This window comes from Tiliqua scincoides, chromosome 4 (assembly GCF_035046505.1).
Source record: "Tiliqua scincoides isolate rTilSci1 chromosome 4, rTilSci1.hap2, whole genome shotgun sequence".
NCBI lineage: Eukaryota > Metazoa > Chordata > Lepidosauria > Squamata > Scincidae > Tiliqua > Tiliqua scincoides.
The window spans coordinates 89,710,690-89,782,778 of NC_089824.1; positions in this window are offsets into that span (position 1 = coordinate 89,710,690).

Sequence of the window (72,089 nt, forward strand, 5' to 3'; positions counted from 1 at the left end):
AAAAGGGGTAAAGGGAAGTCCTGATCCCAATTGCTGCACAGTGATCAGACAGGATCACAGTGCTCTTTCCTCTCTCTTCCTCCAGCTTGCCTTCCACATTCTCCAGTAGTGATGCTGGAGAAGGACATAACTCCCCCCATCCTCTTTTCACTTGCATCCCTGTCGGTTTTCTGCTTCCCCCAGCCTGCCACTCAAAGCAGGCACTTTTTAGCCTGCCTCGGTCAACTGTGAGCAAGCCGCCACCCTCAAGTCAATTTTTCTGGGCTTGTTTAAATCCCTTGAAACTATGTTTACAATGGAATTACTGGCAGAATCTTAACTGAAGCTGCACCAAAGGAAACCTCTCTAATATAAAAATGAAGGCAATCAGCATCTATCTCGATAAAGCAGAAAACGTAAACGAAATGCATAGATCCTGACTTGTGGCTCCTGAGGGGATATCTTAACTGCTGGGCACTGCCAATGTGGGTCATTTTTCTTGAGATTTACCTAGCAGAAAAAAGACTGGAGTCACTTCCTCTATTTTCAGCCATATTACTCAATTTCTACTCACAGCCCATCACGTTCACTTGTCAAGAAAAATCATCACCAAGCAGTTCCAAGTATGTTTATAAGGTTCTTTTATGGGCCTCCACTAATTGATGGATGTCATCAAGACAAACCATTTTGGTGTAATTTCCCCCACCCACCCCCCATGTTTGAGCGGTGCAATGATTTTTGCTGAGGCATACGTGAGACTTTTCCATTTTATGAGATGCAGAAAAATTTACATATATAGTGGGCTTTTCTCGCCTCACCCCGCCCTCCAAAAGTGCCACATCATTAAGGCAAATGGCAACATTCTTTGCCCATTAGTTTAAAACTGTGTGTCTCTTCTTGACAAAAGCTGTTTTTGCACAATAGCGTATTACATGGAGGTTTTAAGGGCTGATTATTTCAGTGAGAAAAGGAGATTTTTTTGCTATTATTTTGGTACTGACAAGCTCTTTTTTTTATTTCTTCTAGTGTTATCACTTCCTTTTCATGAGTCCTTAATGGATCAAAGTGAATGGCTATTAAACAAAGGCAAGAGAAAGACTTTTCAAAAATAGAGTTCTATTTCAGCTTTGACTTGAAGACAGGTTGAAGACAGGCAGAAGCGTGCATGGCCTCTGGGACACCAAGTGCCTCGGGAACGAAGTGCCAGGTAAGGCACCGTGAGTTTAGCCTCGGTGTGAGGAGAAGGCAAGTGGATCTCTGAGTTTTGGAGAAAAGAGGGAGGACTCTCTGAGTTGTGAAGAGGAGAGGAGGAGGAGGAGAAGGTAAGTGTACTCTTTCTACCTCTTTGTCTTTCTAACTTTTGTCTTCTAACCTTAAATCAACCTTAAACCAACACTGACATTTAGCTTTACCTTTAGCTTAGCTTTACCTAAGTTAGCACCTAATCTAACCAGAGGGAGGGACTCTAAGGTCCAGCAAGTTGGGGCACAGGAGCTAGGTGAGGGCAATAAAAATAAATACGTCAATGTGTACATATGTCTACTCTGAGCAAGAGCAGAGTACTACTTGTGAGTAAGGGCCCAAGGTACAGGCAATTGGAAAAGTAAATAAAACATAGGAGGATAAAGTGGAAAGCAAGTTTTTCTACTTTGTTTAAATTAACCCTATACTTAACCCAAGTTAATCTTAATCTAAGTTAGAACATAATCTAAAGGTTCAGTGTATTGGGACACAAGATCTAGGTGAGAGCAATAAATAAACAAATAAAGGTGCACACTTAATAAAAGCAGGAGGTATAGTTTAGATAGGGAGCTAGAGTCCAAACTAAACAAAGAAGAGGATAATAGGGGAGAAGCACACTTGGTGTCCATTTTATAAACAGGGCAAAACAGGATTTAAACCTTGGTGTGTAAGATCTGCCAAGCCCAAAAAACTCTTAAACCAGTGCAATTTAAACTCAAATAAAAAGCAGCTTGAGGTTAAAAAACAGTCCAGCCTAAGAGAGCTGAAGTAGGAGGGTAAGAACCTAGGAAGGGCCTGTTCCCAGTCAGCCAGGGCAATTTAGCATAGTCATTGATCTTTAGGAGGTGATAAGAGCCCCATTAGGCAAATCCAAGCACCCCATTCAGGAGCCTGCAGAGTAGATTAGGCCCATCAGCAGCCTTTTGTCTTCCTGATCTTATGTAATCTCACCTGGGAAGACCAGCCCCTTTTAATCAGCAAGGAGGGAGGGAGGAGGAGCCAGCTAGCGGTATAAAGCTAGCACCTGCCACCGCGTGAACCTCTCAGGCAGAAGCGCACGTGGCCTCTGGGACACCAAGTGCCTTGGGAACAAAGTGCCAGGTAAGGCACTGTGAATTTAGCCTCGGTGTGAGTTCAGCAGCAGGGTGAGGAAGCCAGGGCCCCAGATACGCCCTTCTTTTCCCTTGAGAAGAGGGCAGCAAACCAGAGTGGGGTTTTTAAGTGCCCCTAAACAAACAAACAAATAAAACTATGCAGTCAGACAGCCAGCAGCAGGGTGGGGGCTAGCCAGTGTTTTGCATCAAGTGCCACCTGTATGACTATATGCCTCTGGGGCATGAGTCATGGGTGTGTCCTCGGTGCAAGGAGCTCCAGGGACTCAGGGAAAGCATCTGCTCCCTTGAAGCCTTGGTGGCCGACCTGGAGAAGCAGAGGCAGGCAGAGAAGGACCGTGGAGAGACTTCCAGGGATGATGAGGCTTCGTCCCAACGTCAGGCGTTCCGCTCCTCAGCTGCCCGGGTGGGAAATCTCGAGGCTGGAGGATGTTATCCTGGAGAGGAGGGAAACAATCCCCTAGGGGGTTCGCCTTCTCCAGGGGATGGGCCCATATCCGAACGCACTCAGGATATTCCTCAGCAGGAGGGGGTCGGGGGCTTCTTGTAGTGGGGGATTTGATTATTAGAAACATAGAGAGGGGGTTTTGCGATGGATGTGAGGACCGCATGGCGACTTGCCTGCCTGGTGCAAAGTTTGCGGACATCACTTCTCGTCTAGACAGGCTGGTAGACAGTGCTGGGGAGGAGGTAGCGGTTGTGGTGCATGTCGGTACCAACGACGTGGGCAAGTGTTGCCGGGAGGTCCTGGAGGCCAAATTTAGGCTATTAGGTAGGAAGCTGAAAGCCAGGACCTCAAAGATAGCGTTCTCGGAAGTGCTACCTGTTCCATGCGCAGGGCCAGCTAGGCAGGCGGAGATGGAAAAGGTGCAAAAGAGAGTGACTAAGATGATTACGGGGCTGGGGCACCTTCCTTATGAAGAAAGGCTATGGCGTTTGGGCCTTTCAGCCTAGAAAAGAGGCGCCTGAGGGGGGACATGATTGAGACATACAAAATTATGCATGGGAAGGATAAGTGGATAGAGACATGCTCTTTACACTCTCACATAACACCAGAACCAGGGGACATCCACTATAATTGAGTGTTGGGAGGGTTAGGACTGACAAAAGAAAATATTTCTTTACTCAGCGTGTGGTTGGTCTGTGGAACTCCTTGCCATAGGATGTGGTGACAGCATCTGGCCTGGATGCCTTTAAAAGGGGATTGGACAAGTTTCTGGAGGAAAAATCCATTACGAGTTACAAGCCATGATGTGTATGTGCCACCTCCTGATTTTAGAAATGGGCTATGTCAGATGCAAGGGAGGGCACCAGGATGCAGGTCTCTTGTTATCTGATGTGCTCCCTGGGGCATTTGGTGGGCCGCTGTGAGATACAGGAAGTTGGATAGCCTGATCCAGTGGGGCTGTTCTTATGTTCTTATGAAGGACTTGGGTATGTTTAGATTGTAGAAAAGACACTTATAGCCCAATGCTACCTAAATCCCTGCGCAGTGATGCAGCAATACCAACGTAGGCTACACTGCCTCCTGTGGGAGATTTTTAGCCGCTAGAGGTCTCCTTGTGATGACAATTGTCCCCTAGCGCTGGCACCAGGTTCCGCAACAGGTCAACCTGGACCATTGACAGAAATATCACTGTCACAAGTTTGCGTTCATCTGTGCAGGTGAATCAGGCCCAGGAAGAGGGTCTGGATATGGCAAGTGCCATCATGACCAGTCCTGCTACCCTCCTGAGCCAGATTCACCCCATCCTGCCCCCATCGCTGCCCCATTCAATCCCCTCCCCACCCTCCCCTGTACTGGACTTACCTGATCTGATGGTCCTCTATCACTCCATTGGCGCCAGCTGTGTCATCCTCATTGTCAAGTCTAAAACACTCTTGGTTATTAGGTCTAAGACAGGTGAACTAACACTATGTACAGCCATCATGTGAGGGGGCAAACAGGTGCTCAGTGGTTAGTTACAAAATCTTGTGCTGGCATGCTTGCTGCCTATGGCCCTTGGTCTCCACACATGTGACACTCCTCTGCAGAGGGCAGCAACAAACTCAGGGAGATTTACTCCATGCCGTGTGGAAGCTGAGTTCTCAAGCGTTCCAGAACTTATGGAAAAACCACTTCTGTGTTGCTAACCTCCACAGAAAAAGTGACAAATGTGTGGAAGCCTGGGGCATATTTATTTGAATGCATTGTCAGGAGAGTGTGGTCAGCTTAGGTCTCCTCCAGGGCTGGCTACAGGTTGAGAACTTCAGACAAAGAGTTCATTTAGCCAGCATTCTGTTTGCAGTGGGCAAGCAGATGCCCCAAAGAAATGAGCTTCATGCAGAACATGAAGGCAAGGTAACAGCCCTATCCTGTTGTTTGTCCACAGCATCTGGTGTTATACCCCCTCTGTAACTGCAAGTTTCATTTAGCTATCATGTCTAATGCCTTTGATAGACCTGTATCTAATTTGTCTGTTTTTGAAAGCCATCTAAATTAGGCTTTTAAACAGCTGTGCTCAGAAGACAACAATTGAGCCCCTCAACCATTCCATCACCCCAAAAAGACACCTCTAGTGCCCCTTCTCACTGGAACTAATCTGTATCTTGCTGGCAGGACTCTGAAGCCTTGAAACTAGTTACCTCTTGGCAGTTCAAAGTTCGCTTCTGTAAAGAAAGGTGATGTCCATGATAATCGCAATTGATCACACATGTTAAGAAGAAGGAAACTCTTTCAAAAATTTTGAGCTGACTCCATGTAAAATCTTTACAATGCAACAATGCCAATGCCTGTTATAGTAAGAGCCCTACAGAGTGTGTTTTCTCCAGGATGGGGAATATTTGGACTAGTGATGAAGCTGAAGTTTGGAATTTCGGAGCTTAGAGTACAACAAGAATGAAATTATATGCAATAGGCCTGCAATTCAAGATTTGGCAGATTACAGGCACACACACCCATATCCAGTATATCCAGATACCCATATCTGGTATCCAAGGCTTCACTTATCCACAATTCTCCTTAGCCCCCCCCCCCATGTCCCCCTGCACCCATTACCTAGCTGGTAACGCACACATCTTCTTGCTTAACAGAAGAATGCAACAGGAAAGCAGGCAGCCTACATGCTAGAGGAAACACACTCGCAATGTTAACAGGAAGCAGGAACTGTCCTGCTTCCTGTTAATGTTTGGTTAGTCTCCTCCCTCTAGTTCGAAGGCTCACTGCTTACATGTTATGTTCCTCAGCTAAGCAAGGCACTGTTCCTGTGTTAAGCAAGGAAATGCATGCTTCCACAGCTAATAAAGAAAAATGAAGGTCATGTGTATGGGAGGAGCATATTGTACTTTATATAGGGTTCCCATGTATCTGCGGTTTCTGTATGGGGGATGGGAATGGAACTCCCATAAATATGGGGGGATGCCTGTATTTCAAGTTAGTAAGTCAGTCTTCCCCATCTCTGCAGCTTTTGTCCATTAACACATCTCTTCCCATTCAATGTTTTCTTTCCATCTCAAACTTCTCTCCCCTCGCCATCTTCAAGTTCCTTGGGGTCCTGCTTTTCCAGGTGTCTTCCTAGTATATCCCTTTTATCTGCCCTGTCTATGTCTAGGATTTAAAAAGCTCAGCCAATGGCAACCGGAGTCTCTTAGGAGCAGCATTGCACAGCAAATGGTGGTCAGAGACATTTGTGACTGCTTAGACTCTCTATGACAAACAGGCACCTGAGCCAATCAGCATCAGAAGCATCACCACTACCACCACAAAAGAACTTAATGTTTTCCAAAACAGATTTTATATCTGTTACAGGGTAATAATACCACACAATTACTCCAAATGGATTGCAATAATGTGAGGATGCAAGGCAAATATCCTGTAAGATAATAAAAACACAAAGGTCCCGGCATGTCCACAGGACAAGATAATGTCTTTCAGAATGGATGCTCCATAATTGTGCCTCAAATGCACTCCAAGATATTAGAGATTCTCTGTGATAATAGAAATGTGCAGCAAGACTAAGAAAAGTCAAGGTCCTTACCTCTCACAAAGTCGTGATATACCAAATAAGAAGCACTTGGCATTTTGTGATATGCTTTCTCATTTGCAAGTGTTCACCTTATGCTCAGGTCAGGCTTTTGAAGTGTGGATCTTTTCTCTCCAATCCAATGAACACATTCCAATTTGTGACCTCATCACCCTGTGCTTGAAAAAGTAATGCCAAATATTTGGAGTTTGACCACGTGCTCTTTTTCACAAGCTGCTACAGAAATACTTTGAAATATGTTTCTTCGTAGACTACATGGGCACCCTAACAGCTGCCATCATCCTGATGAGCTGCGGTCCGCCTCTGGAGTACGTGCGAAGGCTTTTCCTTTGAAGTCTGGACCGTTAAGCAGAACCGATGGCTCCATTCCAAAGCAAAGCTGTGCTTCTTTCCATGGCCAATTTCCCTTTTCAGGGACTGCTGTGGCTGCTTTTAGTCTCATTAGAAAGATCTTTCAAATAGCTTATTTTGCTTCTTTTCCTGGTAAAATTGGACCTTTTGAAAATTCTAATCTTATGAACACACTGAGTGATTTATACTATTCCTAAATTTCAACTCTCTGTATAAATTAAATTCTTCGGGCTAAATACTGATTTTGAATGTTCAGCTTAAACACTTCAAAGTTCCTTCTTTCTATCACAGAAGTGTAATCTAAATATGAACCTTGGGATTTGGGCTTTATCTCGTTAGGCAAATTAACATATTTCACCCATAGCTTTAGGGATCACAAGTCTCAGGGGGAGTTCAAATGTGCAAGTTCATCATGACTACAACACCAAGTGATGACCTGAACAAGAAAGAGCTAAGTGCAATGCATACCATAGCCTGAGCTACCATATCATCTGAAAAAACACAGTACAGATTGTCCACAGATTGCTGGGGTTCTGTTCCAGAACCTCTAGTTTTTAAAGAAGATCTGTGGATAAAAAAAATCAGTGGAAAAAACCCACTTTCAGGTTTCTTGCCCCTCTGTTGCTCCTAATGGAATAAGGTTGTGCCTCGACATCTGCAGGGGTTTGATTCTGGGAATCTCTGCTGATACCATAAAATGTGTTTAAAAAAAGCAGTTTAAAAAAATTAAAAAGTGCATCCCTTTACAACTGTGATTTAAAAACAGCTTTTCTTACTGTTGTAGAGAGGCAGCCAGCAATTAGAAATGCAAAGGACCCCTTGCCTTTGCCTGGGTCAGCTGAAGAATGGAATGATCGCTTGCATGACTATCTCTCTACAACAGTAAGACAAGCGGTTTTTTTAAAACTGTGATTTTAAAGAGCTGCGTTTTTCCCTTCTCCAGGGATCAGCACATTCTTTCTCATTTGCAGTGGATGTTTGTGCTGAGTAAATCTGTGTATAACAAGGTTGGATCTGTATTTTCACCCAGAGCTTCAGGTTATCGAGCAATAGGTATGCAGTTGTCAGCTGGGTCTGAGTTAGCACTGCATACCCAAGGCAGGTGTGAGAGCCCAATCTTATACCTGTTTACTCAGATGCAAGTCCAATTATAGTTAATGGAGCTTACTCACAGGTAAATGTGAATAGGATTGCAGCTTGAATGTTCTTGCAGTGGTGGACCTGCCATTAAATGAATGGGGCAAATGCCCCAGGCGGGGAGTCTCAAGCTCCTCTAGGACTGCTCAGAAGCCTCCCTGAGGCTCCCAACATGGTTGGAAACTGTGCTTCCAGTTTGCCGGAAGCACAGTTTAAATTAAAGCATCTGGGAAGCTTCAGGAGGCTTCCCCGATGTGTCTTGGAGTCACACGAGGCTCTGTGTGCTCAGGTAAGGGGGGCAGATTTGCATGTGGGGGCGGTAGCATCCCGCAGGGGGAAGCCATCGCAGACCTTTGTCCCAGGGCGTGGGGCTGGGGAGGTCTGCTACTGTGTACTTGGTCAGAGTTGGATCTCAAGCAGGACCTCATACTACAGATTTGGACAGTATCAAAATAAAGTGATGCAATTTGTCTCTTGTCTCAATTCAACTTTTTCCTTTGAACTAGCATTCTAACACAGAAGAGTCAACAGATGAATTTTTTTTAAAGTGCCATGCAAGCCCCTGTAACTTGTGTCAGACTGACTCCTTTGACCTATACAAGCCAAGCTACTGTCACGCCCAAAACAGACTTGCACACCTATTTCTTGCAGCTTTTGTGCCCTTGAAGAGAAGCTAGGGAATTAAACTACAGCTTTCTTGACCAAGCTTGCTGGAGGTGACACATCCTACTAGGATGAGCAGTATGATGCCTGGGGCCATTTTACCAGAGTAGCTCCTCTCAGGAAAAAACAATGAGTCACCCCTGCTGGCTGGCCAGTTCTGACTAGATGCTCTTATCACAAATGGATAATTATAGCATGTCGTCCCTGATGTGGAATCTGGAGTCTTCCTATGCAACTGCTTCCTTGACCAACACTATTGTTAAGGCCTGTTAACACCTTGACTAGTTCCAGTTAGTTCCCCCCAGCTGTCTCATTCCCCTCATCTGGGCATTTTCTTCAGGTATAGGTTTCATTCAGTTCTACTGTAGTAGTAATGTCCTCCTTTTCAGGTAACTTCTACCCACCTTTAACCTCTCCCCACCTTTGCCCCCAGAATTCAGAATTACTTTGCCCTTGAGACTCTATTTCACTTTCCACTCTGAGCTGAACTATGTGTGTTGCCGTCTTGCTAAAGCACCCTGAGCTTCAAGGAGCAGACTAGCCCCAGAGCAGAACCCATTTCCTCTTTCTTTTCAGCATTTTTCACTTTCCTTTACCAGCCCCTTTTGCTCCTCTCCTCTCTTGCAATTCTCTGAAGGTTGTATTTCCTATTTGTCGCAAGCCACTCAGTCTGCCTATCTTGGTTAACCCTTTTCTATCCCTATCCATATGCTTCACCACTTGCTTAGTTTTCCCGATCGCCCAATTACAGCAGGGAGATTGGAGTTTGTATGGCCTGGCTGGAACACACGAGCCCCTTCCCCTGAGGGGATTGGTGGAGGGCTGTGGCTGGGGGGAACAGAGGTAATTTAAGGACACAGCTTCCTTCTTTGCTCGTGGGCACCGAGCGGACACCCACCCATTATGCAGTCTGAATTGTGCTGGTCGCCGTTTGGGCCGGGTAGGAATTTTTTGCTGCCTATCAAGATTTGGATTGTGACAGGCAGTTTTTTTGCCTACCCCAGACTGCCGTGGGTACAGGGCTGCACCCCATTAGATTATCAGTCACTTTATGCTGGCAGGTGGTGCAGTAGAGGCGTGCTTGGGACTTTGGAGTGCACCTTCAGACAACATAGGCAGGGCAGATCCCAATAGCCGTCCTCAGTGGCTCAGCGGCACGAGAACATTGACTGGGGCCCTGGCCACGACCGCAGGGGTCCTCCTCAGAGGCTCAGCGGCAGCACAGCGCGGTACGGCTGCCTTCCCCTTAAGGGACAGACCTGGATGAGCTGTGTCGCCCAAGAACGGGGCGCAGCTTGGAGTTGGGTGGACAGAGGGACACCCTGGGGTCCTGGGGGACCTTGGTGCCTGGGGAACAGAGTTGGTTCTGGGGCCGCCCAGTGGTCCCGCCTCCGCACCACACAGGGGTTTTGCTGCCACTGCAACTGCAGGTCTCAGCCTCCTTTTCTGTATCAAAATGCTAATAAAGTGGCCCTTTCTCCCACATGTGTTGTCTCGAGTGTTCATTGGACTGTGCCCAGACAATATTTAATTGTTAGCAGCATTATGTATCTCTGCTATCTTCCCCGTTGCATTAATTCATCTCTATAAACTGTATCTTACTCATTTTTATGGTTTCGGTGTTAGCCTCTATCCCCTTCTCATCCCTGGAACCAGTCAATAGGGAGCTTTGTCTGTTGCTTGCACACCCCCTAAAACATGCATATTTTGTGTGCACTTGAATGTGTGAAGACACAGATCATAAGAGAATCTATAGTGACACTAGTTTTCTTTAAAAAAAAAAATGAATTGTAAGCTTTCCCCTCCCATGTACCCAGCCCCTTCTCGCTACAATACACCAAACTTCTCCCTGCTTCATTTAGTGGGCTGAACTGGTGGTGGTGGCAAACTACAAGGAGGAGGAAGAGATGCCTTCACTATCCCAACATTCTCTAATGATGAGTATCACCATGCCTGGACAAAGTAAGCTCTGTGAACATTAGGGCCCGATCTTATGCTGCCCTGGCGCCACACGGTACAGCAGTACTGAAACAGGTCCTGCAGAGCCGGAGCAGCAGCCGGAGGTCTCCTCAGCGTAAGGGAACATCGGCTCCCTTAACCTGTATAGCGCCCTTGCAGGCCCTATGGGTCTCCTCAGATCTGCACCAGCAAAACTGCTGGTGCAAATTTGAGTATCCTGTGTCAGGTTTTCAGGTTCAGGAGGGGGAATGGGATCCAGTGGCAGCCTCTGCAACCATCCCTGCCCCCCTCCCAGTGTCTGAACTGCCCTGCAGGGAGCATTCCCCCACCCAAAAACCCCTCTCCCCACCTTTCCCCTAGCCCAAAACAATCCTCGTTGTCCTGCCAGCATGGAGGCCCAATAGCGACTAGGACTGGACTCCTCACTGGTGCCGCTGACCACCTGGCTGCTGTTAAGAACTCCTGAGACTCATACTCCTGAACCCAGAAGCCTAAGATTCAATCAATGTGGTGGTATCACTGACAAGATTTCATTTTAAGGAATTATTTAATCTTTTGGAATTATGTATACAGGAGTTTTGCCTATTTCCCCCTTGAGTCTTGGATGCTGTCTCTTGAGTACAAATCTCATGCAAATGACGATTTGGTTTCAGAGAGTTTTCAGTGGCAATTTATAACTGAACCATTAAAATGGATTAATTTGGAGAACATACACCGGATGTCTGGAGGGTTTTTTGTTTTTTTTAAAGGACAAATGACAAGCCAGCAAGCCTTCCAGGCACTGTTGCACTCCCAATGACATCAACGGATCGACAGACATGGCACCTCCAATTGTTTTCTGTCACACAAGGCACAGGGACGCTTGCCTGACAACATGCGAAATAGCCGACTGGTGTAGCAACAGCTTAAGAATCCTTGTTATATCATAGGGGACACTTCTGTTCTTCATGGTATCTTTCTGTTGAACCTGTAGGAAAATGACTCTTTATTTCTCCTTCTTGTGACAGGTAAGATGGATGGGGAATACCAGTCAACACGTCAGCTAAATCACTCAGCAAAATGTTATACACATGCTTTTATGATAACAACATGTCATGCTGCTGTAGTTCTAAAAAAGCAAAGCTTTTGAAATCTCTTAACAACTGAGATATCCTTCGTTTTACACTGAATGAAGCTTTCACATTTCTGGGGAAAGTGGGAAAAACCTATTTTACGTCTTCTCCATTACTTATCAATTTTGAAGCACTGCACGGTTGAAACCCTGAACAGTTGCCCTTGATCATAGGTGCTAAGTCAAGGGTGCTCAAACCATGGTTTGCGAGCCACATGTGGCTCTTTCATACAATGTCCAGCTCATGGAAATATGTTGGCTGAGCTCCTTTTTGCATCACAATTAATATAAAAAGGTAAATAAAAATGTTCAAGCTTTAAAATTATTTACCAAGTATAAACCAAGAGTCAACTGGATTAAAACATACATTTAGGCCGCAATCCTAACCAACTTTCCAGCACTGACATAAGGGCAATGCAACTCCGAGGTAAGGGAACAAACCTTGCCTTCCCTTGAGGAGGCCTCTGTTACTGCCCCCCCCCCCACTGCAGGATGCAGCACATGCCCCACTGGGATAGCTATGCCAGTGCTGGAAAGTTGGTTAGGATTGCGCCCTTAGTGTTCATGGCAAGTACACATATTTAAGAATTGAAATGCTTTTTAAAAATATTGTGTCTCTCAAACAATTCTCTTGCAGGTCTCTAACATCTGAAGTTAATCGTATGTGGCTCTTATGTTGAGCAAGTTTGGCCACCCCTGTACTAAGTGGTGGACAACACAGGGGCCCCAATCCTATTGTGACCTTGTGTTGCCGGAACTAGCATTTTGAAGTGCTAGGCACTTTAAAGCAGAGCAAACTCTGGGCCACTGCCTGCTGCTGGACCACTGCCACAAATGGTGAGAGGCATGGTGCACATTGCAGCAGCTCCAGGAGCCACTGCAAGAGCTAGTAAGTTGGTGGCAGGGGGAAGGTTTGGGGGCATTCCAGGTCAAGGAGGGGGAGTGAAGGGGTGGGGATTGGACTGGAAGGGGAGGACCTCAGTGGCAAATGCTCATGGCAGATTCTATCCCCTGGTTTTTGGTCCACCCTGCCCTTTTTCGCCAGCGACATACAGGCCTACACAGAGGTAAGTAAAAACAATTATACTTACAACTGGCAGACGTCCTGATCACCTTCCTCCCCCTCCCCAACTGGATGCAGCATATCCTCCATCAACATGGCTGTATTGGCACCGAAGGTGAAGAATAGGACTGTGCAGAGAGAGTCCGTTTTTGCGAGAACACCTACTGAAATATAGTGTGAATGAAGTGCCCCAGTATAGGACGATGTCATTATATTTCTTCCTCACTTGGCTGGAAAACGTATTGGACCAGAACAAAAAGACCTTGACGTATGATCAGGGAAAGTAAGAAGCACTGATCATTAACAACTGCTGCTCCAAGAGTGTTTTCTACCTTTTACCAACAGCAATAAAACTGATCTTAGAACAATGAATGTAAGAGTCGCCATTACAGAGTGTCAGAGCTACGGATGCTGTTATAAAGGATTACACACATTTCTCCACATACCACTCTCTCTAGTTCAGATACGCCATTTTCTTAATTTAGAGAATCTCCTTTAAGACTCTTCAAGATCAAATCCATCTCCCTCCTTGGCAGTTTTACAAGAAAGTAGGATTGCTTTTCTCCGTCCACAAGGAAGAAATTATTATTGCAGGCATCTGTATTTGTACCAATGTTCCATTAGATACCATCGCAGGACGCTTGATTAAAAGTACTATTTACTACTTTGACTACAAAAAAGTGATGTTTCAGCTTTGCAAAATGTATGAAATTGTGGTAGTTGATATCCCTGTCAAAGACAGAAGGCCAACTTCCTAATTTTTATACCAGAAAGACAAATATGGAGTCTTTATACCACCTGTCAGTAACAGTATAGACACTGCATGCCTCTGTTCTCTTCTGCATCTGAAGAGGGCTCCGAGGACTGTGTAACCACAATCCATGGTAGTTTTTTGAGGCTGGGGTTCGAGCCCTTGAGTCCTTTGCAGTCAAAAAGAGCTTGTGCTTACCCCTTAACTCCTGCTTTGAAATGAATAATTGCAAACTGGATTTGGGGTGTTTTATAACCACAAATATGTCTTGATATAAACCGTCAAGGAAAAACACTCTAGAGTTTTAAGTTTGATTTTTTTTTTTTAGAAAGTGATCCAGAAAAGGCCAGCACATGGAGAATTACAAAATTTTACCTGTTTCTAGTACAAATTTAATAAGAGCATAAGAACAGCCCCACTGGATCAGGCCATAGGCCCATCTAGTCCAGCTTCCTGTATGTCACAGCGGCCCACCAAATACCCCAGGGAGCACACCAGATAACAAGAGACCTGCATCCTGGTGCCCTCCCTTGTATCTGGCATTCTGACATAGCCCATTTCTAAAATCAGGAGGTTGCACATGCACATCATGGCTTGTAACCCGTAATGGATTTTTCCTCCAGAAACTTGTCCAATCCCCTTTTAAAAGGCATCTAGGCCAGATACCATCACGACATCCTGCGACAATGAGTTCCACAGACCAAGCACACACAGTCTGAAACAAACACCCAAAACTCACCCCTTTGGCACTGTTCTCATTAAAACAAAACAAACAAACAAACAAACAAAAACCCTTTGGGCTGTGAAATGGAGATTTGGCTCCATAGGACTGCACAGAGCAAGCCTACCAGAAGAAGCACTTGTTTGCCTCATGCAATGGTATTATTAGATGCATTCTATGTCTTTTCTTTATTTGTAAGGTAAATTGTATCTATTTGCAAGACTTGCAAACCAGGAAATAATGAATTTGACCAATGCAATGGTTCTTAGAGCACTTTCATGTTTAGCCTGTGGCTAAAAATACAGATTAGGTTGCCTGAAAGTGTCATGTGCAGCCATGCTCATGACTAATAATTGATTGTGGATTTGTCAAAGAATAATCAGTACATCTTATGTTCACTTTGAATAGTGCAACCTCCCCCCCAAACAAACAAACAAACAAACAAACAAAAAAACCCAGCTCCACTGAAAATATAGCTGGGATTTATTTTTCACCCTGTGAGACATGTCAGGTCTGAAAATTCTACTACAGGTATACTTCTATTCACTGGAAATAAACCTTACATTGTATCTGGCTACATTTTGAATATGATGTAGTCTAAGGTGTTGGTGAAAGAACAAAGTTGCAGCGCAACTAACTTTACTGTATTAACAAACATAACTCTGGGGTACTGAAAACGTTCCAAGGGTAGGTTTATACTCCATTTCCAGCTGCACCCCAACTGTCCACTAGCACACTCATTAGAAGACATTATTTAATGGTAAAGTACTTGTATGCCACTCAGGTAGGGAACCCGTCTTCTCATTCTTTGCAAAGCACCATGTACATTGATGTCTACACTACACTAGCGTCCATTAAATTAACTTTGCTTTTACTACAAACACATGAACCTGCCTTATACTATGTTAGGGCCCAATCCTAGTGCCAGTGCTCAGCTGGCACTAGCACCAGCACCTGTCAGCACTGAGCCTCAGCACCATGTGGAGGGCTGGCCGGTGCTCCTGCTACACCAGTGATGAGTATTTTCAGGGCAAGGGAAGGTGGGGAGTGGGCAGAATGAGGCACAGCGGGGGAGGAACCGGACTGGCAGAGGGTGGGACCAGCAGAGCAGGGTCTGTTCTGTCAAATCCTATCATTCGTGTTGGGCTGTGAAGCCCGACAAGGAGGCTCTAATGTCTGCGTCAGCAAAATAGCCAGTGCAGACTTGAGAAGCCCCATTGCAGGGCCTGGGACTTTCTCCAGGAGAAGGGAACTTTCATCCCCTTCCCCTGAAGAGACCTCCAGTGGCCTTGGCAAAGCTGCTGGATGCAGTGGTAGACATTCTGGTGCTGCTGCACCCAGTGGAGCCACAGGGGAGAGGATTGGGCTGCCTGACCATTGACACTGACTGGAAGCAGTTCTCCAGGAAGGTTTCTAGCACTTCCTGAAGATATGAGAATGAACTTGGAACCTGCCATGGAGCAGATTATGAATGATATGAAAAGAATCATATGAAAAGGTGAAAAGAATTATAACATCCTGAGCTAATTCATAGGAAAGAAGACATTCTTGCCTGTTCTGTAGTTCTTGTTGTTTAGTCCTTCTACAGAAGCTCATAGTTGTACTCTGATTCTGGGCCTCAGGGCAAAGAAATCACCTCACGTACAAGGCTTTCCCAATCATCAGCACTGCAGCTCATGAAACCAGGTTGTGAGGCACTGAAAATAACTCCCTCCATCTGAGACAGCATTGTATGTAGACTCTAGAAATTCTTAGCATAAGAACTTGGTGTAAGAATGGGCAGCCCAATCCTAAGCTGCACAGCGCCCGGTGCTGCTACAGTGCCGAAAATGGTTTCTGCGGTAATCCTAAGTGCACTGGGCAGCTGACGCCGGCTCCTTGGGAGAAGGTGAGGTTTGTCCCCTTCCCCTGGGTAAGGAAAGTAGCCCTGTAATGGGGGCTACTCAATTCTGTGGCAGCCTTTGGGCTGGTGCAGAATCAAGAGCCTCTGTGTCAGGCCGTGAGGCCCAACATGGAGCTCAGGATATGGTAGAGCTGAGCTCCACCAGTTCCACCCTTCTCCCACCCCACTCCCTTCCCCCAGCATGCCCTCCCCACCCTCCTTCCCAGTGCAGAAAAGGAGTTCCAATTCTGTCCATGTGGCCTAACAGGAGACTTAGGATCCAGTGGAGATCAGCTCCGCCAGTCCCACCACCCTCCTGTCCTTCTCTCTCCCCCCTCCTCGCCTTTCCCCTGACCGCCCTGGAATGCTTCTTCCCTCCTTTCCCAATGCCCCAACTTACCTCTCCACTTCACAAGGAACTGCTGGTGGTGGATCACTGGCCTCCCACCAGCTCTGTCCCAGTGTCAGCTAGTACTGGGCCTGTTCTGGCGCTGGACCGGGGTTAACTCCTGCAAACGTACTTTATGGCAACAGTACACACAAGCAATGAGTAAGTGCATAGGATTGGGCCCTGGATTAACTAGCGTGCCTGACAGAATTTGAACAAAATCACCTTATTTATGTGTACCATTCTAAGGTTTGCAACCAATATGGTTGGTAGTAGTAGCAAATTAAGAGAGCTATCTATGGTTTCATCCCTTTTCTTTTTTATCTTTATCTTGGTTCATTTATCGTGAAAATGCCACATGCAAAAATTCATTACCAGCAAGAGATGCCTATCTGTGAACTCATCAAAACTGATATTGCAAGAAAAAGATCAGTGCAACTTCCCCGGTATGTGCAATTACATTGGATAATTAGCTGTAGGCATTTGCATTCCACATGAAACTTGTTAGCTCTTTTGTGAAAAGGTTAATGCTCTAAATGATGTGTCCCGAACACACTTAACAATGCATTTAATTTAGATTAAACAGATTAATATGCACTAAATAAATGTTAGCTTCTTTCAAAGAACATATTCATTAAGCCTTAAGTGCAGTGGCACACTGTAAAAGGAAACAGTGGATATGAAGGACTGCAGTTCCTGCTTCTGGTGCCTTAGAAGGGCATGATGTCCAGCGTGTTGGGGGTTGCATTTGCTGCCCCAGGGTTGCTGGGCTTTTGGGGTGTTGAGGCCAGTGATCTGGACCACTGTAGTCATGACTGGAGCAAAAGCTCATAGGCTCCTGGAGTGTCAACCGGGGGCAATGGAGACTTCTCAAATGGAAAGGGAGTGGGGTTCCAGCACCCAGATTGCTCCTCCCAAACCTAAGGTCCTATTTGGGGCTAATAGGCACACTGACTTCCTACCAGTTAGGCAGCCTCACCTCCACTGAGCCTCATCACTGGCCGGTTTATATGGGGTGTCTTCCTGGGCCTATTCCTTCAGGTTGGCTGCATATTTCTTGCCCCCACAACTCCCATTCCCTTTCTTGTTAGTCCTGTTTTCCCCTCTCCTCCCTCACATTCCCCTTGGCCTCTGAGGCCAGGGTCAGCCTTCTCTGATAGAGGCTGTCCAGGCAATGGCTGACACGGTGCTCACTCAGAAACCAGTGCAGAAGACGCAGGCCGCCAACCTTCATTGCAAGGGTTGAAGATTGCCCCAGAAGGCCTTGTGGCATGGCTGCCATCCCTAGTGGTATCTGACAGACAGGGCTTGCAGCCTTCACAGGTCTGATGTCTGGTGTGCCAGTGAAGGAGGGAGCCAGTAGCCCACCAGGTCCACCAGGTCGCCCACCAGGCATTTAACTGAACAAAGTTGGGTCACATAATTGGTCCATTTTGTTTAGCAGTCTGCACTCTGAATGGCAGCTGCCTATCAAACTCTCAGACGGAGAACTTTCTCAGTTCCGCTTCCAAGAGTTTTTTAACAGGAGATGCCAAGGATAGATTCTGGGACCTTGTGTGTGCAAAACATACATTCTACCTCTGAGCAATGAGTCCTCAACTCATTGCTTTCTACAAGAATGCCAGCTCAAAACAACTTCAATATCATACAAAAAAACCCACAGAGGTCAAAATCAACCCAGATTAACAAGAGTTTGTTCATTTTTTTTTAATGACAGCTATAAATTCCAGAGAATCACACACACATTGCTACAACACAAGCTCATTATGTGCTTTTTAAAAAATGCTTTATTAGTTCATATGCTATCTGCAATACAAGGCCAAATTAAATGCCACCGACATTTTATGTAAGAAGTGGAACTTTTTTTCTAATGCATAATGGCATGAAGACTATTATCATTCAACCAGGACTTTTAGCTTTACATTTTCCATTTTAAAACTTAAAAACTGCACCTGTGATAAAAAAAGAGGTTTTACTGCACATGGGAGCATGAATTGATCCTGTATTATAGCAGCAAATGGATACAATAGCCTAGGAACATTCCACCTGATGGGTCTCAAATGTGGCACAAAAAAGAAGCATCCTGTCTTAACAGCAAAAGTATTCAATTACTGGGCCCAATGACTTGCTCAGAAGATTATAGAAGCCTGGGGATGCTATACAAAACAGATCATTTTTTAGGTCTGGATTCATAATTGAAGAGAGTTTTATTGGAAAATAAAGCAAGTTTGTAGCAAGGTCAGATCAGCTGCACAGCTGAATGTCTTTTCTCTAAATGAGGTACCAATTCATGAATACCAAGCCATGTGAAAATAGAACAGAAATACTGTTTGACAAGGAAGTTTTCCACTTCTTTGAGAGTGTGTGAGGAACAGAAGAGGCACCTGAGTTTTCAAACCTTGATAGGGACCATGGTAGCTATACCTGAATCTAGACTTTGAGGGTATATTTTGTAGTTTAAGATTCTTGAGGTCAGTACGCTTTAAGGACCCATTAGCCAAGAGGATTGCAAAAGTAGAATTAGGGGTGCCACTGAAAGCAAAATCGTCCACTGAATTTGGAAGTGTCTATTCTAGCGGCCCAATCCTAACGCTCGTTCTGGTGGTATAAGTCCCTTGACGACTGTAGCAAAACGAAGCAAATCATTTGGCATGGCATGGCCGCTGCCACAAGCAGAGAGTGGATGAGTCTGTGTGCCAGCCGACCAGGGACGCCCACCAGTGGCAATACATTAGTGCAGGGGGTGGGAGAGAGGTGGGCAGGGGGCAGAATTGAGTGGGGAGGGAATGGAAAGCAAGTGGGCCAGGGAGGAGGGCAGATTGGAGCTGGGAAGGGGTGTTATTGATGAAAGTGGCACATCCTATCCCCCTTTCTGGTCTCAACCCCCTGACCCAGGTCCATGTGGACTTGGACCAGCTACAGAGCTGGTGCAAGTCCAGGTAGACCCATTGGGTTGGCACAGGTTTATCCCAGGACAAGAGAACCAATTCTCCATTACCTCCAGGAGGCCTCCAGAGGTTGAAAATCCCCTGTAGGATTCAGTGGGCACCACGTTGGTGAAAGCTGCATTGCCACATGGAGAGTTGAGTAGCTGTGGGTTTCTATTCAGGTAATACTAGAGGAATTTTGAGGGATGTGAACTTAGTTTTGACAAATAGGCAAAGTTTCTCAAGCAGATGGACGTATATCCATCTGTCTAGTTGCCACTGTCATTGAAAGTCAATTCTAAGGTGAATTGGAGGCGTTTCTCCCCATGTAAAACATTGGAGGAACTTTGAAAGAAACAAAATGATTTTCAGTAAAACCGGTGACATTTTTAAAGGACTCTGTACATTCTGAATGTAACAAAGTAACCAGAAGTCATAATTCTGCAGGAACCAACTTACGCTGGAGAAACCTGAGGCATTTCCAAGTGAGAAACCTCTGTTGTGAGATTCTCTGCCCTTCTTGGCAGACACTGAGATGGTGGATCATGGAAGCAGTTGACAATAAATGTAACTCAGTAGGATGACACAGGGCACAATCCTAACCAGGTCTACTCAGAAGTAAGTCCTATTTTGTTCAATGGGGCTTACTCTCAGGAAAGTGTGGTTAGGATTGCAGCCACGGTGTAACCAGAGCACTCAACAGTCCAAGATTATAACATCATTAACCCACACTGATGTATCCTATCAGAGAAGAATTGCTTAGGATTTTCTTTGGAGGGGGAGTCATTAGGATTTAATCTTATTTATGTACATGAGTGAAGCTCAGAGGCCTTGATGCAGTGTGAAGAGAGAATCAGAGCCTAAGAATGCAGGAGATGCCTACTTATTACTGATATATGTCTCTAACATCTCTCTCTAATGTCTACTACAGTGTTTCTCAAACTGTGGGTCAGGACACACTAAGTGGGTCACGAGTCAATTTCAGATGGGTCTCCATTTCAATATTTTATTTTTAATTTATTAAACTTTATGCTACCATGGTATGTGACTGCATTTGGAGAAATGTTACAGATAAGTGCTTTTAACAGGCTACTCTGTATATGCTTTTAACAATGCTAGTAAATGGGACTCACTCCTGGGTAAGTGTGCATAGGATTGTAACCTAGGATTGTTAAAAATTTTCCTGCTTGATGATGTCACTTCTGGTCATGACATCACTTCTGGTGGGTCCTGACAGGATTTCATTTTAAATCCTGACAGATTTAAAAAGTGGGTCCTAGTGCTAAAAGTTTGAGAACCACTGGTCTATTAGAAGAAGTGCATTTGCTCACTTCTTACAAATAGCAGCCAAAGAAGTGGGATAGAAGAAATGGTGAATGCGATGATGTTGCATCATACATTTTCTTTACTAGACATTACTAGGAACATGCATCAGGTCAGAAGAAGTGATACTTCCCCCACACCACCCCCAAATAAATAACTTATTAAACTCAACAGGCAAATCAGTTTGGTTTTGCAAAACTCAGGGAGCATAATTGGCATACGGCAGTGGTTCTCGAACTTTCCAGCTCGCGCCTCCCCTGATCCTTGTAGCCATTGGCCATGGCTCCCCATTACAACAACTCACCTCAGTTACCCGCAAAATGATGAGTGTTATAATTACACAATAGAAACAAGGCTGCCAGCACTCTGAGGCTGCAATCCTAACCACACTTACCTGAGAGTAAGCCCCATTGAAAAAATAGGACTTACTTCTGAGTAGACCTGGTTAGGATTGTGCCCTGAGTTTGTCAGCAGCACACCTGGAGGGTTTTGGAAAGGGAGGGGGGAAGTGATGAATTTGCAGGAGGGGAAGACTTTGTTTTGGGTGTATTTGCTAATTGCTAAACTGATGCAATCTGCTAAATTGATGCAAACTGAGACCTAGAGACTGGCTGGAATCCTAACCCCACTTTCCTGGGAGTAAGTCCCATTGAACACAATAGGACTTACTTCTGAGTAGACCTAGCTAGGATTGTGCCTTTTGTCTTACAATAGCAGCCAACAGAGTACCCCCCCCCCCCAAAAAAAAAAAAAAAAAAAGAAGGAGGCGGGAGGAAAAAGGGATGGCTGAAAAGGAATGGGGATTTTATTTTTATTTTTAATAAATTTTTGGAGACAAAACCATCAAGAGTAGCTTTTTTTCTTCTTTGAAGGGGGAGGAGAAAAAGAAAGGTGGGGATCCTGGGTTAAGCTGACACAGACCCCAAGCCTATGTAGGTCTACTCAGAAGTAAGCCCCATTTGAGTGAATGGGGCTTACTCCCAGGAAAGTGTGGAAAAGATTGCAGCCACACCCAGAAAGATTACAACTCACCCCAAAGTAAATGGGGGCTGCTCACAGATACACACCCAACATGCAGATGCCACCCCTGTTCCCCCAGGCAAGATGGAGGGATGCAGGCTGGGGCATTTGGACACACACCCCCACTAAGAGCAGGCTGGCTCCCTCCTTAGCTGAGCTGCTTGTAATTACTCTACCCTCCCAGTTTGAAGCCTGCCAGGAGCGTTCCCTCTGCTGATGAGATGCAGCACCTCTGCACTCTTCTCTCCTCCAGTCTTGACCAATCCCAGGATGCCCAGGGCGAGGGGCACACTGGGAAATGTAGTCCTTGGGGCGAGGTTGCACATGGAGAGAGCTTCATGACGAGATGCAGCACCTCTGCCTGCCCAGCCAGCCAGCCTTCTCTCCCACCTACCCCCACCATGTTTCACAGCCCTCCTAGCCTCACGCTGCCCCACCCACCTCATTCATAGCTGCAGAAAAGCAGCAAGTCAGGAGGCAGCACATGCAGCAGAGCGGCCCAGCCCCTCCCCTCTCCAGATGCCCCTGGAGGCTAGTCCCACCTCCCTAGGGAGTCAGGATGCACAGATTGAATTCCTCAGGCATACAGGAATAGAAAGGCTATGGCAGTCCATTAGAAATATCTGATGGCATACAAGAGAAACTGAGCTCTCTGGTTTATTGGATTTGCGTAGAAACAGAGAAAGTCAGTTTACAGAAAAAGCAGCATTTGACATCAAATTCTAACAGATTACTCAGATCCCAGCTGATCTGTAATGCTGTCCAAAAAAGAAGACCGGGAGCAGCTGAGGAGAACTGATATGCATTTGCAGCATTCAGTGAATGTACTCATCCCAACTTATTGCACAGCCTTTAATGCCGCTTAACTCCCGCTTGGTGGTTTCGATCTGCCAATCCATTTCCTTTATAAAGAAACCTTTCTTTTGAGAGATGCCAAAATGGCCATGACTTTGTATTCAAATCTGAATTCTTAACCAGAACAGACAGCAGCCCTTCACGGGAGGCAAATGTATGCAGAGAAAATAGCAAAATCATTTTGGATCTCACTGAGGAACAGAGGTTTTGATGTAAATTTGACAAGTAAATCACTTTGCATCTATATAAGGAAAATTGAAGTGTCAAATACATAGGAATTGAGCTCTGTCTGAAACGATGAGACAATCACATTGTCCCTAACCAGTTTAGAAACATCCTCCTAGCAGACAGTAACTCTGATTCTATTCTAATGAGAACAAGTCTAGATAATATTTGCCTTTTGATGGATGACAACAATAAAAAGGCAGGCATGAAAGTCTGGTTAATTTCTGTCAATTTGGGAGCCCCAAAGATGCTGCAGACAATGTGAAGCAATTGTGATCTATTTGGAAATTGGGGGTGGTGGTGGTGGTGGTGGTGGAAGAAAGCCCACAAAAAATCTTTTAAGGAAACAGATTTATTTCTACTTCTAAAGCAAAGTGAATATGCAACTTAAACTATAGTGGCTGGAAGAGCAAAACTTGTAATTTCAAGCATCACATACTTTTGCTCTGAAGAAAATTTAAAGGCACACAGATATGAAAATGTATGTTTTCTGTAAATCAAGTACACTGCTTTATGTAAAGCTTATTGACACAAAGGAATGTTAGGGAATTATTTTAGGACTCAAGAAAGAAATATAGATGCATCTTTTACTAGTGACTGTCTTTGACTGTATTAGTGGATGAAGAACTATAACACAGCATTTGGTACAAACTTTGAGAACCAGGATTGCTGACAGAATCCATAAAATGGCAATTCTGGTTTGGGGAGCCCACTTGCAGATGTGGCATTCCTGGAGGGAGGGCAAAACAGTAAGTGTCTTCAGGCGCCCTAGCATTTGTGCAAAGTGGTCTCACCCCCTTCACTTCTGAGCATTCACAGCTACAAAAGCAAATGGAAGCTCTCCTCTGCTTTGCTGTTGCCTTCCTGAATGGCTTGGAAGCAGAGGGGGAGGAGCTGCTTTACAAGGGCATCCCAGTGCCTGAAGACACTTAATGTTTTGCCCCCTTAAAGGAACACCTCTGCCCACTCAGACTGTGGATTAATCTAAAGGGAGTTTCTGATACTGTGAATCTCCCATCCATGTGCCCACATGGACCATAAAACTTATCCAGGTCAGGAGCTCGTCTTTAAAGGTAAGGGAGCAGATGCGTTGCTAGGGGGTGAGGACCATACTAGGTGATGCACTCAAGGGGGAGAGGACATCATTACTATCTAAAATTGTGAAATCTTGGTATTTTCAAATAATACCATGGTGTTATAGATTATACAGAGTGGAATGTCACACAGAATGCAATGAAACAAGCCACACTGAAATATCCCTATTCTATCAAAAGTTATGGACAAATAACTAGAAAAGGAAAACACATCTGCCTTATGTATCAAAAAGTGGATTTGCTTAACTCAAAACTGACCAATGAGACTGATTGTTCTAGAGCCAATGAGGTGCTATTATGATACAGAAGGGAACCAATGAGGTGTTAGTACAAGTCAGCTCTCATTTCCATGTTTCAGAGCTAATACTAGAACTTTTATTCCAGTGTGCAAGTGCCAACATGTTGGCCACTGGTTATTTGTTGGTTACAGATTTGTTCAGTGACTTGTATTCTTGTATATTAAAATAAAGTTAATGAGAGTTACAGTAACCCTAGTGATGCCACTGCATTTAGGTTGTATGTATGATATTGTAATTTATTCTGTATGGTCTGGTTAGGGAGAAGGTTCATCATGGGGCTGACGCAATGAGCTCTTGCACTGGGTGACGTAAACCCGAGTGATGCTTCTGTCAGGGAGTCATCTTAAAAAGAGGCATTCAACTTGTTTTTGAGACAGATACTTATCCAATCCAACACAGCACCCTTCCATCTATAGAAAGTCTTCTAAGAAGCAACTTTGATGTTCATACTTATCCCTTATCTCAGTCACTATGGCTACTTCTGCTGCAGCAGCAGAAAGATTTTTGCCATCATGATGCATTCTGGGATGAACTTGAGAGGAGCAAAGAACCTTTGTGCAACTTGGAACTGGGTCTTTGGCCCTAAAAATACCACTGCAGGCTTGAGAACAGTGCAGTTTTGCGGTGCAATGGTAGGAGTCCCAATTTTTGCACATTTTTTTTTTGTTTTGTTTTAAAGACATTTAAACATCGACCCGGGTACCCGCTGGCATCCATGGTCAGTCATATCCGCAGATGCGGGATCCCGCAGATACAATTACAATTGTATTTTACAATCTCTTTTTAGACAGAGATTAATATGATGGACTATTAGAGACCCTTGAGAAAATGAAGGATACTGCAAAAACTTGAGTAAGCCTCAATGGACACAAACATTTCAAAGGAAGACCAAACAAATTCCTGTATATCTCAAGGGGGTTCTGCACCTCCATATATTATGCTCCTTCCCAGTAATGACATTCTTTAGAGGAGCTGCACATAATAATAATAATAAATAATAATAAAACTTTATTTTTATCCCGCCCTTCTCCCTAACGGGACCCAGGGCGGCTAACAACATATTAAAAAACAATAGAATTAAAAAAACATTAATACAAACAGATAAAAACATTTAAAAACACACTACAGGGCCATAAAAACAGTAGTCAGATTAAAAGAGTAAAAGAGCAGATCACCGAGGAATCAAGCCTGTAAAACTAAAAGATGTATAAAAAGTTAAGAAGGCCAGAAATCAGAAGGCTTGTTTAAACAACAGTGTTTTCAGGCCTCGCCGAAAGCTCTCAAGAGAGGGAGCCATTCTCAAGTCAAGGGGAAGGGAGTTCCATAATGTTGGTGCCACTACCGAGAAGGCCCTATTTCTTGCAGCCACCCCCCGGACCTCCTTGGGTGGCGGCACTTGCAAAAAGGCCTTCTCTGATGACCTGAGATGGCGAGCCGGATTGTACGGGAGTAGGTGGTCTCTAAGATGTCCTGGCCCAGAGCAGTATAGGGCTTTAAAGGTCAAAACCAGCACCTTGAATTGGGCCCGGAAACGAATGGGCAGCCAATGCAGCCCCCGGAGAAGCGGGCTGACAGAGTCAAACCACACGGGCCGCCGCATTCTGTACTAATTGTAGTTTCCGAACTGTCTTCAGGGGCAGCCCCACATAGAGCGCATTACAGTAATCTAACCTCGATGTCACCGTGGCATGGATCACGGTGGCCAGGTCTGCACGATCCAAGTACGGTTGCAGCTGGCGCACCAGCCGAAGCTGAGCAAAGGCCCCCCTAGCCACAGCCGCCACCTGGGAATCCAGGAGCAGCTGCGAATCCAGGAGGACCCCCAAGCTGCGAACCTGCTCCTTCAGAGGGAGTGCAACCCCATTCAGAGCAAGTCGATAATCCAGCACCTGCATCGAGGATTTCCGAACCAGGAGAGCCTCTGTCTTATCCGGATTTAATTTCAGCTTGTTAGCCCCCATCCAGATCCTCACTGCTTCCAGACAGCGCTCCAGGCCCTCAACCGCCACCTTGGAGTCTGGAGGAAAGGAGAGATAGAGCTGGGTGTCATCAGCATATTGATGACACCTCACTCCAAACCCCCGGATGACCTCTCCCAGCGGTTTCATGTAGATATTAAATAGCATGGGGGACAGAATTGAACCCTGCGGCACCCCGCACCTCAAGGGCCAGGGTGTCGAACAGGCATCCCCCAGCACCACCATCTGGGACCGACCCTCCAAGTAGGAGCGGAACCACCGCAAAACAGTGCCTCCAACTCCCAACTCAGCCAATCGGCCCAGAAGGATACCATGGTCGATGGTATCGAAAGCCGCCGAGAGGTCCAGCAGGACCAACAGGGACGCACTCCCCCTGTCCAGTCCCCGGCGTAGGTCATCCACCAAGGCGACCAAGGCAGTTTCCGTCCCAAAGCCCGGTCTGAAACCAGATTGAAAAGGATCCAGATAATCCGCTCATAGAAGCATGTCCCAAAATGGGAAGAACAAGCCATTTCTGTGGAAGCAAGACTTGCTAAATTTCTTTTTATGAAACCTATAAAAACAAACATAGAATACAAACTAACAACCCAATTTGCTCAGAATTAAGTTGTACAGAGTTCAGTGGTGCATCAGTATGCTTAGGATTGCAGCCTAGACCTTATTTGGAAAGGGAGTAAGCCCAGGGATCCCTTTTACAGTAGTTTTTCTTTAAAAGGACAATCTCATCTGGACATGAAAAAGTTAGTAGGTAGAAGGAGGGAAGGAAGCAGAACACATGATGAAGAAATGAGGAAACATGGCTTCATACTTGAGTAGTTCAAGAATCTTAGAATATATTTTTAAAAGTTAGTTCTGTACTGAGGTCCAGTTCCAATCTCTCCCTCCCTCTCTCTCTCCCTCTCTCTCTCTTATGAGAGAGAGAGAGAGAATGTTGTTCATTTGACAATTGACCCACATTTATTTTTTTTAAGTGGGAGTAATACACCTGACCGTTTAGCTGCTGGTTGACAGCAGTAATTTTAAAGCACTCCGAGTTTCTCAGTAGTAAAGTGGTAGTGATGAAAATGGACTATATGTTTTACCTGAAATTCTAACCCAGTTGTGCACAGAACACCCCCCCCCCATTGTGTTGCTCCATTTGTTGTTGTTATTTGGTTCATTTTGTTACTGGCTCAGTGTGGCTGCAGTTCATTTCATTACACTTGGCAGTGGCTTTTAGATGTCCCATATTTTTTTTCAAAACAGGGTGCTTGTAGTATGGCCTAATGATGGGTTCCCCCCCACAACTGCCTTTTCTTCTTTAAACAATTTTAAATCAAAAAGGAGTTGCAGAGTTCCTTTTTGTGGACAATCTGTCAGCAGCCATAATTTTCCCCTACTTTTCCTCACAGTACTCTAGACATTGTGCTCATCTGGGGCATTTTGGGAAAAATGGGTACTGCTGGCAGGAGTATGACCTACATACAATTGTCTCATTAGGTGTCTCATCACCTAACTATGTTTGTCTCCCAGTGAATGAAAAAAGACAGAATGGGTCCCATTCCACTTCCTTTTTCCTTTATGCTGAAACAAATGTTTATCTTTTTTCTAAACTTTTCTAATATAGTCAAAATATTTTACTAAGAGTCAATCAATGTTTGGGGTTATCTTGTTCAATTTTGCCATTTGGAAGTAGATGTAGAAATCCTCGTAGGAATGGATTGACAATAGGATTGACTAGTTTTTTAATTTTTTTTTAAATGAGTATTTTTATGTTCTCCAAAATGGCAACTACTAAAAAAAAAAAAAAAATCGTGAAAAGTAGAGCAACCCCAATCCTAATTCTGTATCCTTGCTTCCAACTCTCCTCTCTTGTCTGCCCCAATTCCATCCTACTGTCAAAATTGAGATTTTAAGTTACTTGGAAAAGGGCCTGATTTTATTTTATTTTTTTTGCTCATTTTACTCTGTATACTGCTACAGTCATAGATGTTATATAAATAATTCAAATGCTAATACTGTACTAACGTTTTTTCCTTCACGTCATCACGATGGAAGAAAAGTTTCATCTGATAAATTTATGCAGTTTAAGGCACCTCTCTACTATACTGACTCCCATCTCCGAGGTCAGGCTGGTTCCATTTTGAATGGATGTAATCAAAACAGCCAGAGGCCAGTTGATCAAAGATCAACAGATAGCAGTAGAGCAGTAAGACAAGTAGCTAACCTACCCAAGGCAATCAACAGAACCTGGAAGCCTTTAAGAACCTTGTTGCAGTATATTCCCTGCCTTAGTTGGATAATGTGCCAACCTCCTCAGCAACCCACTCCCTGGCTGGGCTGTGATGGACCCTTTTGGCTTACTCAAGTGCATAAGATTGCAGCCATAGGCAAGCCATACCTCATGTATTGGTGTAATGGAAGATCAGAAGATCATCAGGTGGATGACATGGTGTTGACAGCGATTCCCATGTTTTGACAGCTGGTTGACAGCTCTGGGAACATAAGAACAGCCCCGCTGGATCAGGCCATAGGCCCCTCTAGTCCAGCTTCCTGTATCTCACAGCGGCCCACCAAATGCCCCAGGGAGCACACCAGATAACAAGAGACCTCATCCTGGTGCCCTCCCTTGCATCTGGCATTCTGAACATAACCCATTTCTAAAATCAGGAGGTTGCACATACACATCATGGCTAGTAACTCATAATGGATTTTTCCTCCAGAAACTTGTCCAATCCCCTTTTAAAGGCGTCTAGGCTAGACGCCAGCACCACATCCTGTGGCAAGGAGTTCCACAGACCGACCACACGCTGAGTAAAGAAATATTTCCTTTTGTCTGTCCTAACCTGCCCAACACTCAATTTTAGCGAATGTCCCCTGGTTCTGGTATTATGTGAGAGTGTAAAGAGCATCTCTCCATCCACTCTGTCCATCTCCTGCGTAATTTTGTATGTCTCAATCATGTCCCCCCTCAGGCGTCTCTTTTCTAGGCTGAAGAGGCCCAAATGCCATAGCCTTTCCTCATAAGGAAGGTGCCCAGCCCCGTAATCATCTTAGTCGCTCTCTTTTGCACTTTTTCCGTTTTCACTATGTCTTTTTTGAGATGCGGCGACCAGAACTGGACACAATACTCCAGGTGTGGCCTTACCATAGATTTGTACAACGGGAAGGGCAGGGCTGGCTCCACAGCTGTAATCAATCAAGGCCAATGGAGACTCTGATGGACACCTGAGCTTCAGTTGACCTTGATGGGACTTTGAATGGACATGGACTAAAGGGATGGCTCACCTGAGCCTAATTTGGACTTAACAAGGGGCTAACAAGGTAGCTCACAGATGAGCTGCATTTTGGATAATAAGAACATAAGAACAGCCCCACTGGATCAGGCCATAGGCCCATCTAGTCCAACTTCTTGTATCTCACAAATGCCTCAGGGAGCACACCAGATAACAAGAGACCTGCATCCTGGTGCCCTCCCTTGCATCTGGCATTCTGACATAGCCCATTTCTAAAATCATGAGGTTGCACATGCACATCATGGCTTGTAACCTGTAATGGATTTTTCCTCTAGAAACTTGTCCAATCCCCTTTTAAAGGCATCCAGGCCAGACACCATCACCACATCCTGTGGCAAGGAGTTCCACAGACCAACCCCACACTGAGTAAATAAATATTTTCTTTTGTCTGTTCTAACTCTCCCAACACTCAATTTTAGTGCATGTCCCCTGGTTCTGGTGTTATGTGAGAGTGTAAAGAGCATCTCTCTATCCACTCTGTCCATCCCCTGCATAATTTTGTATGTCTCAATCATGTCCCCCCTCAGGCGCCTCTTTTCTAGGCTGAAGAGGCCCAAACGCCATAGCCTTTCCTCATAAGGAAGGTGCCCCAGCCCAGTAATCATCTTAGTTGCTCCCTTTTGCACCTTTTCCATTTCCACTATGTCTTTTTTGAGATGTGGCGACCAGAACTGGACACAATACTCCAGGTGTGGCCTTACCATTGATTTGTACAATGACATTATAATATTAGCCGTTTTGTTCTCAATACCTTTTCTAATGATCCCAAGCATAGAATTGGCCTTCTTTACTGCCGCCGCACACTGGGTCGACACTTTCATCGACTTGTCCACCACCACCCCAAGATCTCTTTCCTGATCTGTCACAGACAGCTCAGAACCCATCAGCCTATATGTAAAGTTTTGATTTTTTGTCCCAATGTGCATGATTTTACACTTACTTACATTGAAGTGCATCTGCCATTTTGCTGCCCATTCTGCCAGTCTGGAGAGATCCTTCTGGAGCTCCTCACTATCACTTCTGGTCTTCACCACTCGGAAAAGCTTGGTGTTGTCTGCAAACTTTACCACCTCACTGCTCAACCCTGTCTCCAGGTCATTTATGAAGAGGTTGAAAAGCACCAGTCCCAGGACAGATCCTTGGGGCACACTGCTTTTCACTTCTCTCCATTGTGAACTGTTACCCTGCACATGCCCGATCTCATCTGATCTCGGAAGCTAAGCAGGGTCAGGCTGGTTAGTACTTGGATGGGAGACCGCCTGGGAATACTGGGTGCTGTAGGCTTATACCATAGTCTTTCGAGACTGAAGTTTGCCAACCAACCATTGTGAAAATTGCCCATTTTGACACCCACTCTCTGTTTCCTGGTCTTCAACCAGTTCTCAATCCATGAGAGGTCCTGTCCTCTAATTCTCTGACTGTGGAGTTTTTTTTAGTAGTCTTTGGTGAGGGACCATGTCGAATGCCTTCTGAAAGTCCAGATATATCCACATGCCTGTTGACCTTTTCAAAGAATTCTATAAGGTTTGTGAGGCAAGACTTACCCTTACAGAAGCCATGCTGATTCTCCCTCAGCAAGGCCTGTTTGTCTATGTGTTTTGAGATTCTATCTTTGATGAGGCATTCCACCATCTTACCCGGTATAGATGTTAGGCTGACCAGCCTATAGTTTCCAGGGTCCCCCCTCTTTCCCTTTTTAAAGATAGGAGTGACAGGATTGCTGTCCTCCAATCTTCTGGCACCATGGCCGTTTTGAGGGACAAGTTGCATATCTTAGTCAAGAGATCAGCAACTTCATTCTTCAATTCCTTAATAACTCTTGGGTGGATGCCATCAGGGCCCAGTGACTTATTAATCTTTAATTTATCAATGAGGTCTGAAACATCTTCTCTTTTAACCTCTGTCTACTTAATTCCTTGGTCAGGAGGGTCTGTTCGGGCAGCGGTATCTGCCCGAGGTCTTCTGGTGTGAAGACAGATTTTATTATTCCCCTTAATGTTCTTGGCCATGCGTTCCTCATAGTCTCGCTTGGCCTCCCGTATCACCTTCTTACATTTCTTTTGCCACAGTTTATGTTCCTTTAACTCTCCTCATTAGGGCAAGACTTCCATTTACGGAAGGAAGCTTCCTTGCCCTTTACAGCCTCTCTAACTTGGCTTGTCAGCCATGTGGGCACCCTCGTGGATTTAGTGGAACCCTTCTTTCTTTGTGGTATACACCTCTGCTGGGCCTCTATTACTGTTGTTTTAAGCAGCCTCCATGCACTCTGGAGAGATTGGACTCTTTTTACCTTCCCTTTCAACCTCCTTCTAACCAGCCTCCTCATAATAATGGGACATACAGGAATAAAAGGCAGCTTCAGAAGGAGCAAAGACCCAACCCAAGAGCTACCCCTGCCCTAGACCTACAGGACATGGATGGACCAGGACCTATGGGAGAAGGGGACTGCCAGGACTCTGCTGTAGGACACAGAGGAGAGGACTTCCAGGACCCTGCTGAAGGAGACACTCTGCTGGAGAGGACATTGCTGGAGAGGAGGGAGTCTGCTTCAGAAGACTGGATTGTGCTTTGGAGATTGGATTGGAACTGGAGGCTTCAGACCTCTACCCACTAAGTTAAGTGGAGTTTTGGGGAGGGAAAGCCTCTGGACAAGAGGACTTGCAGGGAGTGTATGTGTTTGTAGCAATAAATTCTTGTTAATTGCTATAGATAAGGAGTTCTGTGTTCATTCCTTTGCACACCACAGCTGTTGACTTTAGAGATAAGGACGTGTTAATTAGCCAAAAAGTGGGCATTGGGAGACAGAACATTTTTGGATGGGTCAATTGGTTGCTAATATTTTCACTTAGTTATTTGACTTTCCTCTTCTCCTCAACACCACAGTTGTATTATTTATTTGCAGAGCCTCAATCCTCTCATGTGATTCAGCGGAGTGAGCCAGTCATGCATATCACCCAGACTGGCCAATAGTAATGACACCCGACATGCGCATCAGGAAGGAAGGCAATAGCATTTTATCCCAGTTCACTGGCCACCGCTCTTCCTCAGCGTCCTGCCAGTGGCATGGGCCTCTCCACTGGTGCCGTGTGTTCCTCACCTTATGGCATTTGCACAACAGCCTGCTGCTGGGTCAGCACATAGAATGCCGGTGCTGCCCCAGCATAGGATTGGGCTGTCAGATTACCAGTCTGCTAGCAGCGGACACAATAACAAATGGAAAACATCTGTCAGTACTGCCAGTCCTGCTGGAGTCTCGCTAGCCCCACTGTGGGCCTAAATTTTTTTATTTTTTAATGAAAAGATGTTTACAGATAACACGTTTAAAAAAGCAAACCAACCTGACTTCCAACGTTGTGCTATTGCAGTGTTCTTGTACTGTCGTCATTTCCCTGTTCCCCAGGCACTCTGTGTATTCAAATAAAATCTTAGGTCTTATACAAGCATAATTCCGGAAAGGTGCAGAGCTTCCCCTTCACACATCATCCACATATACCAACAAGGCCTGGATGAGAGAAACAAAGAAGATGAAAGAAGAACTGCTTCTGGCTTCTATCTGTGGCTGTTTTCCTTTTGATTACACCATCAATCCTGTTCAGTCAAATGGCTGGCAAAAAGCAATATGAAACCCATTCCAAAAGTTATATAGAGAGGCAGAGCGACAGGATAGCAGTTATAAAAAAATCATATTTGTGGCTTAGAGTCATCTCTCCTTCTGTAATCTCTCCAAACGTTTCATAAAATTAGATCATGCAAAAACTAAATGCATTTATTGAGACATAGGAGGTGGCAGAATTAATATCCATATTTATCTTAAGTAAGCCTTGCCTTGTTTTTATTACAAGTTCTCAGGCTGCCTTCAATTTGTTCGTTCCACCCAAGAACAACTAGAACAGGAAAACTGACACTTCACATTAAGAGGATAAAATCAATTGCAGATTATTTTCCGTTGAGTGATGAAACTGCCCCATGTCTTTGTTGCATAAATATAATGTCTGATAAATATTTATGAAAAATCTGAATATGTTCACATCTTCTCACTTATACGTCGGCACTCAATTTGTAGAAATGAATCAGATTTGCCAGTGAAATCTTTAATGGAAGGATACCAAAAGCCATACTTTGGATGAATGATCATTTTCATTATCAAGGAGAACATAATTTCCTCTGTTTTTTTTTTTTAATCCACTTGTTTGAAATCTGCAGGGAAGGGGTTGTCTCTGTGTACAATAAGGTATTTCTTTAAAGTGTAAGTAGAACAAATTGAACCAAAGCCCTGTGCTTTGAATAACTTGTGGCTGCAGAACTCAAGCCAAGGCCAAAGAGCCTCCAATCACAGGATAGCGACAAAAGGTTGTTGGTCTCTTCTCACTCCTTCCCAGGAAAGGGAAATCAGATATGTTTCCGGTCATTTGCCAGAGGACTACCAGCTATGGGATATAAGCTTCCCCTGGGTTAAAACTACTCTATTACCAGTTGCCCAGTGGCTCCAGAAGCAAAATCTGGGGCAATCTAGCCCTAATCACTGACCAGAGAGCCAACAACTTCTGAAAGGCTTTAATTCTCTCCCAGCAGGAATACCAATAAGGGAGAAATCACTCTGGTCTACTGGATATAAAATTTGGTTAATTTATCTCTGTGCTGCGCTATTTTTACCCTATTACGTTTTGTTTTTGCTGTTTTTCTTGATTAGACATGTGATTGTTTTTCTGCTTTTCATTCTGTAAGCCTTCTTGAGCTTTCTTTTTAGGACAATAACCTTTTAAGGGCCCACTCCTATCCAACTTCCCAACACCGGTGCAGTCACAATGCAGCCTGGAGGTAAAGGAACAAATGTTCCCATACCTTGAGGAGAATTCTGTGATTGCCTCCCCATCATAGGATGCAGTGCATGCCCCGTTGGCATGACTGCACCGGCACTGGAACACTGGATAGTATTTGGCCCTTAGTAAGTAAGTAATAAACAAACACACTTTTTAATTCTGACATTCTCCTCAGCTTCCCTTCCCTTGTGGGTAAGGTTTCTTAGGGAGGAGTTAGATTTAATATATCAAGAGAGACTTCCAATGCAGTGTGGAGGGGTCTACTTGGACCTGCAACAGTTATTTTGCTGGTGCCAGGTCTGCATTGACCCGCGCTGTAGGATTGGGTATCGCGGCTCTGGTGGCATGTCTGTATCAGCAAGGAGGATTTCGGTAGGATTGGACTAAGTGTCTAAAAACCAGGCATCAGCAACCCAGTGAAAATAATTCCATGATAGTATGGGCAAAGGGACAACATTATGAGATTGAAAGTAAGGACCCCAATGGCATGTGGTCCAATCTGCTTTCTCCGAGCTCACGTTATTTACTTTCTTCACCTGATCTTCCCCTGATCAAAGAAACCAGATGAGATTTGGTTACTATGGAAATGCAGCCTCCATATGGTATTTGTATTTAATAGTATCAAGTGTGTCTAAACACAACTGAGATCATTAGAGCGATCTATCCATTTAAGAGGCATCCGTTGGTTTATTAATCTGCTTTAAAAAGATGATTACTTAATCACTGAAATTAAAACATACATCTGCACCAACTTTAATTAACAAAAGCTGCCACTTGTTGTTGGAAGGGGTGATCATTTTTAATATTTTATTTTTCAATCCTTATTAGACTCTAAAACAGCCTCAGAAAGCATGCTGTGGACTCACCAGGCCAGCATCACCATTTTCCCTCACCTGCCCAGTTTGGCACTAATGCATTGATTGATTACTATGTTACACTGATTAAAACTTACAGTCTAAGAACTTATTAATAATAAACCACAGAATCAAGTACAGATGTACTTAAAACTCCAAAGGGGAAAAATAAACGCTTGTTTACGGTGGATTGTATTTTACAATTCCTTTGGCTTCCCATGATGCAAACTTTTACTTTCTCTAGACCTTATAAGACAATAAAATATCGCTTTGTGTTTCATCTGCACGCAGATAAGGATTGCTCAGCATTTACCTCTAACCACATTTTACAACATGATTTAATTGCCCTGTTACTAACTGTACTAATAACATTCCCCGAGGCTAAAATTTATCATCCTATTTGTTTCGTTCCAGTATTAGTGCTTCTTTCCTCTGGTTACATAAAAATTTATGTTGCGGTTTCCAGAAATTTAATATATCATCAGGCGTATTTACCATTCTGAATTTACCATGCTACTGATGATGGGAGCATAATGGCTAGTAGTGTGAAATGTGATCCTGGAAATCCCTGGATCAAATTGAAACCCGCAAGAAACATGCCTTAGGAAGGCTACTTATCTCCATTTTTGTTGACTCCCCAACTACCACCTCTTGCTGGAATACTGCAAGAGTATCTCTCAGAACAAAGTTAAATTATCCACACACAGTTAAGCTAAAGCTAGAGACTGGACAATATTTTGTATTGGAGACTGTCTAATGGAAGCAATCCAACTTCCTCCAAACACAATTGGGAAGAAGTTGGGTTACATCCAGATTTATACAAAGCCAAGAAATGTTCTTCCTATCCCTGCTAGTTCAGTTCCCACCACAATCCCTTCACTTACTCCAGCAGCAGTAGCGAGGGGGGCTCTATCTTTCTCCCCATTACCCTTGCTTACAACACACCAAAGCACAGAGTATACAGATCAGTCCTCTTTATCCATCGATTTGACTATCAGCATGTTCCGAACCAGCAGGGTTGGACTGACCTGTACCCTTGAGGGGCGACAGGAGCTGTGCTCCAGTCCTGTTCAGAGGGTGTTCAGAAGTATTCTCAAGTCACCCTGGGTCTCAGAAGACCTACTAAAAGTATTAAAAAATCACTTCTGGTTTTCCCTTAAAAACTGGAAGTTATGTTCCAAGGTCTCCCAAAGACCTTAGAAGGCATTCTGAGGCCAGAGGAGCCCTCATGTGGCCTCCCCGGGCTTCAGAACACCCTCCAGGCACTGCATTTGGAGGGTCTGAGTGCCCAGACCGTGGATTCCTTTTCACCCAGACTGTGGTTTCAACATCCACAGGTTTCAACATCAACAGGCACTACTGTACTCTGTATACAAATTTGTTTGGTTTTTTCCTTTGTCCAAGCTCCTCTGCCTTGCTAGGCTAAATGGGAAGAGGCAAAGGGGGCTGATGAGAGTGGTACTCTACCAGAGCGCCTGCAAATGGCACTAGCCTTCTCAAATACAGGTAGAGTCTCATTATTCTTAATGGTTCCCTTCCAAGCACTCACTTGGATGGCCAAAAAACAAACTACAGCAAATCAATTTAAAAAACAAAGTCTCTTTGTTCTGCTGATTTAAAAACAGCCTAGATGACCTTTGTAATGCACACAGAGACAATAGGTCTCTGTCCAGGAGCTTGGGCTTCACTAGGAGGCAGCAACCTGTCCCTTCACCAGGAGCCCCAGCAAGGGGGAAAGAATGGAGAAAGTTATAATTGCTGCTATTTAGCCTTCTTTCACATGCTCAGGAGGAAGGGAGGAGTGAAGCCTTCAGAGAGAATGATTGATGGATTGTCAGCAGACTGCCCTCTCTGGCATTATGAAATGATTGTTTTCCTTTAATTTAAAGAGCCCTTCTCATCAGCTTTGAGATAGAAAAATCTGTGGATACTTAGGTTATACCTGTAATCACTTTTATGACTGTCTCTCTGCAACAGTAAAAAGCAGTTTTTAAAACTCTGATTTTAAAGGGGTGCATTTTTCCCTTCTCCAGGGATCAGCACACTCCTTCTCATTTGCAGGGGCCATTCATGTTGAGTCAAATCAGTGTATAAAAAATCCGTGTATAACAAGGCTGGACCTGTACTACAATTCCCAACCAAAGTACCTTTCTTCTTGATCAGTAGAGCCTTGGATGGGGGGGGGGGGGGGCTTTTGACTCTCTGAACTCAGGCTCAGAAGTACACTTTGGAAGTAACATTCCAACATAAAACTGGAAGTAACATTTTAAGGCCTTATAAGGCCTTTGGAGGGCCTGGGAGGGCTTCCCCAGTCCTCCAAAGGCCTTTTAAGTCAGTGTTTCTCAAACTGTGGGTTGGGACCCACTAGGTGGGTCATGAGCCAATTTCGGGTGGTCCCCATTCATTTCAATATTTTATTTTTTAATATATTAGACTTGATGCTATCATGGTATGTGACTGCATTTGGGAAAATGTTACAGACTTGCACTTTTAACGAGCTACTATGTATATTCTTTTAACAATGATAGTGAATGGGACTTTCTTCTGGGTAAATGTGGATAGGATTGAAGCCTAGGATTGTTAAAAATGTTCCTGCTGAATGATGTCACTTTTGGTCATGACATCACTTGTGGTGGGTCTTGACAGTTTCCCATTCTAAAAAGTGGGTCCTGGTGTTTAATGTGCGAGAACCATTGATCTAAGTTCTTAAAATGTCGCTTCTAGTTTTCATGCAAAACCGGAAGTGACCTTCTAAGGACTCCCAGAGGCCTTACTGAGAAGGCCTTCTGAGGCCTGTGGAGGCCATGTATGGTCTCTAGGGGTTTCAGAAGAGGCTCCAAAGGTGACCAAAGCACAGCTCTGGTTGCCTTTGGAAGACTTAAAGGGTACCAAACTGCAAATTTATATCCGTAGATTTTGGATATCTGTGCGGGGTCCGGAAACAGATTATCCATGAATACTAAGGCACTACCTGTACACACTTACAAGAGGGTAAGCTTCTTTGAATATAATGGGATTTACTTCTGAGTAGAGATGCCTAGGATTGTACTTTAAATGTAATATTCTCTTTTTTCCAATATCATGGAGCAGAGAATGGTCCATTTCAGAATACCTTAACAGCTGACAAGTTCAGTGAGCATTACATGGAGGCAAAAACTTGTTTTAGAAGAATCTACTTATAAATGGGTCAATGTTAGTGTCTTCCATGACTGAATATTAATCACAGTTAATCTCTGAAAATGGCATACTTTATTCTCTCTTGATTTACAGTCCCTCTTCAAACCCCAAGATTAAAAGCATTTACTCTCATGGTTCTATAACATAATGACACCCTTATAAAGTAGAAGAGAAATGTTTTCATCGCAGATTTATCATTAAAGTGTGCTGATGAAGGATAATACATGGATTTCACAGGAATTTGTCTCTGTAAGCGTGTTTAACCGCTTTGGAGGATTGCATAGATTTTCACATTTGAGACTGTGTAAAAAGGAGCATTCTAAAAAGTTAATGCAGAAGATGTAACTCAGCAAAATGACAGCTTTCTTAGATTCTCTTTAAGTCAAATAACAGAAAACTGGTTCAGACTCTACCTGGGATGAAAGGTGGATAAGAGGGTCAAATGGCTCAAAGTGTGGTTTAAGATTGACCCCTTAAAGCTTAATCCCAGTGACAGTGGTAGTTCCCAGTGCATCATTGAAGGACATGCAGCATGGATGCCCTGGGCCTTGCCCAGGGCCCCAACAACCTGATGCTGGCACTGCCAGTGATGAAGTTCTTGTAGGGCATACTCACTACTTCTCTGCCAATGAACAGTATGCCTGTGCAGTTTGGGTAAGCAATGATTCTATGATTCTATGGATCAGGCAATAGCGTTGCAAATATGAGACTCTTTTCTGGAACCCCATTTATGATTCTTTTGGATCAAGATGGTTTCCATTCTTGCTGTAAGGACAGTAGTTTGGCACAGCTTCCTCCTGACCCAGAATATGGATTTGTTCTAGGGTAGACTAGGTTTAAAAAAAAATGGTGGCCGCCAGTAAAGCACCTTTTTTTTTTGCCCACACCGAGGCAAAACTACATCCCAGAGCAGTAAGGGCATTCAAGATGGCATTTGCCAGAAGGTGACTGTGATGAAGACCTTCAGCACTGTCCCTATGGAGCCAAAAACATGTAGACAAATTAAAAAAAGAAAAAAAGTGTGTGAGTCACGACCTGATTTTTGGTGGGTTTCTAAATGGTGATGGAAAGATAACTAATTGCCTCAAGCCCTGAGGAGATTGAAAAATTAGATATTGTAGCTGCTAATTACTCTGCACTCAGCTCCTGCAGTTTGCAAGCATAGGGAGATAAATGTTTGACAGTTTTTCTTCTTCTTCTTATAAATAAATAAATTAAATAAATAAATAAATAAATAAATCTTTCTTTCTAGATCTCCTTTATTAAAGTCTGGTAAACTTAGGTACATCCCAATAGAGTATCATTTTTAAAAGTGGGCCTGGTGCTGAAAGATTTGGGAACCACTGTTCTAAAACTAAGGGTGCAATCCAGCCCTTGACTTGTGCTGGTGCAAGTCTCTTGCGCTGGCCCAGGAGGGTTGCAAAGTGCTGTAAGGCTGGAACAAGCCTCAGTGCTGATGGAGGCACCGAGGCTTACATTGGCCCATCTGGGCCAATGCAAGCCTCTGAGGTAGGTGGGGTGGTGGGGAGGAGGCAGGAGGGAGGTGTTCCTGAGCAGGTGGTGGGCAGGTGGTGGGCAGGCCCAGGGGCAGGTGGCCCCGGGGGCAGGTGGACGGTGAGCGGGGATGGGATCTGGAAGTTATGCTGGATCCCAACCTCCATTCCCGGGGAGAATGGAGCGGCTTCAAGCTGCTCCACTCTCCTTGGACTCGCACCACCTCAAAAGGTGGCGCAAGTCCAAGGAAACCCATAGGTGAAAGGGTACCTTTCCCAGAGGTAAGGGGAAAAGTTTCCCCTTGCCTCTGGCTGAACAGCTTTTGGCCCTTATCCTGCACTGGATACAGCACAAGGCTTCTGGCTTGCTTGTTCCAGCGCAGGGTAGGACTGTGCCCTAACTTAAGTACACATGAATATACATATAACATTACATATTAAATGGGGCAGGAAATGTGGTCTAGAGGTTGAGTTATTGCCTTGCCTGAAAAACGTTAAGTGGGATCAGCTGCTGGATGGGAGGCTGAGAGATTGAGAGACCAAGAGGCCGCTGGCTTATCTCTGTGAAAAAGCAGAGTGTAGAGGAGTCAGCCAGCAAAAAATGAACAACATCTTTGAGAAACCAGTCTGCAGCTTGGTGCAGGTGCCTGTGAATGCTTGGAAAGTGCAAGAATCACTATAGCCAGGGTGATGACTGCACTATGAAGGGAAACGTGGAAAAACAGAGGTTCAATGAATTTTTCTCATAGAATAATACTGGTGAGGATTCTCTTGGAACATAGGTTTATGCTCAGCCTGTCTATGTAAACCACCTGAAGTCCATAAGAAAGGCGGTATTTAAATATTGCAATCAAGCAAATGTTTAATAATAAAAGTCCCAAAATGATCCCCCCCCCCTGCACAATATTGCAGATTTAGAGCACAATCCTAAGCATGTCTACTTGGAATTATGCCCCATTCAATGGGACTTGCTCCCATAAAATGTGTAAAAGATTGCAGCCCAAATCTGGTCAACACAAGATGGCTGGTAAGAAGCAACCATGGGGGACTACAAGGGTGTGCTGTTGTCTTTGGAGGCCTGATGACATTCTACTGTGAACGGTCTGCTCTGTTTGCTTATTTATAGAGAAAAAATTTACTGTAAAAGGCAACACAAGTTTCCAGTGCTCTCTCCTCACAGAGAAGCTCACACTGTAAAAGGCTAGGCTGAAAGTTGCAATAACTTGGGAAAGTGGCAAGTGCGAAATAGCTAGAATAACTACATTTATTCTATTCTTCAAGTCAATCTATGACCTACTCTGTCGTTCCTGTTTTGTGGGAGTAAAAGGTAAATTCAGCCCTGACGAAAGTTGCCTTTCAGACTCCTATTAGGATGCAAATGAACATTTACACACTCCTCTAACCAACATTGATTAAATGAAAATGCCTGACCTTTATTAAGTAATTTTGTATATTAATTTACTGTCAATGTATACGGCCTCTTTCCCCAAGGATTTGACTTGACAGCCTAATTTGATAAGAGGAAAAACAAATGCATTTGATCCCAGGGAAAATAATTTTATATGTGCAGTAACCAAACAGTAGTTTTTAATTTTTTTTAAAAAGCATATTAATGGGTAATTGTTTGTAGCTTTGAATATTTGGTCTTTTCATTGATGTATGCGCCATGAAGTGCACTGGAACACTTTAGAAGGTTACAGGTCATTAATTTCTAAACACAGCGATGGATGAACTGAACCAAATCACTAATGTATTCCTCTAGAGTAACTGGGTTAATTTCCTGGACACCCTTGGAACATCTGGGGAAAAAAATGAATGAGACTCTAGGTCTGATCAGGAAACCACTGACCTCCTGAGATATGATATGATACAACATTATCACAGCATGTCAGGGCATAATGTTTCTTTCCCGGCCATAGCATTCCTGCAGCACATGAAGACTTTCCCTCTGCCTTTTCCTTCATAACATACCAGAGGTGAGAAAGGATGGCTTCATACTCTGTTGGAATGCCACAGCAATGATTGAAGCCCTGGATCCTGCTACACATGATCACAATAGCATCCAGAAATGCTGAGAACCCTAAGACACGTGGTTTCCAACAATCCCAGGGCTGCTTGATGACTCTGGTCATTTTCAGAGTAGACAGAGTGTAATGAGCAAACTGACATACACCCAGGTAGACAGTACTACTGTGCTGAACAGTATTAGTTCTCAAAGCAAACAGTATGCCAGTGGCAGACCTGGAAAAAGGGGGGGGCAAAAGCCCTATGTGCCACTTCCACCGCTGCTGCCGCAGCTGCCTGTCAGAGCTGTTCTGCGGGTAGACAAAGTGCCACGTGGTGCTCTGAAGTGCATGAAAAGTCATCTGAGGCTTCTAGTGTGATCTTAAAGAGTACTTCTGGTTTTGTCGAGAAACTGGAAGAACCCTTTAAGATTGTGCTGGAAGCCTCAGAAGGCTGAGTGTTGGAGTGTCACATGAGAATCCGTTATGCCTGGCCAAGTATCCCCTTGGGGGGGGGCGTGATGCAGGGGCTGGCATGTCGCAGACCTGCGTCCCAGGGCACCATGGGGGACAGATTCATTACTGCAGTATGGTCTTGGAACACCACAAGGCTCCTTCTTGTCAACCAGCTCTGAAGTCAAAGTTCTCCTTTCCTCACAGACTACACTGCAACTGCAGAACTGTTTCTCTTCAGCTCAACCTTATCAAATGACTTGAGCTAACAAGCTAAAAATAAAAACCTAGAGAAAAGGTCATCACCTCATTGTTCACAGCCATAGCAGTATTATGCTAAAACATTTGGAAAGAGCCATTCAGAGTTAAACGCTCAAATAGAAATAAGAACCTGATGTTACCTGGAGATTCTGTTGCAGCATGCAATGTAAATTGGCCCAGCACCTTCTATAATTCTTCTTAAATACCATATGCATCTCCAATTCTTGCCTAATATTTATGAGGATTCATAAACTTGCCAGAGCTGGAAATTAAATTCTGGTTTTATGAGACAATGATAAAAAAATAAATTATTCGCTTATGGTACCAACATGCATTTCTGCAGAAAAAGTAAATATGGATTTTCAGTCTTCCAATTTATCCAGAAGGTAATTCAGATATATCACTATTGAAGCAGAATGAAAGCACCAATTTGCCAAAAAAAATTCAATTTGCAAATTGCGCCTGGATTCAGCAGGCTTTTGCTCCCATTTAAGTTTTCCAGGGAAGTAATTTGCAGAAGCAACTTCACTCTTCTCTGCATAAACTTCACAATCATCGTTCCTTAGATAAATATGAACAGAAATATGGACAGATGGAGGGAACACTACTCAGCTGGACCACAAACAAAAACAAAAGAAGGAAATAACTGTCCAGTACATCTGTATCTCTCCCTTTACACTAGATGGCAACACCTTCTCAATTAGTGGAAAGGAGCTCCTCTGTGTTTAGCTAGAAAAGACATTAGTTCATGGTTCTTTTCTCTGCTTCATCTACCAACAATATTAGGGTGAGATTTGGTATGGATGACTGGAAGCGTCAAAGCTATTATGATGCCTGCATATAGAGATCAAAGTACAGGACAGTAAATTATAAATCTGTGAAGACTGATAAAAATGGTTTTTTAAGAGATAGGGTTGCTGGCTCTTTAAATTAAACATTCTGGTTCTTGAGCAGGGTCTGGAGCAAAGACCAGCATGAAGAGAAGCCATGACTGTAGCCAAGGGCATAGCTAAACTTCATCTAAGGTGGCCATAAAAAAAAAAAAAAATACTATGTTGAACTTCTTCATTTAAAAAGCAGTATATAAATACTCTTGATAAGAATAGTTGTAACAACTGCTGCTGCTGGATGGGACTAAAGGAGAAAAAGGCAGTAGGGTTTTTTGGCCAGCTGGAATCTCTTTTAAGCACTCTCTGTATGTACAGATTTACAGCATATTTTTCATGGTGAATATTTTATTTCTGGTTATTTCTGTGTAATTGAAGATGTACAGAAGGCAAGCATTTAGAGACATGTATTTGATGATGAGCACCTCCCTGGACAGCAAAGGGGCAGACCTGTCATGTGACTAGTAGACAGTTAGACCTCCTCCAATGGCCTGCGGCATTGGTCAAGGTAGTTTGTTCGGTGGGAGAAACTACCATGAAGTGCTTTCATGGCCTCTTCTTAGGCTCTCCCCTTGCATCCAGCCCTCTGTTCACGCTAGAGAGCCATTCCCAGCCATAGCCTTTTTGCCATTATCTGAACTTCCTGCTCCTTTACTCCTTACTAACCTGCCTGATTTTTTCCTCTCTCTTCTTTACCCCCAAAACTTCTTCTTTTTTTTTCCCAGGTTCCTCTGGGAAGCCAAATTAATCTGCCTATTGGCACAATCCTAACCAGGTCAACTCAGAAGTAAGTCCTATTTTGTTCAATGGGGCTTACTGTCAGGAAACTGTGGTTAGGATTGCAGCCTATGTCCATTATTCCCCCCCCCCTTTGCTCTGTTCCATTCCCTTCTAATGAAATTCAGTTCCATTCTCTGCTCATCTCCTTCTCTCTCCTCCTAACAGTTCTCCTTAGCATTTCCATTGTGTGCATATTATCGGTAGATTACACCTGTATAATATTGTTAGGTTACTATTGAGAGTCCAAATTCATGCCCCTCATTTTTAGTTCTTGTGCACTTTCAGTAAACTTTGAGGGGGAGGAGGAAATAGGGAGGCTGCATGAGTGAGTGGATTTGTTGCAAGGTAATCCCAAATGTTGCAGGGTAATCCCAGATGTTGCAACATAGTCCAAGGTTCAAAAGCAAACTCAGTAGGCAGTGATGATCAAATCCAAAGGTTTATTGCAAATCCATCGAACAACCTCTCAAGAGAACATTTCCAAGCATTGACAGTATGTGTGAGAGTCAGAAGTGAGAGAAGCCTGTGTGTGAGAATTGAGAGTGAGAGAAGCCTCAACGTCTCAATATCCAAGCATTGAGAATGTGTGTGAGAGTTAGAAGTGAGAAAAAGAGAAGCCTGTGTGTAAGCATCAGAAGTGGGAAGAAGAGAAGCCTGTGTGTGAGAAGTGAGAGTGAGTGAAGCCTGTGTGTGAGCATCAGAAGTGGGAAGAAGAGAAGCTCAGAGTGCCCTCTCCAGCTTACTTTTATTACAATGTGGGTTCTCTCCTTGAAACACATACATTTCCCATTGGAGACACTTCATTGGTGGGTTACAAATCACCAGTTCAGATTACATTCATCATATACAATTTACAGATTTTTAGCAGTCAGTAAGTGATACTGCACGTTCAATTTTGTTCAAAATGACCTCATCTCATCATGACTTTCTTTTGGCCTTCGAAATGCAACTTACTTACCATGGGGTTTTGTGGGCTCAGCTTAAAAAAAATTGCAGCCTTATGGGTTTTCTCTGGGAACCTGACCTTTGATGTTAACCCGGAAATGGTTTTGATGTTATGTCTCCCGAGACCCTTTTAATGCAGTTAGACCACTACAACTCACTTAGGCTAATGTTAGTTACACTTTATGCACCAAACTGTTTTTAAAATGAAGAGTAAGAAAAATAAGGAAAACTAAGAAACATGAAAAGCCTTCAAACCAAAATTTCAAACTGCAGATGTGTTTTTTTCTCATTGGTTTGAGAACAAAAGCCTATTGATGTAAATGTATCAACATTGTTCTGCAGAAAACTTGGCATGCGGCCAAGTTCAGCCAACCACTTGACTTTAAAAACAAAACCTTTTTTTTTTTTTTACTCTAGTTTAACATACAGACAGAGATGGACCAGAAGGATGCTGCAAAAGCATCAGGTGAGCACCCCTTACTTTGTATCAGATTCAGTAGCGATGGTGCACACCACATCCTATCCCCTGCTTTTACAGCCTCCCTGCTCCATTCTTCTCCTTGTACAGAGTAGATGCAAGTCCAATTGCAGAGTGGGAGGCATATGGAGGATTAAGGGAATTTAAATCTCTTTTCCCATCCAAAGCCTCCTGATCCCATCCACTGACTGGATACAGCATGTTCCTTTTCAGCATAACTGCACCAGCTAGGGAGGAGGGAAGGCTAGATGTGCCCTAAGTTTTATAAAGTGGTCAGATTTCTAAGAACATTGCCTTGAGTGGCTTATGACTGTCATAAGTTCTTTCTGCAGCTTAATTGGCTCTGTGGCAAAAACCCTGGGAGTGGTACCTGTCCCTTCCAGCATTCACTCCACCAGCCATTCTATAAGAAATGGCAACGGAGCTGGAGAAGGAGATAAGCCCTCCCCATTCTCTGAGTTCAGGAGAGGAGGATGAGGCAGCAGGGTGGAGCAACTGGGCAGGTTCAGGGAGATAGCATTCCAGCCTGCCATCTTGCCCAGCCTACCACATGAAGCAAGGGGGTTCAACTGCCCCTTTAGCTGGGCCTCCCATGAGAGCACTTCCATCTCTTCCTTTTTGTATCAGCTTTGATTATGTGTGGCTGGACATATGTTCAAGAAAAAGAAACTAACACTATGCTCCTGAACTCCCCTCAATAATCAAAAGAAAAAAAAAGGTTTGAAGAAACACCTTCTTTCCTGATTTTAAAAGGAGAGCAGATTTTTAATTAATCAAAAAAGGACTATCACCTTCTGATTTTATCGGTAAGATAGATAAGAGTCACATATTTCAAAGGATTAAAGAATTTCACTGGAAGAGAATTTGGACACCATTTGCCCTCCTACAATGTAATATTGTAGACAGAAAACTTTCAAAGTGACACAGGTAGCATGTTTGGCATAGATAATCTTGGACTTCTGAGTGCCCACACATTTTCAAGGATATCTTTGCAAGCATAAGTGCTAATTGGAAGCATGTTTTCTCAGTAACACAAATTTGATTGCTGAACAGTTTCTGCAATTTTTTTTTTTTGCAAATATTACTAGGGATTGCTAACCAGCTTTGACATCCCTCATGTTCTGCTTCACAATGGGCCTACCAAGTTTTTTTTGGTGACATGTCTATTATCGTATTTGACACAACTTCAAACACTGAAGCACCATCCTGAGGGCATTACCTCATAATTACACATGGCATGAGACCATATCGTTTGCAGCACAGAGTCTCTGTGGGGACAAATATCAGCTGGGGGGAGATTTTCACCAGGAAAGAGTGGAAAGAGTTAACTTTACTCATGCTGAACACAACGTGTCCCATCAGGACCAGCCCTCCCCAGCTGTTTAAACTGATAGAAAGGGTGCTTCTATTTCAAACCAGAACTTTCAAACAATTGGGTGAATGTCTGGTTGGATACCATTATTCAGAGCTATCCAACCTGCATATGGAGGCACCGTTTCTTAATCATATCTAATAATTTCTGATAGGTCTATCCTATGTGAACGTATCTATAAGAACATAAGAATGTAGCTTGCATGTGTCACATTCACTGGGTTGTGAGGCAGGAAGGGGGAGAATGAAGAGATTACAGGAATTGCCACAAGAAAAAGTCAGAAGGGTCTTCTCATCTGTCTGATGAGCACTGTCTGATTTCTTTCTTGATTCCTATAGGTACAGCAGTTGACCTTTGACTCTCACATATGCAATTTGTTTTCCTTGTAAGCCTTGTGTTGCCATTTTTCTGACAAATGCTACTGAAGAGGAATTTGCTTCCAATCAGTTGTCCTATATTTGCATGTGGTTTTACATTTCTTATTTTTGAAAAGCATGTGAACACAGCAATGCCCCAAAGGAGCATCCCCTTTCAAAGTGGCCTGGGGGAGGAGGTGTTGCCTCTAGAGAAGCGGACTTTTAGAAATCTTGAGGTAAAGAACGTATGCCGCTAAGCACCTCACAAAAGACATATCAACATATGCTTGCTCTGCTAATCCAAATAACTACTAGGCTTCCGAAAAAGACAGGATGACAGGACACACAGTTAGTATCTTGCGGGGGAAGAAGTGTTCTCAGATCATTATGGCATGAATAAGAGGTTTAGCCATAATGCATGGTTGTCACTTCTGTGGGATTAGCGAGCCCACTTGCAACTTTTAGCTTAATGTAATAGATTCATGTAAATATACAGGCTCAAGCTACTGCTCAAGTTCTTTTTTCCCCCTCCAAGTGCCAATGCCAATAAAAGTCAATTTCATTTTGCTTCAGATAAAAATCTTTGCATACATGGCAGATGGCCACAAGGAATTTTTAGATTATTGTAACATTTATTGTGTCTGCACTTTGTCCCAAATGCATTTCAGGCAATGCAATCAACTCAAGATGCAGGTGAGGACTGGTAAAGCCAGTGTACATAAAAGGCATACTAAGACATTAAAAACTAAATGTGTCCATGTTCCACCATGGCCTGTATGATATTCTGGTTTAGACAAAATTTTTCATTCCCTCTCATTCCTGGTTGGATACCACATCCTCCTAATGGTTTGTACAGGAAATACCTGCAAAAACAAATGAAATCTGCAACTTGTTTTTAAGAGTGCCTGCAACATGCACACTTCTCTGTGCTTCTTAAACCACAAGTCCTAGCAGGGGCAGCCCAAACTGATCCAGTGCATAAAGTGGAGCTAAATTCCTCCATCCACCCTCCCCTCAAAATTCTGCTGCTCAACTGCTGAGAACACCCTGCCAAATTCTCCCAGCAATTGCAGCTCCTGCATGATAATGGTCAGCTTTCCCCTCCTTTCTTTGTCTGCATACTGCCATCATCTCCATCTTTCTTTCATCCTCTGTCTTCTGGGAAGAAGCAGACAGAAAATACATGGAAAAGTGGAGCTTCCCCACCCCTACATGTACTTCTGGAGAAGCAGGAACAAGAGGGTGACTGGGCTGACTGGGGCTGGCTGAAAATAGGAGCAAGGTAAGCATGAAGCCTGAATGTGGCAGTGGCAGTTGCTGTCAGGCACTTGAAGGAAAATGAGAAATGATTGGAACAAGACTGCAGCAGCCCTCTGCTTGCTCCTTCAGCCACACCACTACAGCTGGGACTCAGTGGTACCAATCCTCCTCTCACTTGCTCACAATGAGCAAGAACAGGATCCCAAGGCAAAGTGAATCAGTGGGGTGGGCAGCAAGGTTGGGGGAAGGTAGTGAGTAGGACACCTTGGTCAATTCACCATCTCCCCACTGCTTCAAGCAAGTCTTCATGGCTAGGCTGGCCCTAGACAACCATCGATAGGCTGGGCATGAGCCTTAAATTTATCAAAAGCTCTCTATTTTTCTCTCTTTTCTAGAGGAAGATCTGAGTGGGCAGCTTGCTATTCAGAATTTACCTGGTTTTGTTTCAACCGAGCTTCTGATTGGCTGGAACCAATCGTAAAAGATTTCACAGGATCTGGACCGCCCGCATAGGTGGTTTGAACAACACCAGTGCCCACTCAGTGAGAGTGTGAGCCCAATTCTAGGCATGCCTGCTCAGAAGTAAATCCTAAGTCAGTCAATGGTGTTTACTCCCAAGTAAGCATGGGTAGGATTGCAACCTGTGTGCAAACATGTCTTCTCCACATATTCTGCTTCTCATTATCACATGGGGTGTGAGTGGACTGTCCAAACTGCCATCACATGATTATGGTGAGATGTGTGGGACTGTGGGGGGGAGGAAGATGTGACTACACATGGTAATTCACCCACAATTCTCCAAACAGTTCACAGCTGCAGAGAAATATGCCTTCTAAAAGATCTTTGAGCATGATCAAGAGTTCAGTGTCTTGCCTCACCCCATAGGAAAAGGCCTGCAGTTCAACCTGGATCCCTTCACAAAAGGGTAAAACATTCCCTTCTTCCATACTTGGATCCTATTTGTGGCTAAAAGAGACTGGAACGTAAGACAGCAAACTCCTTGTGCATCTCTGTACGTATGTTTAAAGTGTGCAAGAAAGACTCTAACCAATTAGAACTTCAAAGTAAATTCATATGCTCTAATGTCAACAGAAAGTTGAACTATGGTTTTTGAAATGAGATTTAATAATTCTTAGTAGCATCTGTCTTTGCTTTTTAATATAAAAAAATTAATTGGGAGCATGCAGAACAGCCAATTAAATTTGTTTTAAAAATACAAAACTAACCGCAGAAAGGTCTTAGTTACTATAGATCTTTTTATAAGAGATGTTCATAAATCAAGGCTAACCATTTAAACGAATTCTCCCCATCAATGGTATGTTCCTTCCTTCCTCCCTACCCCGCCCCCCCCCCCCACTTTTCAGTGAGATAGAATGATATGGAAGGCTGCAATTCTATGTCCTGCCTGGCAGGGCCTAGGAGTGGGGGGTAAAGGGGGTCATTTGTACTCAGGTCCGGGGTCAGAAGGGGGGCCCAGGAGCCAAAGGAGGGGGGCCCATAAATTTCCTGAGATCTGACATTTTCCTATCTATTCAGCTTTGTTGACCGAATGGGATGCTAGGGACACTACCACAACTGGGGATGCTTGGGACACTACTGATGCCACATGGGTGGGTAGATCTGGGCTCCAGTTGTCTCTACCCTCCCCCACCCTGTTTTGCCCCTCCCTGCCCCTATTCCGCACTCTCGCAATCACCCACCCCCACTGTTTCACCCCTCCCCCTTTGCAAAGGGGCCCAAAAGAATATTCATACCCCCTGATAAAATTCCTCTCAGAGGCCCTACTGCCTAGTAGTAAGTCCTACTGAACACAGTGAGACTTGCTTTGAAGTAAACATGCACAATGGCGTGCTGTACAGTTCACAACTACACTGTATGGTTCACTTTTAAAAGCTTTTAGGCTGCAATCCTTTTATCACCTTACCTGGGAATAAGGCCCACCAACTCAACAAGACTTACTTCAGAGTAAACATGCATAGGATTATGCTGAATGTATGAGAATAGCAGCACCAAGCAAACTTTATCTAATAACTATATATTGCTAAGAACTCACTGGAAAAACCCAGGGCATAAACATTACCGAAGGAGCTGCACAGGGAATTATTTCATAAGCATGTCCCTTGAGGAGGATGTTGGGATATCAGTCCTGCCCTTTGCAAGGAAAAAGTAGCTACAGCAAAGTAAAGCAGCTCCTTGACAAGAAATCCTTAGATAGGATACAACTGAGTGTTATGCAGAAATAAGGATCACCTTTTAAAAAACAGATGGGAAGAGAAAGAGCTTCCAGTTAGGTTTCAGGTTTATTTAGAAAATAAACAAAGACTAAAAACAATACCCTTCCTGACATGTGTTTCATGTATTCCTGACTATGTTACAATAGGAATGCGTATTTATGGTGCATCTGGGGAGCAAAAGACTGAAAACAAGAATTTGAAAGGAATATAGACATAACTCAAAAATAATTTATGGATTCTATATGTACATTATGGTTAACCACGTTGGAGCTCCAGGGCAGCCCAATCCTGAGCTGCCCCAGCATGTGAAACTGCTGTGGCGCCAAAAATGGCTGCTGCGGTATCTTGCACATAACCAGGCAGCTCACAGCAGCTCCTTGGGGGAAGGGGACTTTCATCCCCTCCCCTGGGTAAGGGAAGTAGCCTCGTGATGGGGCTATACAATTCTACGGCAGCTCTGGAGCTGCCGTAGAATCGGAGAGTCCTGTGTCAGAGCGTGTGGTCCAACCAGCTCCACTGGTCCCGAAGTCCTCCTGCCCTGCTCCCTCCCTCCACTACACCTCCTCCCTTCCATCCCCCCAGTGTTCCCGGCACCTTCCCCCACCCTGGAACACTTCCTCTCTACCTCCCTCCACACACCCCACTCGCCTGTCAGCCACTAGGCAGTCCAGGTGACCACCTGTTGGCGGAAAATGGGCTCAGCATGGGCTTGCGCTGGGCAAGCTCTGGTGTTGGACCCGAGGTAAGGACTAGCAAACCTGCCTTACAGCATGTTTGTGACAGTGCATGCTGGCAGTGAGCCGGTGCGCACAGGTCTGGATTGGGCCTTTACTCTCTGAAAAGAGGGATCCAAAAAAGTAAGGAAGAAAGGCAGGATGAATAAACTGTTTCCATTTTTTATGACAACTTTCTATTTTCCAACAATATTCCATCCTCTGAAACTGTCCTCGCATTTTAAACAAATTGCCAGTTTTGTTCTCCTTGCAGTCTCACACATATACCTCTCAGATTATGCTGCAGCAGAATTCCCCAGAGTGACAAAAGAGGACCAGAAACCTCAGTTTACTGAGTGCAAACTAATTCATCTGTGTGGTGTTGAAAATCCTACCAAAAAGCTTTTAGCATAAATTCAGAGTCAATAGGAAAAACTGCAACCCTTTGGTTGGCAATTGAAACCATCAAAGACACTGATCTCCTGGGACCCATGCTGTCATGTTAAATCAGATATGCATTTACAGAACATGTTCAGGGAAGAAGGGCGGCTGACCAAGAGTGGTAGCACCTAGTGGCTAGTGCGCCTGCACCCTGTCCTGCTCTCCCTCCCCCCCCTTTACTGTACTTGTATCTGAATGGGAAGAAACCTTGGTATCTGCTGCAACCATCCCAGGCTACAGAGATCAGGTAAAGGAGGACAATATGCGGTAAAAAAAAAAATCCTCCCAGGAGTATGCTGAACCCCAGAAGTTCTTATTAAAAAATCAATACCTCAGTAGCATCTGCATAGTGAAAAAACAAGATAATCTACTGAATTACAGGTGTGCACTACTTAACATCAGGGATATGTTCTCCTATCCCTGTTATGCAGTTAGGTCACTAAGTGAACATTCAGTCCAATCTATTCCCTTTGCTGTGCCAACAGACACTCCCCATCAGACACTAGCTAGCTGCACAGGCTACTGGAAATAGATTGCTTCTTCCTTGCATTTAGAGCCTCTTGGTTGTGTAAACAGACACTCTGCTGCAGGCTATGGGAGACATGATTGCCTCATTAAGAATATCTTTATTGGGCTTTGACCACTGTCATATATGCGGTCCATTGTTAAGCGGTGCACACCTGTATATGCAAATATGAACCAGGCAGACAAGGGATGACTGCAAGGTTTTTGACAACCCTTCTGTTCATGAAGTTCCAAGCCTTGTCCATTCATAATGACCTTTTATATATCAAGCATTTGCTGTCTGAGTTGGATAGAATTTGTACACCACTGGCTCTGCTAAAAAGTTTCATTTTCTCCAGGAGAATCGTAAACATCCACTAAGCAATGCTTTGTGTGTTCGTTTAAGTTGGAGCATCTAGCAACTAATGAAAAACCACTTTGCAGAGTCCTTGTTAGATGAGTCTTTTGCAACTGGGTCATACAAGTAATTCACTTTTGTATAGACTTTGTGATTTCAGAAGGATAGCCACTAATACATTTGCAGCCTGCAATTGTCCTTTTGCTTTCCCACAGGAGAGTTCATTATGCACTTTCTCCCAGCCACCTATTCCAGGTGTGGCAGGGCTAAGAAATGCTTCACAGAATGAAATACAGTTCTGCTTAGATTTGTAAGTAGAAGGAATAGGGTGAGAAACAATTGTGTGTACTCTATTTCTTAATAGGTGAAAAAGTCAGCATACTGAGAATTTAAACTTTCTTTTATATAAATAAAACAGCAAATTTGCAGCCCCTATGGCTAATTATGACTGAAAATTTTTTCCCCAGCCCAAATCACAATGGCGTCAAGGTCATGCCTTGGGTAGTAGGGTCTGAAGGAGTGTCTAAAGGTCTTCTTCAAGGTTGTTTCCTGAGGTCATGTTTATTTGTTTAATGGATTTCTACGCCATTCCATTCTTCAGGTAAAACCTCTCAGAATGGTGTATAGTGTACACCTCCTGTCAAAATGGTACATAAATCTGTACATGGTACAGAAAGGTAACTAAGAGCCCTTCCACGGTTTTGTCCCCCACCCACCCCGGAACACCTCTTTCCCGCCCCCAAACACCTGCACCAGCTGTCCTCATGCCAGCTGCGAGGCCCAGCACCAACTGTCCCGAAGCTGGTGCTCCCTCTTCCCACGGTGCTGTAACGTGCTTTACGGCATGTTTATGACACCTAGGTTGGCACCACAAGTCAATTGTATTGGGTCTTAAATAAATAACTTCATATAACACATCTTTCTCTTATGGAACTTCATATCACAAGATGTGGTGATGGCCAACAGATTGCATACTTTTTTAAATCACTACACAGACTCACAAAGGATAAGACTTCCAAAGGCTATTAGCCATCACACTGACTGGAACCTTTAACCATGCCATCCTAGGACCCCACAAAACAAACAGAGGGGGTGGAGGGAAGGCGAAAAAAAAGAACAGGAGAAAGAAAGAATGGATACAGAAAGACAAAGGAGGAACAGAAAGAGTAAGGGAGGGACAGGGAAATAACTGAAGAAGAAAGAGGAGAAGAACGATCAAAGTGGAGAAAAGACAGGAGGGAAGGAGGAAGAATGGAGCAGGCAGAATGAAGTAGACAGACCAGAAGTGTAGAGGAGGAAGAGAAAGAATGAGAGAAAGTCACCAACCCCAGCCGGGATCTTTGATGTGGCAAGAGATAGAAGTAGCCAGGCAGCACTCTACCTGTGGAGAAACAATCTTGTCTGGACTCACATGATCATCAGTGGAGCCAAACCCTGCACCACAGGTTGGGCAATCTCACCTGCACCAATCTGGTAGCCTCTGTCAACTACCAAGTGAGTTAGGCCCTCTCCACCAGCCCCTCTCAGGACCCAGCCAAAGAGCCTCAATTTACAGTGGAACATGGGGCAACTCCCAGGCTGACCCATAAAGGCAGTACTGTAGGATGTGGAAACCCAAAAGACCAGCAGATCCTTTTCAGTTTGTGCATTTCCTCCCATCATATCTGTCCAAAATAAAGGTAAAAATGTGGCTGCCCCATTTCGTGCTCCCTGTGGCTTGATATCCGTCCACATCCTACTGGACACTGAGTTGTCCTCTTGGAGAAAGAGAATGATGCCATCATGACAACAGAACTCAATGTACAGAGGCAGTGAATATGAACATCAGATTGTAGGGGGGGAGGGAGGGAAGGATAGCCATCACCTTAATGTCACCTTGTAGTAACAGGAGAAGTCATAGCTTAGTGATACAACACATGCTTCAAATGCGGAAGATTGAAGGACCAATTCCTGGCACCTCCAGATAGCCTCACTAAAACTCCTGTTTGAAACTCTCAGGAGCACTACCAGTCAGTGTTGACAAAATGAAGTATATGGAAAGGTCTGACTCAATATAAGACAACTTCTTGTGGCTATTCTAAAAGCATCTGACTTGCCAGTCTTGAATACACATAATGCTGGGCTAGAGTGACCTTGGTCTAACCCAGCACATCAGTTATGCTCTGTGCACTTACATTCAAAGCCTGGTGGTGGCAGTGCATCCTCCCAATGAGGTCTCTTTTGTAATTTGTATCAGAAGGGTGCTTCAGGGATTATGAACCAGACATATTGCTAATATTCCCCAATCAAGATCAAGATCCTTACAAAGCAGGCTCTGTGCTAGTCTCATACCCTTGACCTGTCCTGACCCATCTGAGCAAAACATTTTTCCCCATAGGAATAAAGGTTAATTATCAAGCAGTGGAGTCAAGTGAGGTTCTGCAGCAGCTTAGTTTGATTTTAAGATTTTTTTTTTTATTCAGACACCATCAATCTCATCACAAAGTTGGCACTGTTCCATTAAAAGTTTACTGCAGACAAAGAAGCAATACTGACGATACATAGCTCACTACACACCTTGTCTTCAAGAACTATAGCCACGAATCCTACAGAAATCCGAGTAGTATTTAGACTATTTAGAAAGTGCACTGGAGGTTCCCAACCAAAGATCTGAAAGTATCAAAGAAATCTTTGCACTTTTCAGCAGCCTGAAAAATTTAGGTCTGCATTCCGAAACTGAAGTGATCAAACATTACATAAGATCAAAACGGTTTGGGGGAGTGCCATAGTGAAGTTGAAACTTGTACAGTACACCGGTTTTCCATTGAAAAGTGGATACTTCTTATCATTATACTTCTGTATAAACTGTTCCATGTAAATGCTCTTTCTACACCGGTTTATTAGACTATGTTGTATGAGAGCTGCACTGCCCAATCCTGAACAGCCAACCTTATAGTTTTGGTAGAAAGTAGCTATGCTAGGGAACCACACACCCACTCAGTGGTGGACCTGCCCAGCCCCAGGGCAAAGGTTCAAGATGGCGCCCCCCACAGGATGCTGCCACCCCCCAAGCACAAATCTGCCCCCCCTTATCTGGAGCACACAGTGCCTCACGCAACTCTAGAACGCATCAGAGTAGTACGATATAATCAGGTAGATCTCAAACAAACTGCAAAAGTGCCATTCATGGCTGGTGAACTACAGTTAGTTTGGTGGGTTACCAGTTTTGCAGAAAAGTTCATTTAAATGCATCTGTTGCTGAATGGAAAGTCCAACGTGTGACATCATATTTCCCCTGCCAACTAGGTTAAGAGGCACTTTTGAAGTAGTGGCTTTCTTATATTTAGGAGAGCAACTGCCCCTATTCACCTCAGTATAAGAACCCTACTAGTGGCAGTTGGCTGATATTGTCTCTTTTGCATCTTTCTTTGATTGAGGATCTTTTTTGGGACAGGAAACACCTTTTCATTTGCTTGCAAACTTTGTCAACTTTTGCTGAAAAGCAGTTTATACATATGTGTTAATAATAATATATTTCTGAATGGATGATGGCCGGATCCCAAAGGATCTCCTCTATGGAGAACTCGTGCAAGGAAAGCGCCCTACAGGTAGACCACAGCTGCGATACAAGGACATCTGCAAGAGGGATCTGAAGGCCTTAGGGATGGACCTCAACAAGTGGGAAACCCTGGCCTCTGAGCGGCCCGCTTGGAGGCAGGCTGTGCAGCATGGCCTCTCCCAGTTTGAAGAGACACTTTGCCAACAGTCTGAGGCTAAGAGGCAAAGAAGGAAGGCCCATAGCCAGGGAGACAGACCAGGGACAGACTGCACTTGCTCCCGGTGTGGAAGGGATTGTCACTCCCGGATTGGCCTTTTCAGCCACACTAGACGCTGTGCCAGAACCACCTTTCAGAGCGCGATACCATAGTCTTTCGAGACTGAAGGTTGCCAATACAATTTCTGAATAAGCTTTAAAAAAATATAATCTCTTCCCCCCACCCCGAAAAAATGATGAGACCATCAGTTTTCAGATGGTCAACAGAATTCATTGTCAAGTACTAATTTGAGCAGGAAAATTATGCACACCAGTAACTGCATAGGCAATTTCTCAGGCAGAGGTAGGTTAATGAGGCTAGATCTGAAAAGTGATGGACAGAGCATTGCTGCTAAAATTTTATACCACTCTAGTGACTGAGACACACATCTATGGGTTGGCATTAATGCTCTTGGCCATCTAATTTATGTGACAAAGTTTCAAAAGAGCCCCATGCATAAAGAAAAAAAGTCCTCAAGGCACATATAATATACATTGATGCAATGAAATAAAGTGGGTTTTGGAGTGAGGTTATCATCTTCTTATTTTTCACACTTGGCTCATATTCAGGACAGTAATGTGAACACATTTAGAATGATATGGTTCATAGAAAACAGTACTTAACAAATGGTGCTCTTTCATCTTATTGAGAGAAAGTAATTTGTAATTCTACAGCCCTAATCCTACTGAACTTTAAGGAATAGCCTAACTAGATGTTGGCCAAGTCACTTGCATTGGCCTAAGGGTGAGAGTCTCCACATTCTACCCAACTAGAATTGCGCTTGGGGCACCTAGGGCCCTGGCACCATTTGCTCAGCCGCTCCAGATGGACTCAGGCAGAAGCAGGAAAATCAAAGTAGCCCATTGGCTGCCCGTTCAATTGGGGGCATGGCACAGCTGTTGCTGGGGCTGGCAAGGTCTTCCGAGCTTCAGACCACATCTGTGCAGCTGCATGCATGTAGCACATCAGTGCAAGGTTGCATGGCCTGATTCAATCTATGTTTAATCCTAGAAGTATGTCTCGCTGATTTCAGATAATGCTTGCTCCTAGGTGCCTGTAAGTAGAATTTAAGAGGGAAAATAGTGTGTGGTGGTGACCATGAGTGAGCCAATGTTTGTTTGAGCCTTCCCATAATATCACAATTGAGAGCCCAGCTTATACTGGTCCAAGTCTCCACTCCAAAAATATGAGTGCTGATTCAAAAACAATTGACTGCCAGCTCTGCTTGGCCCATGGGACAAGCAGTATCTACCCCTCCACTTGTGCAAGGAGCAGGAATACAAAGAACACACGCCAATTGAAGTCATCTCAGCCTGCTTCCATGAATGCTTCCAAAACAGATATTTCAGCACATGCACTCCAACATGTAAGCCACCTTGGGTGCCCTTCAGGGAGAAAAGTGGGATATAATTCCAATGAATGAATGAATGTGCCCCCAACATGTTGAGGCACGGGAACGGATCCCTCAGTATTAGGCAGAACAGCAAATAAATCCCATAAAGGAGAGGTTCTCAGACTGGTGGGTTGTGACCCATCTGTTTGTGTAACACTTTCCCCCATCCCTTTAAGGCGTGGGGGAAGGGGAGGGAGGCAGCTACGCGATCCCAAGGATCACATTGCTAAGGAGGGCAAGGGGGGTGCTTTGCACTTACTTCAAAAAGGCAGGGCTGCAGCAGGCTACAGGAGGTGCAGGGAGTTCTACGCAGCCCTGCACAGCGCTCCCCGAGGCTTGGAACTTTCACTAAAAGCGGGCACAAAGCACCTCCTGCAAAACGGAAGTGCTTTGCGTCTGCTTTTAGCGAACGTTCCAAGCCTCGGGGAGCACTGTGCAGGGCTCCCCACACCTCCTGCAGCCTGCCGCAGCCCTGCCTTCTGAAAGTAAGCGCAAAGCACCCCTCTCACCCCCCTTAGCGATGCGATCCTGGAGATCGCGTCGCTGCCCCAGCCCCTCCCCTGCAAGAATTTACTGAGGGAGTAAAGCTCCCTCAAAGTTTGAGAAACGCTGCCATAGAGGAAGCATATTATACTCATCCAAACAAAGAGAATACTAACCCAGAAATACAGAAATGTGAAGAACACATACAGAGTGTAAGTGTGAAGAACGCAGAGTGAACAATTAAATGGCAACTTGCTAGGTGAGAAGACTGCATACTGAATGACTTGAACCATATGCTCAGTGGCAGATTTTATGTTTTGCTGCATGCTGAAGGTCACAGATTCCATCCCCAGCATCTCCAGTATTTGGGAACCGAACTGGGAAAGACCCCTGCCTGAGACCTTGGAGAGCTGCTGCCAGAATACATAGAACCGAGCGCAATGAACCAGTGTTCTGACTTAGTATATTAGTCTTGCCGATCAAGTAGCAAACAGTTGTATTTCTTGAGATGTCAAGTACGGAGACATTAAGATTGACAGCTAATGATCTTTCAGTTTCAGTACCCATTGTTCTGAAAATACTTGCTGTAAGGCTTTGATCCACTTCAAAGGCACTGTTGACATTAGTTCTACTTCAATAACTTTGTTGCTGCTATCATCGGTTTTTAGATGCCAGACATATTCTGAAGGAATAAAGATGCGGTATCTCTTGAATTCTTGCCATATGGAAAATATTGACAGATGTGTTACTTACTCCCACTGGCAATACATACCTTCCAGATTCACTCAGTAATCACATTTTAGCTTGAGCAGAATCTTAATATCATAACAAACAGTGGCGGGGGGAAAAGAGAAGTTGTGTTTTGTTCTTCCCCATCTAGCAAGGCAACTGACAAATGCAGGCATGAACAAAGTGTGAATTCGAAACAGTGGTTTACATAAATGGTTTTGCAGACCAGTAAATTCTACAGATTTGTCATGAACTAGGGATTTAAAACAGTTTTCTGTTTGTGCAAAGTTGGTTAGAACTGGTTTAAACTACCAGTTTCCTTCTCCTCAGATACAGAATTACCAGCCTGGAACAATGGGCCGTGGGTGAGGCTGCCCCCCCTTCAGAGCCAGGCTTCAGTGTGGACCCAACAGAGCCTCACGGCTGCTGCCAACACTTCCAGTACTGCAATGCAAGGCTGACATTCGGCCGGACAGACCTTGCACCACGAACCATCAGGGAAGAGCTTGAGAATGGAGAAGGAGAGGAGAGCAACTGGGGAAGCCATGGAATCTGGACACAGCTGGAAGCCAAGGGCTGTCTGCAGGAGGCAAGGACCCTTAGGGAGGATCAGGGAGCTGTCTGGAGAGGGAGGGGCTGACTCATTTTCCCTCTTACCCTTGCCCAGCCCCAGACTGCCAAAATTGCTGGTGCAAATGTGAGAAGCATCCAGACCCAGGAGGTGGAATAGGACTGGGCATAGGCCTCCTCCTCCAATCCCACCCCCTCCCAGGCCTGAATTGCCCTCTCCCCTCCTCCCTTGCCCCAAAACACCCCCTCTCCATTTCTATTCTGCCCTCCCCTGACCATATGCTGCTCAGTACTGTACTCACCAGTGCTGGTAGCCACAGCTCTGGATCATGCACCAGCAGGATGGTACAGGCCTTCTTGCTGTTACTCCTTACTCACACTCTGCTGCAAATGTGCTTTACTGTGCATTTGCAACACCTTACAATGGTATAGCAGCTGCTGTGCTGGTGCTCCACACGAATAGGATTGGACTGTAAGACAAAAATTATGAATCACTAAGATTCAGATAAAATTCTTCTCTGATAAGACTGTTTCCTGGAATTCTTGTCATTTTGTATGTGTGTTTAAGTAGACGCTAATGTGTCTCATATCAGTGATAGTACTAAAACCAACATTCTTAATGGGTGCAAATTTAATAACTAATTATGGAAAACAACATATGAAAGGCTATTTTTGTATTACCCATTATACACAATAGGCGAAAAATGAATAAATTAGACTTGTCAGTCGACAGATGCAATTGAGAGCAACATTATGAAGTAAAATTAAGACTCTAATCCAGTGGTTCTCAAACTCTCTGAGAGTGTTTGAGAGCCACTAAGTTCTTGCGTGGGCGGGAGGGGGGAGGCAGCAGGGGTGGGGAAAGGCAGCGGTGTGATCCCCAAGATCCTGCCGCTCAGGGGGGCTGCAGGGGCTTGGGTACATGTACCCAAGCCCCTGCAGCCTCCCGGGGGTGCGGGGAGCCCAGCGCAACCTGCAGCAGGGCTCCTCGCAGCAGTGAAAGTGGATGTGGAGCAATCACGCTTTTTCTCCTTTTATCAATATTATTATACATTTGTTGGAAGACCCAGTCCGAGAACCTAGGTTTCAGCCAAACATCTAAAAATACAGCAGCTGGAGGACAGTGGAAAGAAAAGGCAGAGGAGGTTCAAACATTTATATAGTTGTTTTGAAAGAATAGCACAAAGGGTTTCAGATAAAATAGGCATTCCTACAGAAAGGAACCTGGAATGGAGGCTTAACTGGTCCAGAGTTCTCTTAGGACAGGAGGCTGGAAAAACAATCAAGTACTATGTCTGGATTCTGGATTCCCAGACAGATAGTAATGCTGAAATTTCTTAGGGCCCAATCCTATCCAAATTTCCAGTGCGGTGCAGCTGTGCCAGTGGGCATGCGCTGCTTCCTGTGGTGGTGGGGCAGTCACAGAAGCCTATGGAAACATTTGTTCCCTGACCTCAAGGCTGGATTGTGGCTGCATCAGTGCTGGAAACTTGGACTGGATTGGGCACTCAGTTTGGGAAAAGAGCGAGAATCAAACTAGATGATATGTAAGGCAGATAAATGCTTCTTCCTTTCTTGTTTTTCTTTCAGAAATAAACATAAATGAGGGGCCCAGTCAGAATTGGAACCATGGTGTATGGGAGGGGCACACAATCCTTTCCTCCAGTTTGCCAAAAACAGCTTCCAAGCCAGCTTTGTGCCACTTCAGTGCCATGTGTTGCAATTAGCTTGGGGGGAGATTTTGTGGGAAAATGGCACCAGGTCATTCCCCACTTCCTATGCACCACGGTCCCAGTCTAGATAGCCTTTTTTTTCTAAAGTACAAAAAAATCAAAAATCATGGGAGAGATTATTATGCATTCAACACATTATTTTGTTTGACTCAAAAATGTCAGAGATAGCAGGAGCAAGCTTACCATATCGGTAAGAGAAGAGCAGACTCAGGAGTCACTAAAAATGCTGAGACACAATCGGATAATTATGCAATAGGATGCTGGGGCAGAACATGAAGAACTCAAGCTTTTATTGTTGCTTCACTGGAGGTTGACAGCTAAGCCTAGTTCAGGGCTAAGTTAAACATTCAGGCAGAATATGGTACAAACATCTACGGGACAGTGTCACCATAATATCCATGGAGAGCTCAAGTCCCTGGAAGTGCCCCAGTGTCAAAATCTCTGCACATGAAATGCCACCCACAAGGAGAAGACTCAGCTGGGCTTTTCTAGTCCTTGAAGCTGCAAAGGGATGCTTAAATTCCAGAGTCCAATGAGCTCTCAGAAGCCATGCTGGAATTGCTGACTAAGCTATTCCCAGTAGTGAAGGGGCTTCAGTGTCCTGTATCGCCCCTTGCCCCTCACCACAATTAACAGAGGAAGAATACATTGTGCAAACTCAATGGAATTATGCAAACCACCTGTACTAACACAGGTTGCAGGATTCCATTCTCTAAACATCTAATTTGGGCTATCTTAGTATAGATGAGAGGACAGTGATTATCTGTTATGGGTGAGCAGAAGCCTGCCTAGCCCAAAAAGGAATCAGGCCCCCTTAGGCATTCTATTTGAACATCAAAACTTCTCCAGAGGGTGGTTTCAAATTTCAAAAGAACATTCAAAGGGGGCAATTCCCTCAGTCCTCCTTGTTTGCCAGCATAAGCAGAGCAAGAAGGCATGTGGCTTGAAGCATCACTTCAGTTTCTGTTTAAGTCTGGTAGATGAGAAAGAGAGGTACAGGTTGAGTCTCATTACGCTCCAGGCTTTCAAGAACTCATGTGGGTGGTAAAAAAACAACAAATCAAAAGCAAATCAATTTAAAAAAACAAAGTCTCTTTGGGCTGGTGATTTAAAAACAGCCTTGATGACCTTTGTAATGCACACAGTCAATCAGTCTCTCTCCAGGAGCTTAGGCTTCAATAGGAGGCAGCAATCTGTCCCTTCACCAGGAACCCCAGCAAGGGGGAAAGAATGGAGAAGGTGATAATTGCTGCTATTTAGCCTTCTTTCACATGCTCAGGAGGAAGGGAGGAGTGAAGCCTTCAGAGAGAATGATTGATGGATTGTCAGCAGACTGCCCTCTCTGGCATTATGAAATGACTGTTTTCCTTTAATTTAAAGGGCCCTTCTCATCAGCTTTGAGATAGAAAAATCTGTGGATACTTAAATTATACCTGTAATCACTTGTATAACTGTCTCTCTGCAACAGTAAAAAGCAGTTTTTAAAACTCTGATTTTAAAGGGGTGCATTTTTTCCGTTCTCCAGGGATCAGCACATTCCTTTTCATTTGTGTTGAGTCAAGTCCGTGTATAAAAAATCCGTGTATGACAAGGCTGGACCTGTATTTGTCTTGCCAGCCAGTATTATACAAAGTTGCACAGGAAGCAACAAGGCAGTGCTCGTGGGGGGTAGAATTGGGGTGGGTGGCCCACTCAGCAAGCTGTTCTACCCACTCCATTCTGCTCATAGAAATCAAGGAAGTGTATTCCCCTAATGTGAGCACCCTTGCTTGATTTGTCATGACACCTCAGATAATCATTTTTTAAGCCCTAAGTGCACCCAGCCATGATGCTAACCATAGCACTAGTTTAATGCTGCTCTGGTTGATCCTTAGTATTTGCCCTCCGAGTTCACCTCTCCAAAGGCACATTGAAAGCATGAGAATGTATAAGAAGCAACACATTTCAATCATCCAATAGGTGAAAATATAATAGTTGAAAAGTATGTTATTGTGGAGTTTTAAATTAAATTCTGTATTTTTACTTCTGCTAGATCAGCCAAGGAACTCCTATTTTTAATAGGAATTTATTCAGAGAAATATAATTTTCACCTGCACATTTTATTACCTACCATTTCAATCTGGCATACAGGTAGAGAGCTGTCTGGGCTGCTCTGTGACTGTTTGATTACTTCCCTGATTTTCTCGGATTTTGGTCTGTGATGTTCTCTTTTAATGAGAAAGCTGCCTGGGTATATAACATCTTTTATTATCTCCATGGTTTATAGAGTCATTTATTTCCCACCTTACCCCAAAGTCTACGTCTTTGCAGCATCTTCAAAACCAAACCCTGTAACGGATGGGATTATAAATACATTTGCTGAAGCTCAATAATGTCTCCAAATGATTTGACTTGATTTTAAATTATTTGACCGTTTTTTGTTAAATAAAAAACAACACAATACATCCAGATGAAGAAAGAGCCCTGCACTCCGAATTGCAGAGGAACAGAAATATCTTTCAATGTCTGACACAGGCTGCAAGAGAAAAAACAACCTTCAAGCGAAAGACTCTCAATTGAGTCTGATTAAAAGAAGGTAGGTGATCAGCAGCTCGCGTCCATCCTCTCAATGGCTGTCAAGCAGGAAGCACAGGGCTGATGATGATGACTGCTTCCCAGGGGACAGAAAGAGTACCACAACTTTAATTAGCTAAGGGTGCAATCCTAACCCACTTTCCAGCACCGACATAAGGGCAATGAAGCTCTGAGGTAAGGGAACAAACATTCCCTTACTTTGAGAAGGCTTCCATAAGTGACTCCCAACTGCAGGATGCCGCACACGTCCCATTGGCACCGCTATGCCAGTGCTGGAAAGCACTGACATAAGGGGTTAGGATTGTGCCCTAAGTGTGATCAGGTAAAGCAAGCAGTACCACTTGCAAGGTAGGTACAGGGCCTTGGAAAGTCCTAAGAACATAAGAACAGCCGAGCTAGATCAGGCCATAGGCCCATCTAGCCCAGCTTCCTGTATCTCACAGTAGCCCACCAAATGCCCCAGCACCAATGTCCTGCTCCAGCAATAAGTCTGGTGTGGCTGGGGAAGAGTTAAGAGTCAGGACTGACAAGACCTAGATAGGCTGCTTGAACTTAATATATGAACAATGGCAGCTGGCGACTTCTGACATTGGTGGAACCGCTGTTCTTAACCCCTTCCCCATAGCAGCACTTTGCAGCACTAATACCTGCATTAGGGGGTTAAAACGGTGTTTAAACATGTACAGAGCATCATGGTCCTCTTACCCATGAAGAAATGTCATCTATTTTCTTCTCGTCTGAGGATAAGGAAAAAGGCTTCCACACAACAGGGCATGAACTAGGTTGAGTCCCACCTGGTTTCATGAGAACATAGGGTTAGTGTTTCAGGTGGCTTGGGAGTGGCAAACGGGGGGGGGGGGAACTGCCTTACTGCTTTTGCATTTCTGCACCACCACTTCTTCTGTTATTATGGTAGCAGCAGAACTCCTCCCAGTGGCTACCAAGTGACAGCCATCTTTTTTCCTTCTTCTCATAAGCTTCCCCTGCATTGGGGTATCAGACCCATTTCTTAGCATTCATGGAGCCTGCTGCCAAAAGTAACATCATTAAGCAGAAAGCGACATCATTAAGCACATGATGGCCAGAAATAAGTTCTTTGTTCTCACATAGAAAGTCATTAGCTGCAAATGACAGATGAGAAAACTTGCAAACTTTGTTCATATTTTCAAGATATGTGAGAGTCCAATTACACAGGCCTACACAATTGAGGGTCAGAAAAGTTTTTCCCAAACTTTATGGTGGTTTGATATGAATTTGGGGTGCTGATTCCAAAAATGGTATCCGTTTTGCCCTATCACGTCTAGTTTTGGAGATATAGTATAGCCTCATTAGTGAATGGTTCAAGCAGCTTCCTCATGAGGAAGCCATGGTGTAGGCTCCCCATTCACTAAAGAGGCTATGCCATGTCTCCAAAACTAGACGTGTTAGAGCAAAATGGATGCCATTTTTGGAATCGGCACCCCAAATATATCCAGGAATTGGTGTAATGTTTAAGGAAGCAAAATGTGTGTTGGCCTGTGTTATCAATCTGGGAGAGCCCAATTATAATGGGGGCAAGATAAATTGCTTCTGGGGACCACATTTGGCCTGCAGGTCTTATGTTTGACACCCTTGCATTACATGATGCACCTTCCTGGTATAGCATCATTCTAGGTCTTCTGGGAAAATGGCAGCTGTTTGGAAGAGCACTACACTCTGCTGCCACTGACAAAACTGCCTTCCTCAGCCCCTCCCCCCACACTGCCATAATGCCATTTGGCTTTTGTTTAATGCTGACTGAAAATGGAACCGAAACACATGTGTAGGCACAAATGGCTCTTTTCCCTCCTCACCTCACCCAAGTTGTATCAGTCTTTAGATTTCCCCCCCCCCCCCAAGTATTCTGGGTTTTATATTTCACACCAGCCTTTTTCAGGAACAATTTGTACACTTTTTTTTTTTTCTTTCATGAGAGAATTTTAATTGGAAGTCATCCATTTCCTCATGCAGAGGTATGCTTCTTAATGCACACACCTACTGGTTCTCAACATTATTTTCCCGGAGTAATTGAACTGAAAGTGAAATTAAAATCATTGGTGCTCTGGTGGTGGTCAGAATGCAATGCTTCTTCTCCTCTCCCCAAACCAGCAAGAAACTGTCACAGAAAATTCAAGCCGAGTTCACCGAAGTGGTACCTGCTGAACAATTTGGTAGATCCCCGAAATATCAATGAAAATGACTTTAAAGATATGACAAGACTGCTATCGAAGCTATGTGAATGTGCCCACACACATCTGTTCAGCCATAACAAATGGAGGGGGGAAAGGTGGCATTTTTTAACAACACATGAAACATCTTTGTCTAAAATGTTACCCCCACACCTGCAATAAAGAGACGAGACTTCGGCTTGGATGAAATGGGCCACTTTATTGAACTTCAACTGCAGCAGGGCAATAACACTGAACATCAATCGTGCGGGGCCATATGGGGGAAGCGGTCCTAGCCGCCTGCCTCCCCCTACGTTCTCATTGGGCATACCACCTGGCTCGAGGCCCCAGCTGTCAATTGCCAGCTTAGGCCTTTCACCGCCACCCCCAAAGGGGGCAAGGCAGCCGGACTTCAGGTTAGCTGGTCGAGCCGTGCCATCCTGTCAGTACAGGCCAGGGGTCTGCCTGCCTGCCTCCTGGAGCCGGTCAGGCATCATGGGAGCGGTTCAGACTTACCCCTAACCCTGCTGCCTTGGATAGACACCGAGCAAAGTCCTTACCTACCCAGCCCCGCACGTACCCTGCCCACACTGGGAGTGACCAACCCAGGGTAGCCTAAACCGCACCACCTGTTCACCAGTCTGAGGTAGGCAAAAAAATGGCCAACCAAGGCCCAATCAGGCTGACCGCAAAAAATTCCTACCTGGCCCTATAAAGCGACCAGCTAGTCCCAGACTGGTTAATACGGCAGGTGGGCGGGGTTGCCGCTCGGGAACGCACTGAGCCTGGACAGAGCGCACGCTCCGCACCAGAGCTCTGGTCCCGCCTCCCCAGCCGCGAAAACCAATCGCAGCTCAAGCCTCAGCCTCAGTGCACGAGGCAGGGAGGGGGCAATCGGCTGCTAGCGTCTGATTGGCGCTAACAGCTGTTCTCAACATACAGTTTTAAATACACTGAGGGCCCAATCCTATCCAATTTGCCAGTGCCAGTGCTGCTGTGTCTATAGGGTATGTACTGCTTCCTGCGTTGGGGAAGCAGTCCCGGAGGCCTCCTCAAAGTATGAGAACATTTGTTCCCTTACCTCGGGGTGGCATTGTGACTGCACCTGTGCAGGAAAGTTGGATAGGATTGGACCCTGAATTGCTCAGGGCAAGAGAGGAGAGACCTCTGTTTATGTTTTGGTTACCAGTTGCTTCAGACAGAGCAGTTCACAGAAATTTCAGCTGAATGGGATCAACACAAGCAAACTTTTTACCACTGGGACCCAAGTTCCCAAACTTTTTAGCACTGGGACCCACTTTTTAAAACAACACTCTATTGGGATGCACCAAGCTTTATGAGATTATTAAAAAGTTTCAATTTACCAGTCACTCAAGCCTCTGTTTTTATCTTTTTTACTATGGTGTATGGGGGGAACTGCCTTCTGGAGTGTTTGTTGAGCTCCAAATTCATCAGATTGTAACCAAGCTGGTGGCCTTGGTTCCCCTTCACAGTGAATTAAGGCACAGTCACCTACCCACGAGTAAATGTGCATATACGGCTCACTTTCACTTTCCCTAGGGCAACATACATTTGCCTTGTCAGCTTGGAGCAGCCATTTTCAACCACTGTGCCATGGCACTCTAGTGTGCCTTGAGTGGTCCACAAGTATGCCACAGGAATTTGGGGGAAGATCATTTATTAGAAGGGCCAATGGGGATGTGAGCCCCCCACTGGCAGTATGGTGTGCCTTGTCAGTTGCCAAAAACCTGATGGTGTGCCTTGACAATTTTAGTGCCTTGTCAGTGTGCCACGAAATGAAAAAGTTTGAAAATCACTGATTTGGAGGAAGGGGACTTCCTTCTCGAGCGTTTGTTGGGTCTCTGTTCATTGAATCAGGACCATTTTAGTTGCATTGCACATTTCCCTCAACCTGCCCTTCAAAGTGGACCAAGGCATGTTTGCCTACTCACAAGTAAATGCACATGTGTTGTTCTATTTTGGTTTCCATAGAGCAGTGGTTCTCAAGCATTTAGTGTCAGGACCCATTTTTTAGAATGAGAATCTGTCAGGACCCATCAGAAGTGATGTCATGACCAGAAGTGACATCATCAAGCAGAAAAATTTTTAACAATCCTAGGCTAGAATCCTACCCGCATTTACCCATTAGTGATTATCATTGTTAAAAATATATACACAGTAATCTGTTAAAAGTACATTTACTTTTCTGTAACATTTCTGTAAATGCAATCACATAGCAATCTAATATATTAAAAATAAAATTTTGAAATGAATGGGGACCCACCTGAAATGGGAACACAACCCACCTAGTGGGTCACAACCCACAGTTTGAGAAACGCTGCCATAGGGGTTAATATATTTTCCTTGTTAGCTATCAGCTTGTCAGTTTTGTGACCCACCCAAAATTAGGTCACAACCTACTGGTGGGTTCCGACCCAAAATTTGGGAAGCACTGCATTCGTGTTTATAATGTAGGGCACAATCCTAACCAGGTCTACTCAGAAGTAAGTCCTATTTTGTTCAATGGGGCTTGCTCTCAGGAAAGTGTGGTTAGGATTGCGGCCAAAGTCAATGATTAACTAGACATATAGTTTGATTTTAGGCCCATTCTACATGTACAGCAAAATGTAAAGAGTGGACCAAACCAGTTTGGACCATGGATGGGAGGTGCCATTTTTGAATGCTTTCCCTCCCATGGAAAACTCCCTAAAATAGAAAATATTGCTGGTCATAAAGTGAGTACCTGTTTTAGCTTTCTACCTGCAGGGAAGGTTTTAGGTTTTTTGGCTTATCTAAGGGAGTGTTAAAATATAGAATCCATTCACCTGCTGTTGAAGTAGTATGTTTCATTCTACCACCAAAGATTTCTGCCATCTCACTGTACTCTTGCTGTTAACCAGGCAACCTGCAAGAGCATTTTTACTCAGAAGAAAAGGTTCATAGAAATGAAATTCTGCTGGTTTATAAGATTGAAACTATATTCCTTGTCTCTTTCTGAATATCCTGACTATTGAGTCTTTAATGTAATGTTCTGCTCTTTAAGAAAAGGAAAAGTTTTTATGATTCTCAGGAGAACCTACCTGAACTCTTCCAGGAAGAATATTTTATTTCCACTCTTTTATAATTTACTTTTATGAGTGTAATGACAAGTAACATAAAGTGAAATTTTTGTAGGAAATGGCTAGTAAAAATCTCTATAAAATCTCTTCCCATAAACATTGTCTCATCAGTCAGTAACTAATGCAAATGATTTTTTCTCCCTTTTTAGCTCCTTTTCAGCTGTTTTCCAATGAAACTGTGCTTAGGAATAAGTTCAACTAAAAAAAATGAACCTTCTGAACAAACACATTCAGGTGCAGTGAAACTCAAGCTGTTATTTATTTTCTGTGCTTCTTAGCCAAAATCCAATTTGTGAACAACCCTTGTTTTTTTCCAATACAGGTCCAGCCTATTTATACAAGGAATTTTTATACACGAATTTGACTCAACACAAATGGCCCCTGCAATTGAGAAGGATTGTGCTGATCCCTGGAAAAGGGAAAAAAAATGCATCCCTTTAAAATCAGTTTAAAAAACTGAACAGTCCTTTAACAATAGCCTCCTTAATGAGAGAGAGAGAGAAAGGGCAGCTGGCTGACAATCCATCAATCCTTCTCTCTCCAGCAGACCCCCCCCTTCCCCCTGAGCAGGTTTGCATTGGTGAAGGGAAGGACTGAGTGAAGCCCTTTGAGGAGGACTGATTGATGGATTGTCTTCTTAATTACTCTTATTTTAGAGTCAAAAGGTCAGCAAGGCTGTTTTTAAATCACCCTAGCAAAGAGATTTTGTTTTTTAAATTGATTTGCTATAGTGCTGTTTTTTGCCATTCACCTGAGTGCTTGGAAGGGAACCCACTTGAATAATTAGTCTCAACCTGTATAATAAAAAGTGTGCTGGCATCCCTGGAGCTACCCATTCAGACCCCAAGGGAAGATTTTTGCCCTTAGAGATCAGGACAGGATGGCAGGCTAGTGTGCAGAGCATAATTAGGGTGTGTGACCCACATGAATTGGGCTGTGCAGCCTCCCCCAAATCTGCTACCAGAAATGAAGCAGAGGTATTTGCCTATTTGCACAACCCTATTCAATTTCTCATGACAGCCCTAGCAGTCATCGAGAAGAAGGAGAAAAAAATTGGTTTTATTTTGCCCAAGGTTAATGCTTAATGTTTTCTGCTCATGTGTTTTGATTGTTCTTATTGCTACTTATGGCTCACATCTGCATTGTTAAGGCCCAAAGTCTTAGACCTGGTTGAAGACCAGGAAACAGAGAGTGGGTGTCAATGGGCAATTTTCACAATGGAGAGAGGTGAAAAGCGGTGTGCCCCAAAGATCTGTCCTGGGACCGGTGCTTTTCAACCTCTTCATAAATGACCTGGAGACAGGGGTGAGCAGTGAGGTGGCTAAGTTTGCAGATGAAACCAAACTTTTCCGAGGGGTGAAGACCAGAAGTGATTGTGTGGAGCTTCAGAAGGATCTCTCCAAACTGGCAGAATGGGCAGCAAAATGGCAGATGCATTTCAATGTAAGTAAGTGTAAAATCATGCACATTGGGGCACAAAATCAAAACTTCACATATAGGCTAATGGGTTCTGAGCTGTGACAGATCAGGAGAGAGATCTTGGGGGGGGGGTGGACAAGTCGATGAAAGTGTCGACCCAATGTGTGGCAGCAGTAAAGAAGGCCAATTCTATGCTTGGGATCATTAGAAAAGGTATTGAGAACAAAACAGTTGATATTATAATGCCGTTGTACAAATCTATGGTAAGGCCACATCTGGAGTATTGTGACTAGTTCTGGTCGCCACATCTCAAAAAGGATATAGTGGAAATGGAAAAGGTGCAAAAGAAGGCAACTAAGATGATTGCTGGGCTGGGGCACCTTCCTTATGAAGAAAGGCTATGGCATTTGGGCCTCTTCAGCCTAGAAAAGAGACTCCTGAGGGGGGACATATTTGAGACATACAAAATTATGCATGGGAAGGATAAAGTGGATAGAGAGATGCTCTTTGCACTCTCACATAACACCAGAACCAGGGGGCATCCACTAAAATTGAGTGTTGGGAGAATTAGGACAGACAAAATAAAATATTTCTTTACTCAGCATGTGGTTGGTCTGTGGAACTCCTTGCCACAGGATGTGGTGACGGCCTCTGGCATGAATGCCTTTAAAAGGGGATTGGACAAGTTTCTGGAGGAAAAATCCATTACAGGTTACAAGCCATGATGTGTATGTGCCACCTCCTGATTTTAGAAATGGGCTAGGTCAGGTGCAAGGGAGGGCACCAGGATGCAGGTCTCTTGTTATCAGGTGTGCTCCGTGGGGCATTTGGTAGGGCGGCTGTGAGATACAGTAAGCTGGACTAGTTGGGCCTACGGCCTGATCCAGTGGGGCTGTTCTTATGTTCTTATGTTCTTACAAAGTCTGTAAAAAAATTTAAAAAGAGATAGCAAGGCTTAGCAGACCTTTGAGATTAGAAGGTACTTCCCAGACTTAACAGATCAGGAATTCAAGTGGAATAATCAACATTTCAGAAAGTCACATTTTTGCCTCAATTACACATTTTTAGTATCAACTCACCCTGCATATTTTAAATTGAAGACAAAGCAGATGCTCTAAGAGCAAAGAAGGTAAGGCATCTGAGTGAATGTTGCTAAAAATATCCTAAAAATCAGAAAAATGTGCTCTTCTATATGCCTTTTGAGATACATGCTGTAAAATGAGGAGTCTTGGGGAACCTAATCTGACTGCTTTACACCAGAAAGTGTGCCCATTGGCTCTCATGGAAATTTTTTTAAGGGTAAATAGCAGCCAGATTGGGCA